This window comes from Cervus elaphus, chromosome 19, assembly GCF_910594005.1.
Source record: "Cervus elaphus chromosome 19, mCerEla1.1, whole genome shotgun sequence".
Classification (NCBI taxonomy): Eukaryota; Metazoa; Chordata; class Mammalia; order Artiodactyla; family Cervidae; genus Cervus; species Cervus elaphus.
Window position 1 is genome coordinate 82,509,253 of NC_057833.1, and position 71,036 is coordinate 82,580,288.

Below are 71,036 nucleotides of genomic sequence, written 5' to 3' on the forward strand. Positions count from 1 at the left end.
CAATTGTAAAAATACCTAACATGCCATCAGGGAATGGATCAGTGGGTTCAAGAGGTGCTAAGGCTTCTGACCTTCCATGGAAGCCAAGGGAAGGAGAATTCCAAAGAAAGTGCTCCAGGGTGTCAGGCGGTACGTGTGCTTGTGTGCATGTACTTGTGTAACAGAAGCTGACACCATGACCCTACTCCTAGAATCCAGCAGAGATCAGAAAAGCCACCCCTCTGTAACAGAGGGAGAATCACATCCAAGGCCTAAACCATCAGAGAAAGGATGTCAGGCAGAGCCCTGGAGGGAGCCAGCCCCGTCCCTGTTCTGGCACGGAGAGCAGAGGGGACAGCAGCATTCGCTCAGCCACATGGACACTTAACCTTCCTAGGGATGGGGTGGGGGCAGCAGGTCAGAGAAGTCTGAGTCTCTCAGGCCCCTATCTTCTGTCTACCCCCATCTCTGCAGGTGGCTTTTGGCATTTGCCTATTATGAGTGAAGCAAGTGCCCGGCATCCTGGTCAGGGTGCCAGTCCATGAGGGCCAGTCTTTGGTCTGGTTGATGTGCCCCTTTCCCAGAGAGGCAGAGACAGGCTCCAGGAAAGCTGGGATGAAGAGCGGGCTGGCCCATGGAGAGCACGCCTTCCTGTGCTCTCTGGAGCAGGGGCCGCCCCCAACCTCTTCTCCATGCCCAGATACCGTGGTGTCCCAGAGCTCTGGTGTGCCGTGCCCAGCTGCTCCAGTCATGTCTGACTCCTTGTGACCCCGTGGACTGTAGCCCACCAGGCTCCTCTGTCTGTGGGATTGTCCAGGCAAGAATACTGGAGTGGGTTGCCATGCCCTCCTCCAGGGGATCTTGCCAACCCAGGGATCAGACCCTCATCTCCTGCATTGCAGGTGGATTCTTTACCTGCTGAGCCACCAGGGAAACTTCCCCCATCCCCATGTCCATCTGAACAAAGAGCCCCCTTCCAGGCAGCAGGCATTTCCTGGGGTCCGAGCTGTCCTGGCCACCCTCTCTCCAGGCCACCTAGTACCCCTTGGCCCACTGCTCTCTAGGGCAGGAACCTTGGGAAAGCCAAGCACACAGTTCTCTGCCAGGGTGATGTGAGGCTGCCTCTGGCCCGTGGGGCCCTACGGAGACCAAGACACCAGGCCAGGGAGGCTGCAGGAGGCGGGGGTGGTCAGAGGCGACATGACTGGGTCACAGCTGAAATACTCCAGCAGGTGTGGGATGGGGGCCAAAGACAGTGACTGAGGTCACATGGTGGGGATGATGGGGGTGCAGATCCCAGGAGCCCATGGGAGGAAGAAAAGCTGGACATCCTTCTGCTGGGAACAATTCCAGGCCAGAATTGCGTGTGGATCCATCGAGTCATCCCTAGCTCAAGCCCCTTCTGTGATTCTGATACCCCTAGATCCAAGTCCAAGTCCCTCACGACAGCCTTCAAAACCCTAGCCCAGGCACCGCGCTCTCTCCTAGCCTCTCCCCCCGCTTCTCATCACCGCAGCTTCTTTCTTGGCACTTCCTCTCTTGTCACTCATCCTTCATCGTAAAGTGTCACCACTTCCCAGAAACCTTTCCCAAACATGCCAGTGTCCTTGGTGACCTGGAATGGCTCTCTCGTCTGGGCGTGTCCCTTCTCTAACCAGAGATAGGCAATGGGCACAGAGTGGAAGGCTGGGCCCAAGGAGCCCAGCTTTCCCATTCTCCTCTGCCCAAGTTCGTGTACCAAGTCTCTCAAACACAAGGACAGCACCAAAGTGAAAATGAGTGCAAACAAAGCATAAGGCAGGGAGACTTTCAGAGCCCAGTCCCTGACTGTACCGTCCAGACCAGCAGGCCCCAGGGTGGTCCCTTGGAGACAGCAGCTCTGGCAGGGACGAAAGAATTCCATGCCAAGTGCATTCCAGAATCTCTCCATGTCCTACATCCTTTATGCCCATTAGCACATTAAAGGCTCTGAAAAGTCCTGCAAGAAAGTGCCTGTTATTGTTATTGAAATCCATGCTTCACAAGTTGATGAGACCAGGGGCTCTGTTGTGTGCCTGTGGGACACAAAGTGTGAGGCCCATTAACATTGCCCAGGGTTCCTTCCACCACCTCCCTGATGCCACCACCTGACTTCAGGCAAGTTCCTTGGATGCTCTGAGCCTCAGATATTGATTAGCAGAATAAGTTCCTCATGTGGTCAGTGAGAGTGAGTACAGGTTTGGCTGGGAGTTCCAGGAGGACACATTGTGGGTTCCTGTGGGTCTAGTCTTGTTATGGTCTAGAGCTCACAGGGCAGAAGGAGGGGTGAGTGCTCTGGAGGGCATGGTCCTCAGGATTAGGCCCAGGAACCCCCTTCTGACCCACCCAGCGGCCGTCTGAACAAATAGCCCCCTTCTAGGCAGCCAGCATTTCCCTTTCTCCAGGCCATCTAGTACCCCTTGGCCCTCTGCTCTCTGGCCATGTAGAATGGCTGCTGGCCCCCCCATACACAGCTCTCCCCCTCACCCCAGCCACCCACCTTTTGCTCTCACACCCCTTCTGTTACTGACCAGTTCAACCTACAGGCCTCAGCTGAGCTATTTCTCCCGTGTGAGATTTTCCTGCTTCCCCCAGATCATGGGTCTCTGCCTTGGGTTCCTGTAGAATCTCTGCTTCCCCTTCACCAGCTTCATGAATGCTTTCTCCACCTGTTGTGAGTTTTTTTTTATCAGCTGCCTCCAGCCAGCTTGAACCCCTCTGAGGCAGGTCTGCCGCACCGTCCGTGGCCAGTACAACAATAGAGGAGGTGCCGAAATGTTGCTTGTACTGGTGAATCCCTCTCACCCGCTCTGGGCCTGTTCTGGTATCCTCCTCCTTCCTCCGGCAGGAGCTGGAGGCCAGGTCAGCCTTCTGCTGCTGAAAGTGATGATTCACCTGTCCCCGTGTCAGCAGCAGGTGGTGAGAACCCCCTCCCAGGAGCAGGGAGGAAGCACTGCAGACTATGGCTGGGCCCTGTCACGGGGAGCAAGGGACCACTTGGTGGGAGGTGCCGGTGCAGGGGGAAAGGGTGGGAATCCACCTCTGCCCTGAGCATCTCCTTGGTTTCTGCCAGCAGGGGCTGTGCAGAGAGGCGGTGGCTGAGATGGGGCCTGGGGGCCTGGGCATCCCTGGCAGATGATGGAGGAGGAAGCCCAGCCCAGACTGCCTGGCGCGCATGGGATCAGCAAGCCCCTGGAAGTTGGTGAGGAGTCAAGGCCCAGTCCTCCCCTCCTTAAGCCTGGGGTGGGAGGTGGGTGGCAAACTTGATGCGGGACAGGGCCCTGCGGCCTTCTAGTTATGCCAGAGCAGCCCAATGGGCAGTCAAGGCAGGAAGGCAGGGCAGGATGGGCAGGCATGCAGGTCAGGCCCAGTGCCTTGGGGAGTCAGTGAGCTGCTAAGAGGCTCCATTCTGGGTGAGGCCTGAGGGCCATGCTTCCTCCCGCGCCCAGGCATCCTGGGTCCATGTGGCCCTGGGTTTGATGGCCCCCACGGTCAGCGTCTAGCAGGGAATCTCCCATGGGTAACTTGCCCACTGGGGCCCCTGGCTGTCTTTCCCAGCACTCTGGTAGGTCACTGTTGGGAACTTAGGGACAGAGCTGCCAAAGAAATACCAGGGTGCCCAGCACTGTAGACCTTGAAGTAGGAATGGCGGGGCCGCAGAATGAGTCTCCAGCTCCTCCTAAAATGTAATCTGACCCTGCCATTCCCTGCCTTGCATCCTCCCCTGTGCCCTCTAGGCGGTCAGGGTGAAAGGCAACCCTTGCCTCCTGTGATGCAGTCTTGACACTCTGTCTAGCCTCACGTCCAGGGAAGAGCCCTCTTCCTAGGATCTGCTCTTCACACTGCTCACCTCTCACTTTTCTTCACCTGTGAGCCACTTCTGGGTCCCTCTGCCCTGCAGGCTGGGCGCGGACACTCAGCTCAGGCCTGTGTGTGCTGCACTTACTCTCCAGGACCCTGACCCTGATTCCCATCTGGTTCCTCCATGCAGCCCCACAGCTCCCACTGGCCGCCAGCTCAGGGCACCGCTGAGCGGGCCCACATGTCACACTCTTGACCAAAGTGCTAAGGATCCCCCAGGAGCTTCTCCGCAATACCTTCTCAGCCTGCAGGCAGCTGTGCTCATTCACCTGCCCTAGCAACTGGCTCTGCTTGGGCCAGGGGCCACCTGGCTCTACCAGGAGCCACTTACCCAACCTTCCTAAGTGTGGAATTCTCACTCCTGCTCCCGAGGGCTCTCCGAGCCTAGCTGTGGGTTCTTGCTCATGATAGCCAGGCAAGATCTGACATCTTTCACGTGGTTTACATTAGGGCGACTGAACAACAACAGGGGGCCTAGGTTGAAGAAGGGTGAAAAGTAGATCCTAGGAGGAGCGTTCTTCCTTGGACAGACAAAGTTAAACACAGCATCAGTGGGTGAATGAATAAATGAATGAGCCAAGAGCAACACACGTTCTTGAAGATGATGGTAAAACTTGCAAATCAACAGTTTTGCCCAGGGAGTGCTGGCTGGCTACATTGAGAAGCTGAGATGCAGAGAAGTCATCCTTGTGGAAACCTCTTCTCCACACTGGCTGCAGTCACTGTTCAGCTGGCTCACCACCACCTGGGACCCAGACACATACATCTCCTGCTCAGCCATCTAGGATGGTTCCAGGTCTGCCAGGCATGTTGCTCATGGCTTTCACTGAAATGAAGATGCAGGGTGTGTGTGCGTGTGTGTTCTGGTGCACATAAAAGTAGTTACATGTGCTTAGAAAATATAACAAAGTAAAAAGAAGAAAAGAAAAATTACCTGTAACTTTATCTTCCAGAGATGGCCACAATCAACCTTGGTTTGTAAATCCTTAGTCTCCTTGTTTATACACATTTTGACATACTACATGTGCTGCGTTGTGTCCTAGGTATTCCACTCAATAATACGCCATGGACTTTTTCTGTGTCAGTAACCACAAGTCTGTTTATTCAGCATGTTTTTATTGAATACCCCCTGCGTGTCAGACACATGCAACCGTGCAGTGACGAAAATGCCTATGTTCTCAGTCCCTGTCCTCGTGAAGTTTGCAGCCTAGCAGGGGACACAGGCCTAAAGAAAATAAATACATAAATACTTTTTTGATTTTCTATTTTGCGACCATTTTAGAATTACAGAAGACTTGCAAAATGAAGCAAAGTTCTCAAATATCCATCACCCAGCTCAGCTTCCCCTGACATTGACATTTCCCACAACTATTATTATAGTTTTGAAGACCAAGAAGTTAATATTGGTTCAGTACCTATGAAAAAGCACAGATACTACTTTGCCGACAAAGGTCTGTCTAGTAAAAGCTACGGTTTTTCCAGTAGTCACGTATGGATGTGAGAGTTGGACTATAAAGAAAGCTGAGCGCCGAAGAATTGATGCTTTTGAACTGTGGTGTTGGAGAAGATTCTTGAGAGTCCCTGGGACTGCAAGGAGACCCAACCAGTCAATCCAAAAGGAAATCAGTTCTAAATATTCATTGGAAGGACTGATGCTGAAGCTGAAGCTCCAATCCTTTGACCTCCTGATGCAAAGAACTGACTCATTTGAAAAGACCCTGATGCTGAGCAAGATTGAAGGCAGGAGAAGAAGGGGACGACAGAGGATGCGATGGTTGGATGGCATCACCGACTTATCGACATGAGTTTGAGCCACTGGGAGCTGGTGATGGACAGAGAAGCCTGGTGTGCTTCAGTCCACGGGATTGCAAAGAGTTGGACACGACTGAGCGACTGAACTGAACTGAACTGAACTATCTAGTACAGACTTTCTAATTCTGTTTTTTTTTTCCCTGTTCCAGGATCTACCCCAGTGTCTTATGTTATATTTAGTTGTCATTTTGCCTTAATCATCTCCAATCTGTGACAGTTTTTAGTCCTTCCTGATCTTGAGACTTTTTAAGACTGTGGGTTACTTTTTGAAGGTCTCTTAATTTGGATTTGTCTGATGCTTTCACATGATTAGATTGAATTTATGTGATCATAAAGGATGCCACAGGGATGGCATGTCCTTCTCTGTGCGTGGTATCAGGAGGTGCATGATCACAATGTCTTATTACTAAGGATGTCAATCTCTTTTTCACTTAAATACGTTAAAAATCTGCCAGGTTTCTCCACTCCAGTTTTGCTATTTCCCCTTTGTCATTCACAAAAAGTTGATTTTGGAAGAGATTTTGAAACTATGTTAAAAACATGTTTCTTCTTTTAACTTTTGCCCACTAAGGTTAATATCTAGGGGTGGATCTTGCCTATGGAGATCTGGTGTTCTAATAGTAGTTTTGTATTTCCTCATTCCTTCTATGTTTAGCAAGTAGAATTCTTCTGTAAGGGAGAGTTGTCGCAAATACTTCTTCTATGACAGCAGTGAAGAGTTTTACAAGGATGCAATGAGAATGGAAGAGAGTGACTTAACTTAGTCGGGGGTAGTCAGTGAAGTCTGCCCTGGGGAGGTGACATTTGAGAAATTCCTGCAGGATCAAAACAACTTACCAGGGCTCACGGGATGTTTTAGGCACAGGGAATAGCATGAACAAGCGATTTACTCCCAAAGCTGAAGGAGACTATATAAAATTGTGTGATTAACTTTGGCCAGATAGGAACCTTGGCCATCTGGAGGTGCTTCCTCAGTTGAGGGGAGCACTGCTCTTTACTCCAGCAAAGCCTTCCCAGGTGGAAATGAGGGCCTAGAATTGCCAGTATTTCTGGAGTTCAAGAGAAGCTAGACATCGGGACTTTTTTTTTTCCATAAAAATTTTCTTTTTAATGTTGGCAAATAATCCCATTCTCCTTAAAAGTCAAATGAAACCTGTGAGCTATCAGAGTTTTGGACTTTTTTATATAAGACTTTATTATTTTAGAGCAATGTTTGGCTCACAGCAATATTGAGGGGAAGGTACAGAGATGTCCCATATGCCCCCTGCCCCCACCCCCACACACAGCTTCCTCATTATCAATACCCTTCACCACAGTGGTATGTTTGTTTTATCTATTGAACCATACATTGATACATCATGATCACTCTAAGTCCCAAGTTTACATTAGGGTTCACTCTTGGTGTTTTACACTCCATGGGTTTTGACAAGCATAAGATAATCTGTATTCACCATGACAGCATCATACAGAGTAGTGTCATTGCCCTAAAAATCCTGTGTCCTGTCTCTTTACCCCTTCCCTCCCCCTCCCCTTCCAGCCCCAGCTATCAGTTTTTACCTGTACATGGCTGAATCATAATTTACTTATCGCTATACTATGGCTGGACCTTGAACTTATTTTCACTTTTTTATCGTTGACAACCTTGGCACCTTCTCTAGCTATCAAGGTTTGCTCTAAATAGTTACCTGTAGCCTCTTCATTACCAGACCCATGGCTTTCCTAGGCTTGTTCTCCTCCAACCCTCCATGCCTGAGACTTCTGTCCTACCTCTACTATACTTTCATTCAAGCCAGAGTTGACTGAGACCACCCTGGAGTTCACACCATTAGTAGAGTCTGTGAGGTGATCTGGGATGTTATTCCATAGAAGGTCCTTAGCTCCCATCTGGGTAGAGAGGCACTGCTGGTCCTGTCTTGGGGGCATTTCAGGCTGGAGCTCTGGCTTGGCTAATTATGCTGCTCTGCTTCCTGGAAGAGCAGGGCCCAAGGCCAGCTCTGCAAGTGTTCTGGTTGTTGAAAGGGCAGCAAATACATTCCTGATAGATTCACCGAATTGCTTTGATAAGACTGGTATGGGGGAGATAAGGAGTTTAGGCCTGATGCCAGAATCCAGAGAAGAATTCCCAACACACGAGAAGGAAGAACTTGGGGTCCACTCTTTGAGCTGGCAGGCAGGGCCCATTGCCCCAACTTTCTGGACATGCCCAGCTTTCTTCCAGGGGTGCCCTCCTGAGCCTTGGTGTTGTGACTGGGCTGTTCTTATGGTGTGTGTCAAAAGCCAGCCAATACATGGTGGGAGGAGGGGGCAAAAAGAAGGGCACCTTTCCTTTCCCCTAGAGCTCCTACTCAGTGAGATAGGAAAAAAACTTTCTTTCCTGCTTGTTTTGAAGAAGGCTTCATCTGTGTCCAGGTAAGAGGTTAGAGTGGAGCCCTGATGACAGCTCCTAGGTGGTGAGGTGGGGGATACATCATTTTCTTTGGTCTTAGATTGGTCCAGTGGCACCTACTGGAGGATTTTTGAAGTTATGAATAGAATAAAACTACAAGGTAGTCCGACTGTCAGTGGACTTCCTTCTAGAATAAATTTAAAAGTTTAAAAAATGACCATAGGAATAACAATGTCCCCATTAACCAAACGCCTATTCTATGCCAGAGCTAAGAGCTCTTCATGCATTATCTCATTTAACCCACATGCCAGCCCCGTGTTCAGGATGAGTTTAAAAACCTACTCAGAAGCTGTGTTAAAGCCAGATCTGTGAGTAGTGACAGGCTTGGCTGTCACAGCATCCAGAAATCCCCACCTGGACCACAGTGGATAAGACCCCACTGTCCACTGCACACCCATTCATCTGCCTTGTGTATGCTCTTAGGGGCCCCAGGACATATGCCACCACCCTGGGTCCTTGCCATGTTTCCCTTGCTTGAGAAGGGACTGCCCATGGAGGAAGGATTCTGGAATAAGTTTCCAGAAGCTTCTGCCCCCCCCCCCAAGTCTGGGCCCCCAGGTGAGGTACTCTTGACTGATGGACCAAGCTACCCAATGGGAAGGGCTTCATTCTAGGTTTTGATTTTTCATAGTCTCCACTGCCTCTGTAATTTGCAAGGATAATGCATATTCAGACATTTGTAATCATACAATGGTCACTATTTCTATCAAGAGCCTTCATGCTGTTGAGATCCTATGCTTTATAGGTTCATTTTTTTCATTCATCTCTTGGGACTCAGTAGGTACTCACTGCACCTGGCCCTGCTCGAGGGACTGGGAATACTGCAATGATATGACCCAAGCCTTCCTGGAAATATATTCCTGTGGGGAAAATCCTCAATGAAATACCAACAAAATGAATCCATATAAAAGATTGTATACTATGACCGAGTGGGATTTATCCCAGGAATGCAAGCTTAATTTAACATCCAGAAATCAATGGAGAAATCATTCTCCATATCAATAGATTTCATGACAAAAATTGTATGATCATTTCAATATTTGCAGAAAATGCATTTGATGAAATTTAACACTCTCTTGTGATAAAAACACACAACAAATCAGAAATAGAAAGGAACTTCCTGAACTTGATAAAGGAAAGGAAAGTGAAGTCGCTCAGTCATGTCCGACTCTTTGCGACCCCATGGACTGTAGCCCACCAGGCTCCTTCATCCATGGAATTTTCCAGGCAAGAGTACTGGAAAGGAAAAAGTAAAACTATCACTATTATAAATGATATAGTCTTGTGTGTAGACAGTTCTAAGGAATCCACTAAAAATACATAATAATAAATTACTGTATAAACAAGGATGCAAACCCCCTGACACACAATCTCCAGGGCTGCATAAACCTAACCAAAGGGTTGGAATAAAAGAAAACATCTACTTAACACCTTCTACCCCATGACAACTGGGTTTACCCTAGGTCTGTTCCAGTCGACCTTGAGTGCCAGCATGTAGGCTGGCACTTAACATCATGGTGACCTGCATGTTGGGAATGCATAAGCTGTCTGCTCCTGGCCTTGAGTGAGCTCCTGGGAGCTCTGACATACTCTTGCCCAAACCTGACCCCACCTTGGCCTTGTCCTCCCAAAGGCCTGGTGGTAAGGGGACAGGTTTGCTGTTTGCTCCTATGGAGCTGTGTTGGCAGGGCCACCCGAACACTTGGGTGAACTTTGTCCCATCTGTCTGTCTGCCACTCACTGCAGACATCAGGTGTTTGCTCCTAGTAGAAATTCTCTTGGAGAAGAGTGGGTCTGGGTTCAGGGAGCATGTGTGCATTTCTAGAAGTATGTCTGTGGTGTGCATGTTGGTATGGATGTGGGCCCACAACACTGTGTGTGTGTGTGTGTGTCTTTGAGTGTGTGTAAAAGTGTGCATACCCTCATTAGTGTACCTGAAGGTTTATGCAGGATGCTGGTGGGCAGAAGTGCATGTGGCCAAGTCTGTGAGTTTATTTCAAGTCTGGGTGTGTATTTGGTGTGGAAGTGTGTATAAAAGACTGGGTGTGCATTTATGGGTGTGAAAGTATGTTTAACAAGAGAACACATATCCACATGGCTCCACATGTCCACATGTCTCCACATGTCCACTGCCACATACCCTGGGCTCAGATGCAGAAACAAATCAGAAGAACCTTTCCTGCAGTCATGGCCCTGCACTTTTGTGGACACAGGAGTGGGGCTCAGATCACCTCCTAGGCTGGAAGCACCTCTTTTGTGCAAATCTGGAGGTGGATGCACTGATCATGGCCAAGAGAATGTCCTGTGGCAGGTGTGGAGAGCTGGCTCCTGGAGGAAGAAAGTCCTAAAGAGGGAGAGGAGACCACTTACAGGGAAACTGTGCTCCCATTAGGATCACAGTGGCTTCAGGGAGGCTCTTCCTGGGCTCCAGATGGATGCTGAGAGGGTGTGGATCACCCCAGGTCCACCTTAGGGGAGACACACCTCGTGGAGCTGTAGACCCTGTGAAGATTCAGGGTCATCTGTGGGGATCCCATTTTCCTCCCTTATAATGCCCCCTCACTTCCTGCTCTCCACCCCTTGCCGCTCAAGAAGGCTTCAACCAAAGTCCAGACTTCAGACACATGTGTAGCTCTCCCCTTCACCTCCTTCAAATCTTTGCTCAGATATTAGCTTCTCAATAACCACCCCTTTGGGGCTTCCCTTGCGGCTCAGCTGATAAGGAATTCGCCTGCAATACAGGAGACCTGGGTTAGATCCCAGGGTTGGGAAGATCCCCTGGAGAAGGAAAAGGCTACCCACTCCAGTATTCTGGCCTGGAGAATTCCATGGACTGTACAGTCCATGGGATCACAAAGACTCAGACACGACTCACTCAGCGATTTTCACTCACTCACTCAACCACGCTACTTTCAGCTCCTCATCTCTCTTGCCCTCTTGTTTTTCCCAAAGCTTTGTCAGCTTCTCATACAGTGTGACCAGCAGCAGGTGCAGATGTGAGTGCAGACATGGAAAGTAAACATCTAGAAACTTCTATAGATACTTCAGAATCTTTAGCAATTTGACATTGTCTAGAAATCAAAATGCAGATTGGAAAAAAAATAAACTGGCTTTTTGCCACAGAGGATTTAAGACTCATTGTTCTAACACACTCCATAAAATGTATTCAGTTTTCTGTTTGTCTTCCACTCAGCCCATCGCTGCTTCCACACGAGCTCCACGGGGCAGATGCTTTGTCTGCTTTCTTCCCCACATTCTCCCAGGACCTAGAATAGTGTCTGGCACATAGTGGAGGCTTAATGGATATGTGTTGAATAAGTGAATGTGGCAGAGGTGAAATGAGCGGGTGAAGCATCATCAGCTGGACATGGGCGGAAGGGCAGCAAATGCTCCTTGAGCCCCATCCCTGCCTGCTGGGCTTGAGCACAGGGCTATGGTCTGATCTCTTGTGAGTTTTCTTGGGACTTAAGTATCACAGAGCATGGCTGGGAGCTGCCATCCTGATCAGAAGATTTCCACCCTGTCCTTACCCAGAAGAAGCCTGGGGCTGGCAGGGCCAGGCAGGAGCAGTTCTCTTGGAGGTGGGCGAGGTTTGATTCTACCAGATGTTCCCACGGCTGGGCTCATGGCCTGCAGTGCCTGGGCCTGCCTCATGGGCCAGCCATCCTGCAGGGCTGGTTCTGGGCTCACACACCCAGAGCTGCCTGCCTAGCCACTCCCCACCACCTTGGCCCGAGCCCTCAGGTTCAACCTCTCCTTCTCTGACCCTGAGACTCCACCCACAGATTCTTTTTCGTTCTCCTCTAGCTCCAGAATGGTGGTGGTGGGGGTGGGGGGTGACTGTCTACAGGCATACCTCCCCGAACGCACCCAATCTCATCAGAATGGTGGCAGGTCTGGCCTAGGAAGAGGAGGCGTGGGCCCTCTGGCCAAAACATCCTAGGGATGTCCAGGCAGTGTTCAGGGGCACTTGTGACCACAGCATGGGAACAGGAGGAATCTCTGTGTAGTTAAAAACATCAGTTAAACCTTCTTACCTGCTCCCTCTTGACCAGCAGAGCCACAGACTACTGTTTGCTAACAAGGGTCCCACAGTCTGCAGGTTTCACCTCTCTTCCCTCTCCTTGTCCTGGGAAACACACAGGATGCTGTGGAGGGGGAGGCTAGAGGAGTAAGTGATGCTCAAGCTTGGTTTTGATGGATGACTTTTGAGCTAAACAGTCCAAGAGAAGAGAAAGAAAATGAGAAAGGCATTCCAGAGAAAATGAACAGGGTGGGCAAAGGCCCGTTGGTGAGAGAGATCACAGGGCCCTCAGAACCACAGATCCCCTGTTTGTGTGGCTGGGTGTGCACAGGAAAGTGGTGGAATCCAGAGCCAGGAAGGTGGACTGGGGCCAGTTCTCATTTAGTCAACATCTTTGACCACCCCTGTGCTCAGCTCAGGATGGGACATAATGATAGAAGAGGTGCTGGGAACATAAGGATGTTTGGACACGCAGTTTGCCTTATTCATCCCTGGATCCTCAGTGACCACCCCAGTGCTGGGAGCATGGCAGGCACTCCGTAAACATCTGTCACATGAATGAATGAATGAATGAAGGGATGGCCAAGTCACTTAAAGAGAAATAGGTTAAAGAAAAGTTAGTTTTGCTGAGGCAGAGAACCCAAGCCTTAGAAAAGATTCTCTGGGAAGGAGGACTATTTTTATTTTAGAGAAGGTTGCTGTAGTTTTCACAGTGAACCTCAACTGTGGCTTGTGAGGTTAAGTCACTCCATGGTTGCAATGTTGGTCTTTTTGCCACTGATGCAACAAGCTGTGAGGATTTCCACAGAACCAGAGCCTGCAGAGCAGGGATGGGGCAGGGCCTCCTGGAGCTAGAAAAGAAGCCACATTGAGGCAGGGAGCTGTCCACTGTTGCCCAACCACACCTGGAATGTGGCCCCAGGTAGGAGCCTTTGGACTCACAAGAGACAATTATCTGAGGACAGCTCGTGACTTTTGGCCAGCTCAGAATCGAAAGCAGATAGTCAGGCCCTGCACCATCAAGTCTCATGGCTCTCCAGCCGACTGTCAGATGTCCGTGTGTCCACCCCCACCCCATAGCCACACCAACTCTGGCAGGAGGAGGCTGGAGCTCTGCTTGGTGGGTGAGAGCAGCAGGTGGACAGGGGCCAGCCATGGGTCTGGTCTTCTGCACGCTGGTCAGCCCTATTGTACAGGCGCTGTGGTGACATCTCCCCACCAGACTCTAGGGCCCTTGGTTGTGGGCACCTTTGCCCCAGCGGGAGGGATGGAGCAAGAGAGGGGACCCAGAAGCAGCCATTCCTTGTGTCCTGGGTTGGAATAACTGCAGCTTCATTGATCCCCAGCTCCAAGCTTCATCAGGGAGAACAAGGATGAGCCCAGATTGAATCATGGCACCTCCCAGAGCACTGTTTCTTTGAGGTGATGATGCTCAGATGCAGACTGATTGGGAAGTTAATAAAACCTATGCCTTGAGATGCTCACTTGAACAAGCCCCTTCCAAGACTCTAGACCTCTCTTTGTCTTTGCCGTTTTTCATTCTTCTTCCTAAAAAGCATCTCCCCAAATTACATAAACTTCAGGTCCCACAAAATTGGACCCACCCCTGCCAGTGCCCCTTGGCTCTGGAAAACTTTGAGCAGACAGTGGGTGCCTGTGGACTCGGGCTCATGGGTCTTCTGCCCGAATCTCAGGCCAGGAAGTCTGTCCCGCAGCCTGGGTGTCAGATGGTGGAGGGCTCCAGTTCAGAGCAAGCAGTGTTCTCTTTGTAGCCCAGGGCGGGTGTGTTGGAATCACCAGGCCAGCCCAGTGGAAGGAGACTGTCAGCTATAGAAAGATCAAAGTGTCATCTTGTAAGAAGAAGGAACCGACAAGTGTGAATGCACCAGATCAAATAGCACTTCTCTTTTGCATCCATATGGTCCACCGGTGGGGCATTTGGTGTTGACCCATGGCTGATTGCTGGTTTAAAACAGATGCTGTGATATAAAACACCCTGAACTGTATGCTTTGAAAGGGTGGATTTTATGGCATGTGAATGATATCTTCATATTAATAATAACAAAGGATACTAGAGCTCAGTGGCTGTGGAGCTTTCCTGCTGGCTTGGCCCTAGAGGGCACAGCTTGGTGCTGGGGCTTCTGGGCTGCTTTCTGAGGCATCGCACACAAACACAAGCATTCAGGGACTGTCCGGGTCCTCACTGAGCTGGGGGACAAGATGCTGGTACCGCAATTAAGGCTTGGGTCCTTGGGGCTGGTGGAGGGGCTTTAGCTACTTCTGGGCCCCTGGGTCCCCTTTTGCTGTCCCCATCTTGGCATATTTACCAAGGCCTCTGAGCCTGCTGCCGACAGTTCTGGGGACGGGGAAGAGTTAACCATTAACTCGGAGGTGAGAGAAAGGAGAGGCTTGGGACAGTGCCCATAGGCAGCTTTCCGGCCCTCTGGGGCGGTGGGGGCCCCTCCTGAGCTGCACTCCCAGTGCTGGGTGGGGGCAGGGTGGGCAGAGCAGAGCTGTCCCTCAGAGAGGAGCTGGGCCTCCAAGGGCCCAGCAGAGATACCAGTGGTACTCAGGGACTGGCCTCATCATGGCCCAGGCCCGCTTGTCACCGGTGCCCAGGCACGTGGGCAGATACTCCCCTCCCCAGGGCCAGCCCCACTCCCCCACACCCACACCAGCCTGTGGCTCACCTGCTCCACAGCTTTGCCAGGCTGCATTTCTTTCTATCTTTCTTTCCTCTTTTTTTTTTTTAAACTTTATTTGGCTGCTCTGGGTCTTAGTTGCAGCACGTGGGATCTTCGATCTTTGTTGAAGCAGGTGGGATCTAGTTCCCTGACCAGGGATCGAACCCAGGTCCCCTGTATTGGGAGCTTAGAGCCCTAGTGACTGGACCATCAGGGAAATCCCTAGGCTGTATTTTAAATGGCAGTGAGAAGCTGACCCAACCCCTTGCTTGAGAAGACATGGCTCTTCACACCCCCTGGTGACCCTGTCACTGGACACTGTGGTGACCCAGGAAGGACAGCAGCCAGAAATAGATGTCCTTCCTGTCTTTCTCTGTGGGACAGACTCAGGCACTTACATGTACAGATGCATACACGCACACATGTATGTACGTCAGGTACACTGGTTTCTTCGACCGCCTGGTCTATGCAAAGGAAAAACCAAAGTGACTCTTGATGGACTGAATTCTTGCAAAGGGCCCTAAAGATGCTTCACAAGCCCCTGACCAAGGTGCTGGGGATGGGATGGTGCCCTCATCAGGCCTTATTGCACTGGGTCTGAGCTGCCCTCCAGGGCTCTTTTGGGGGCAGGAACCTCGTTGCCAGGCTGTTCTTTGGAACACCCTGCAGGTGCTGCTGTTTTGTCTGAATACACCTTAGCAAGTGTTTCTGTGGGCTGGTGTGGCCAGGAGAAGCAGATGGGAGCAGCGGCTCCACTCTTCAGGCCACCTCCAAGGACCAGGCCTGCAACTGAGGAGGGCAACCTACTCACACTCCACACAGCAAATCCTAATCTAGGGAGAGATGGGCATCGGTGCTGCCTGCCTGGTGGGAGGTGGCCTGCGGGGGCTGGGGTGGAAGCGTGGACTTGGGGTGCCTTGTGTTGGGCCACGCTATCAGCAAAGTTGCTAAAAAGTCCTTGGATGTTCCCAATTCCTCTGTTTGGTTCCATCTCTTTTTGGCAGGTAAGGCCGACTCAGGAGGTCAGTCTCTAGGATCCTGCCTCAGATACTCATCAACATGAATGCTGAGGGCAAGAGGAGAGATGCAGACGTAAAGAACAGACATGGACACAGCGGCGGAAGGAGAGGGTGGGATGAATTGAGAGAGTAGGGTTGACATATACCTACTATGTGCATGCTCAGTCTCTCAGTCATGTCCAACTTTCCCCATGGACCATGGCCTGCCAGTTTCCTCTGGCCATGGAATTTTCCAGGCAAAAATATTGGAGTGGGTTGCCATGCCCTTTTCCAGGGGATCTTCCCAACCCAGGGATTGAACCTGTATCTCTTGTGTCTCCTGCATTGGCAGGGGGACTTTTTTTTACCACTGTGCCATCCGGGAGGCCCCCATATATACATTACCATGTGTAAGACAGATAGCTAGTGGGAAACTGCTCTATAGCACAGGGAGCCCAGCTTGGTGTTCTGGGATGACATAGAGGGATGGGGTGAGGGGGCTGGGAGAAGAGGTATGTATATATATAGCTGATTCATGCCTGTGTGCAGAGTATATCATGCGAAATGCCAGGCTGGATGAAGCACAAGCTGGAATCAAGATTGCCAAGAGAAATATTAAAAACCTCAGATATGCAGATGACACCACCCTTATGGTAGAAAGCGAAGAGGAACTGAAGAGCCTCTTGATGAAAGTGAAAGAGGAGAGTGAAAAAGCTGGCTTAAAACTCAACATTCAGAAAACTAAGATCATGGCATCTGGTCCCATCACTTCATGGGAAATAGATGGGAAACAATGGAAACAGTGAGAGACTTTAATTTCCTTGGGCTCCAAAATCACTGCAGATGGTCACTGCAGCCATGAAATTAAAAGACGCTTGCTCCTTGGAAGAAAAGCTATGACAAACCTAGACAGCATATTAAAAAGCAGAGACATTACTTTGTCAACAAAGGTCTATCTAGTCAAAACTTTTTCCAATAGTCATGTACGGATGTGAGAGTTGGACGATAAAGAAAACCGAGCACCTAAAAATTGATGCTTTTTGAACTGTATTGCAGAAGATTCTTGAGAGTCCCTTGGACAGCAAGAAGATCAAACCAGTTGATCCTAAAGGAAATCAGTCCTAAATATTCATTGGAAGGACTGATGCTGAAGTTGAAGCTCCAATACTTTGGTCACCTGATACGAGGAATTGAGTCATTGTAAAAGATCCTATGCTGGGAGAGATTGAAGACAGAAGGGGATGACAGAGGATGAGATGGTTGGATGGCATCATCACCCAGTTGAGACATGAGTGTGAACAAGCTCCGGGAGTTAGTGATGGACAGGTAAGCCTGGAGTGCTGCAGTCCATGGGGTCGCAAAGAGTTGGACACAACTGAGCGACCGAACTGAACTAAACTGAACTGATAGCTGATTCATGTTGTATGGCAGAAACTAGCACAACATCGTAAAGGAATTATCCTCCAATTAAAAAAAAAAAACCAACCCAAAACCAAAAACAACATGGCTAAAAAAACAAAAACAAACAAACAAAAAACAACAACATGTGTGCTGAGTCCCTACACCTACCCTGAAAATACTTCACTCATGGCCATGGGGGTGACTGTTCCCATCGCTGGCCTCTCTGGCTGCCCACTGCCTGCCAGCCCATGTCCTGGTAGGGAACCTTAGTGTGCCAACTGGCCCACAGAGGCAGGGGCTTTGTTTCTGACACGAGGATGGTTTTCTTTTGTGGATTGGAGTGGTATGCTTTTCTGGGCCTGGGACAGGAGTGGTGATGCCACAGCTTGGGAAGGAAGCAGTGCCCAAAACTATGTCATGCACATGAAGACCCTCTGCCAGTGTACACACAGCAAAGAATCCTGTCTGTCCAACGGTCCCAGACAAGGACTCTGTGCTGGGTGGGGGGAGGGAAGGATAAAGCCACCTTCAGACACCTTGGCCTCCTGTGGAGTAACCACAGCATGTGGCCAAACAGAGCTCTTTAGGACAAAGCTACCTGAGGAGGCTGCCCCTCTGCCTGACCCTCCCAGATTGACAGAAATGTTCTCTGGAAAGTGGAACGCCAACCACATCCTCATTCCAACCCTCCTCTTCATGCAGCCTCACCAAATTCACAGGAATTTTGGATCCTCGAAGAGATTACACTGTGTATACTCCAAGCTTTGCAATTAAGGAGGGACCTGCCTTGCCCCGAGGTTTCCCACTATCAGAAAATGGAAACCAGCACCCTTCACCCCTCTCCTATGAGAGACAGCAGTTACTGAGCTGGCGGTTTATGGACACACTCTGGTGTTTAAGAACCAAGGCGCCCAGGAGCACAGGGTGGACGAGTTGGGGTGTAGCTCGGTGTTGAGAGTGGTCGGGGACCGACATGGGAGGCCCCCTCCCGAAGTCCCTTCCCTCTCTCCTTTACCCCTCAGTCCAGTACCTCACTTGTACAAACACACTGCTTCTAATTAAAAAAAAAATTTTTTTTTTTATTAAAATACTGTTATACCCAGTGGAATGCAGCAGCAATCCTGGTACAGGGTAGCATAACAAAACAGCCATGTTTACATTTTAAATATTCACGATAACTTAAACATACAGACACACATCATGGTCTTTGGCAGAAAATGTTCACAGCACAAAAAAATACTTTAAAAAGAAATACCAAATATTAATCCAAAATATATTAAGTTGTTTTTTTTTTTCTTTCACAATATTTTTTTGCCTTTTTCTCTCTTTTTTTCTTTTTGTTTTGTAAACAATGCACATGAACCAAATGCATTTTTCAGTTTTACAGAGGGGTAGGGGGATTTAAAAAAATATGCAATTGTCCAGCAAATGCGAATGTTTAAAAAGGAAACTTGAGGAACCATAGGAATAAAATAACACATACAAAAACCTAAAAACAGTAAAAGAAAAACAAAACAAAAACAAAGACTCAAGGAGAACTAAAAACAGTCGAGACAAACCACTAAAACCCACCAGTCACTCATGGGGCTGAGTTGGGAGACTCTTTAAGACCAGAAGTAAAAGTCACTGCCACTGGCAGGCTGCCATCGGACACTTCACTCCAGTTCCCAAGCGCTGGCCCTGTTTCAGGGTGCTGCTCGCTGGCGGCTTGAGGAGCCAGCCTCAGGGCGCCATGCTGTGACGGGGCTCCATTCAGAGGACCATCTGAGTCCTGTCTTACAGCTCATGGACTAGTTCTCACCAGCATAGTTCCCTCTCCCAGTGCCTCCAGGGGGAACAAAGACTCTGATGAGAACAAGGCCATCTCTCCAGTTTCCTTTCAGAGAACTGGTGCTGGGAAGGAAGCCCACCATGGCAGACTGGCATGGTGGCGGACTTCATCTAGCTCAGGGTTCATAACCAAACTGATAAGATGTCCCAGGGACAGGAGCTGTGGAGCCATTTCAAGAGGCTGGTGGTGGTGAGGTCCCTTGGGCATTTCAAACAGGGCTCAAGATGGGGAAAAAGCAGCCAACATCCCGTGGATCAAGCAGTAACAAAATCCATGGACCAGGGACTTGAGGAGATAATTGGGAGGAACCGAGGCAGCAGGGCTGGGAGCATGGAATGAGGGGGCGAATCTGAAGCAGCCCACTTCAATCTTCTGTTTCACAAGAAAGGGAATTATGTACAAACTGCACGGCACATCCCAGTCCTCTCCACAGTGCGGGAGATGCTGTGGCCTCTGCAGGACTAACACGCTCAACAGGCCGCCAAGATTCAAGTCCGGGTGATCCCCATGAGGCAGTGAGGAGCTGAGGAGCAGATGGAGGTGGAGGGACCACACTGAGCCAGGCCACCTGGAGTCCATGGGCAGCCATCCTTGGAAATCAGCCCCCAAATCAATATATCCCCTCCCTCCCTGCCCGAGTGCCCAGTGTGGGTGCACTACTCCCTTCTGAGCTTTCAACTGCTACCCTGGCAGCAAGCCAGGTAAAGGTCCGGTCCTCAGGCTGCATGGGCCCAGGAGGAGCACGGGGCTAAGGAACAGGGTCTTCTCGGGGGACGGGTGCTCACAGCTCCCCTCTCCCATGCAGCATCCTGCTGGAATGGCCGTGTGGCAGAGGGCAGCAGGAAATGGTTCAGAGTCCCCAAGGCGCCACCTCCTTCAGATCAGTATCTCCACCATGTCGGAAAAGTCCTGGACTCTGGATGTAGCAACAGAGTCTGGAGAGATAAGAGCACAGGCACATGCCAACGAGGGTTACTAGAATAGGCTTTTAAATCCAATAACATTTTAAAGATAGGCTCTATCTTCACCAGCTTTTCCCACCTCAGCTGCCCAGGTCCTCATAACTTGGCCAACCAATCACAGAGCTCTGTTCCCTCCCAGCTCTCCATCCAGACCACCAGCCTCCAGAGTGGAAGATGCAAATGTTTATAACTAGGAACCGGTTGGAGGGCTTGGAGGGAGGGTGGAGAGCACTGAGGGAGGGAGGCTACCACATTCTTTTCATGCCTGTGGTTTCCTGAGCTGGTGAGGCAAAGGCAACTATGCAAAGGCTAATGTGAAAGAGAGCAAACACATTCAATGGCATCTTCTCAAATTTCTCCTTCCGGGACTCTTTTAAAACAAAGTCTTCTAACTTGGGAGTGCCAAACTCCATGATCTTAGATGTTAGATTGGTCATTAAAGTTGTAAGGAAGACTTCTGAAGAGGAGATAAAGGGCCTCCCAGGTAGATCTGTTTGTAATTAGGGTTTCCAGTTCCCCTATTCCTATATCCAACCAGCTCTCTCCCCTGTACTGAGGTGGGTCCCACATCCTGCTCACCCTCCCTATGCAGGGCTCCCTGTGGAGTGTGGGCAATGAGTGGGGGCGGGACTCACACCCCAGGGTGCCCTCAGCCACCCACAAAAGTTGGGGGAGACTTACCCAGTGAGGCTGTTCTCTGGCCACTGCTGCACCCCAAAAGGCTGTCAGGCTCCAGGCTGTCTGGGGGGCCATCAGTCTGGGTGCTTCCATCCCTGCTCCCATGTTTGGCATGGGCAGCGAGGGGAGCCACAGTCACAGGCTCCTCCAGCGGGGCCCTGTCTGCTAGGAAGGCAGGAGTTTCAGTTACTGCCCTGTCCACAATATGTAGCCCCCATGAAGAAGACCCTAACTTAATGACACCTCCTAGGGATGCTAGTTGCTCATGATTTGCAAGAACTTGGATTACACGCCTGTTTCCAAACAGGATTGGGTTCCAAAAGCTTGGAGTGGAAGAAGCCTTCTTAAAAGGTTGTAGATTAAATCTTAAAACAGTAAGAATTCCTGGATTTCGTGGCATCTGCTTAGGAGGAGAAGTGGAAGTGCTGGCCCAGAAGATAGCTCTGCAGGTAAAGTTTATTTTTACTTTGATGGTGAGTGGCTGGGGCCAGGGTGGTGGAATTTCCAGAGATGGGGGCTACAGCCTGCCTTGTCACACCAGGGGACAGCTGCAGGCTGCAAGGTCACTGGAGCCAGAGTGTAAGCCGGCTTCCCTGGGTGAGGAGTTGGGACGCCTAGCTACTCCGAGCTTCAGTTCTGGAAGGAAAGGCCTGAGAACAACCTAGCCTCTGCCGCCCACCCACCTCCTCTCACCTGCAGCCAGTTGGGCAGAGGCATCCACCTGCCGCTCGCTGGAGGAGTGTCCTTGCCAGCCCTGGGTCCCCGCTGCTTCAGCCACGAAGATAGATGGCACCGACTTGGCAGGCCTCAGGGAGCCTGGGGTGACCTTGCCAGGGTCTTTCCTGGAGCGCTGCTGAAGGACCTTGATCACTGCATCCTTCTCCAGGATCTGAGCGTGGAGCACCTTTAACCTGAGGGGTGAGAGGCCGTGTTTACATCTTCAGACCCACAGATCCTATGGCCTCCGCCCTCCCCGCCTTATGGAAGTTGGAGGGTAAGCCTTCCTTAAAGCCAGGCTGGGGCCTTCAGAAGTGCCATCAGAGCTCTGCAATGGGATGCTCTGAAAACTACCAGTGCATGAGAGGCTGGGCCATTTCCACACTGGCAAACCCAGGTGTAGGTTCTGGGTTTGTCTGATGACAGTAGTAGGGCTGTTGATCAAAGGAGCTAAGTTGATTGCTTGTTTTTTTGAGCCAGGAAGAGGTCAAATGGAAATCTTGTGGGGCCTCTAAGTTGTCTCCAGAGTGAAATTCCAGCTCCCCACAGGCCAGGGGCCTAGGCCACATTCGTTCTGGGGTGGTACCTAGCATGTAGGGTGAGTGAAGTGAAGCCGCTCAGTCGTGTCTGACTCTTTGCGACCCCATAGACTGTAGGCCACCAGGCTCCTCCATCCATGGAATTTTCCAGGCAAAAGTACTGGAGTGGGTTGCCATTTCCCTCTCCAGGGGATCTTCCCGGCCCAGGGATTGAACCCAGGTCTCCCGCATTGTGGGCAGATGCTTTACTGTCTGAGCCACCAGGGAATTCTAATTCTCTGATTTACATGGTGCGAGGTGGGGGAGCAGGTGGAGGCCTGGAGCCTTGGGTGTCATCCAAGAGTGGAGTCTCCTGGGCAGACCAACGACTCGGTTGGCACCTCTGAGAGAGAATAGCCTGTAATGCCGGCTGTGCCGAAAAGCAGGGGGTCAGCTCAGAAGTAGGAGGGATTGTTAGGCTGGGCAGAGTGAGGGGTATTTAACATGGATTATCAAGGACCAGGCAAAGAAAAGAAATAAAGTCGCTCAGTCAAGTCCGACTCTGCGACCCCATGGACTGTAGTCCGCCAGGCTCCTCCGTCCATGGAATTCTCCAAGCAAGAATATTGGAGTGGGTTGCCATTCCTTCTCCAGGGCATCTTCCCAACCCAGGGATTGAACCCCAGTCTCCTGCACTGCAGGCAGACTCTTAACCGCCTGAGCCACCAGGGAAGACCTAAGGACCAGGGAAGGGCTGGACAAATCCCACCCTACCCCCAACCCCCTGCCGCAGGTACCCGGCCTGCGGTGTCCAACCTGCTTTCCATCTCCTGATGCCTGTGGCCGCCGGTGAGCAGGCCCTCATTGAAGCTGCTGCTGGGTGACGGCTGGGGCGAGTGCCGGATGAGAGTGGTGTCGCGCTGGGCGGCGGCCGTGGCGGCCGCATCCATGGCGAACTGCCTCATGGCACGTTCCTCCAAGTACTTCTGTTCCCACTTGGTCATGTCAGCTTCCAGCGCCAGCACCTGCTCCTCCTTCTCCCGCAACTGCTCCGAGAGCCGCAGCGCACTGAGCTCCGGGGTCCCAGCACTGCCACCGCCACCTCCGGGGCTGCCTGCCTGTCTCTGCAGAGAGAGGGGTACCGTGGTCAGGGGTGGAGGGTGGGGTGTGTTGGCCGCAGGTTCTCACCGCCACGTGAGGAATCTCACTGAAGCCAGTGCTTGGTCAGCTGGCGCCACGCACTCTGCACAGCCTGCTTCCAGCAGGAGACAAAGGGGAGCCAGAGGTCCCCACACCCTTGCCCCAAATACTGTGGCCAAGGGTGCAGAGGAGATTGGGTTTGCTTTTGCTTAGAGACCATATACATTGTCCTCCGAACTGGGGAAGGGGTGACTTAACGAAATGGGACAACTGGTGTAAACTACGACAGACCCCAGCAATCCAGGAGCTCTGGTCACCCTGCCTCTGTGGGAAGGGTGCGGTTAGGGGTGGAGACAGAACTCTTATCTGGTCTGTAAACACGAGAGCTATTTACACAGACCAAAGTGAGGATAAAGGCCCAGGATCTGGGCAACTATCTTCCCCACCCCTGATCTCAGGGAGAAACATAAGAGTTGGCTAGTCCCCTCCATCACAGCTCCTGAGAGACTTTCTCCAGGGACCAAGGTTGCCAATCCTGGCTGCTGCTGAGGATAGAGGCCCAAGGCTTGAGCCCCTGAGGTCGGCATACGGCCAAGGGGCAAGGCCTCTGCTGAGACTGATGGGCCGGGAAGGGCCTTCGGCAAGGCTAGCCCAGGTGGTCCCAACTTTCCAAAAGGGCTCGGCCTGGATCTCAGTAGGGGCTCTGGGGCCTTCCCAGCTCACCTGCTGTGCACGAAGGGCCTTGAGTTCCTGCTCCAGGCGCGTCCGCAGACGTAGCTCCAGCTGCTCTCGCTTCTCGCAGGCAGCCTGCAGCTGCCCCAGGGCCTGTTGTAGCCGTTCCACCTTCTCCACGTAGGCCTGCTTCTTCCGCAGCTCCTCCTCAGCTCTTGCCGCACGGCCCTGTGCATTGCTCAGGGCCTGCTCCAGCAGCTCGGCCCGCCGCCGCTGGTCCTCGATGGCTCCGCGCAGCAGCGCCATCTCCCGCTCTAGCTTCTCCTGCTCCTGCTGCTGCTCGTAGCCTGCAGCGAGAGAGGGAGGGGCCCGGTCAGGGACGGCAGCTCCCTCGCTGCCCCCCAGAACACCCACCACGTGCCACGCTCTGTGCTGACCGCTGCTCAAGCTTGACTGCATCTTCTCAGTAACACAGGAGTTAGGTACCCTTATTAACCCCATTGTAGGGCCAGGAAACTGAAGTTCAGGTTAAGGCCTGAGCGAATGTCAATGTCAGACCAGGGCCCTTGCAGTGATGACTGGGCCACACTGCTCCTCTGCTGGGACATGGCCCTGCCAGGAGAGAGCCCGAGACACTGTCCACCTGCGCTGGGTGTCACCATCTCCAAAACACATTCACAACTTCCCTCCAGCCTCAATGATGATACTAGAGACTGGGCAGGCAGGAACCGCGATGCCCATTTCCAGATGAGAAAACAGAGGCTCCGATGGACTGTCACGTGGTCATCTGCACGGTGGAAGAACCACCGTGTGCTGCCCCAGGAGTCAGGCATTTGCACATCTTATTTCCCTGAAGCCTCCAGTGACAGTCCGGGGATCTGTGATCCCCACCTTAAAGAGGAGGAAACATAGGAGGTGAATGGTCCTACCAGGCAGGGATCAAAGTTCGCCTGCCTCTGAAGAACCAGGCACCCCCCACCCCCACTGTGCAGGCTGCCTGCCTTGCTGGAAGGCAGAGGGGGACCAGTCAAGGGGCCTGCCTGATGGACTCAAAGGCACCATCTCTCGAGCAGCACTGTCACAGCACAGCGGAATTTTCTGCTGTAATGGACTTGCTCTACACTGTGCCAAGCAGGGCAGCAGCCACTAGGCACATGTGGCCAGTGAGCACTTGCAATGTGGCCAGTGTCAGAGAGGAGTCAAATTTTTCATTTTATTTCATTTTAATTAATTTTAACCTTTGGGCCACGTGTGGCTAAATACCTATCAGATAGGACAGTATAGACTCTGGAACAGAAGAGCGAAGGCCTGAGATCCAGCAGGCAGAAAGGAGGTTTCAATTATACAGAGCCCAGGAGGACACAGGCCACTCAGGTTGGCTTTGGTTCACTCTCAATTTTTGAAGGCTGGGCCCAGGCCCACCTCATTCTTTGGGGCGAAGGGAAAAGTTGGTGAGACTCAGTAACACTGGGCCTTTCGTCCTGAGCTGGCCTGACACCTGAATGGGGTGGAGGGGCAGGCAGGAGTGCTGACTGGGACTTTGGACCCAGAGACAACGGCCCTGTCCTGGAAGGCTTCACAGCGATGGACAGCTTATAGAGTTAGCCGGAGGCTGGCAGCTCATCCCAGTCTTAGATGGTCCCATCTTACAGCCTCAGAGTCTAGGGTTCAGGTGAGAAGAAACTGCCCAAGGGGGACTCGGCCGGGAGAACCAGGCCTCAGGACTCACGGCCAGATGCCCAGGGTGGGCAGGGCCTGACCAGAGCTGGGAGTCTCTACTGCTTGCCTAGTAGGAAAGCAGATGCACTGGTGATAGGGGCCACACTCTCCTACTAGGCACTGACTCTGGAGAAAAGGTGAGATCAACCACAGACATTTTCCCTGAGGATTCTGGTTTCCTAAGGATTTTTGCTCCTGGATGTCAGGAGCAAGGAAGGGTAGTTTGGCTTTCCTCAGCCCTTGGGGAGGGTACCAAGGACCCAGCCTTTGGCTTCCAGAAGGTTCCTGCTGCCTTGCACACCTCAAACACCCTGGCGGTTTCCCTGGTGGTTCAGACAGTAAACAATCAGCCTAAAATGCAGGAGACTCAGGTTGGATCCCTGGGTCAGGAAGGTCCCCTGGAGAAGGGAATGGCAACCCACTTCATTATTCTTGCCTGGGAAATCCCATGGACAGAGGAGCCTAGCCGGCTACAGTCTATGGGATTGCAAATAGTCCTAAGCGATTGAGCAGCTAACACTTTAACTTTGAAGGCCCTGGTAGAGCTCGGCTTGAGACCTTGGCCATCCCCAGCCACCAGGATAAAAACTGCGGCCGCCTCCAGGCTGCGGTGGGAGCAGATTCGGGAGACACAGAGGGGGGCCATGGGCTGCGGCTCAGCGGGGGAGCAGGAGGCCTTCCCCGGGGGAAGCGAGGTGCCACCAGGAAAGCAAGTCCCAGTCCCTTTGTCCCACTGTCCGTCCCCCGCAGCGTGGCGGGCGGGGCGCAGGCAGGAGTGTGGGGGGAGGGGGAGGCGCGCGCAGCGGAACAGCCCGGGCTCAGGAATGCCCGGCATCCAGGTCACCCGCCGCTTGGAGATTAATGGCTCCAGCCAGGAGCCAAGAACAGCCTCGCTCCCCAGGGAGCGGAAACGCCTCCAGGCTGGCCAGTCCCGGGCCCCTCCCCTGCCTGCTCCCAGGAACCAGCCTGTGACTTCCTTTCTTTGGCAAAGCCTGGCCCCATTCTGCCCCTTTCCAGCAACTCGTCCTCGCTGGACTCGCAATGATGAGACCCCCCAGGGCTATCCCCACTCCCCAGCCCTGACCACCATCCTCTCCCTCCCAGAGACCTTCAGTCACCTCCTCCTACCTCCTGCCCACCCTCAACCCTCAGCCCTTCAGTGTTGCACTCCCCCATTCCCTTTGGGGGCCACCCTGTCCAGGCCTGAGCTCTGCTTGAGGAGGTAGGTGCTGCTAGCCAGAGCTCAGTCTTCAAGCTGCCTCTCTGCTTCCAGACACCCCCAACCATCTAGCTTAAGCTCAGTAAGCTTTTGCTGGGGTTCCTCCTACCTCCAAGGCAGCCTTGCCAGCTGCCCCAGTGCACTCCTTTGCAAACACTCAAACAGCACTATCGCAGCACGGGAGGAGCTTATCAATAACTGCCTCTCTGTCTCTTCTGAAGGCTATGGGCTTCTTCCTACTATTGAGTTGGTGGCTTCCTTTGTCCCCCCTTCCTTCAAACTGCTTCCACCTCCACTGGAGCTATCCTGCTGCTGCTTCACCTGCCACCCCACAATACCCCTCTTTCAGGGTGCTGGGGACCACCCCCCATCACTGGCCTCTGGGGCCAGACCATCCTTGTTCCCTGGAATCCATGGTAGGAAGATCCTGCTCCTTCCTCAAGCTCCCCACCTCTCTTGACCTTGTTTTGGCACCTTCCTGACCCGTTCCCACTCTGCTGCATTCCTGCCAGGGGCTCAGCACAGCTGTGCTAGAGAACAAATGAGTGACTACATGGGCCAGTCAACAGTGAACGCATCTGTTCTTCAAGAAGCCTTTGACTATCCTTTTTAGGGGAGCCTCCTGACCTCCTTCTTTAGGGTGCCCTGTTCATGAAGCTCTAGTTTTGGCTGGTGCCAACACTTGTTATGGCCAAGCCTCACCATGCTCCCCAGCTTTCCACATGTCCACCCCCTGGGAGACTCAGACTGTTCCTTCTCTCTCATCCCACCTGTTTCCAGAGTGCTCGGCTCTCCTCAACTGCTTCTAAAGGACACTGAACTGACGGTCAGCACACCTCCCCAGCTGTCCCTCGACCCACTGATCTCCCCAGTACACAGGGAACCAGATCCTGCTCCCCTTGGGAAGCCGCCCCTCCCCTGAGTCCAGTCCAGTGATGGGTGCATAGTGGGCATTCGGTAAAGCCACACTCCAAGCCCTGCTTTGGCAGAGGAGGCCAACCCTCGCTCAAGAGGAGCTCTCCTGGTCCCACCAGCCACACCTCTGCTTGGACTCCTGAGTGGGCCCCCTACTTACTCTGAGCCAGCAGCTTGGCCACCATGTCTTGGCTGCCTGCCTGGGCCTCCTGCGTCTTGCTTGCCAGGCGGCGGTTTGCAGATTCTAATCTTTCTGTTTCAAATGAAGAAAAGACGTTTTAAGGAGAAAGCTTTGAGTACAGGGGAAGCTGCCTGCTGGGGTGACCCCCGCCCCCCACAACAGGGAACTATCTGTCAGGCTGCATTCTCCAAGCTGGGGGTGGGCTCATAGGGAAGCCCCAGGTCACCCTGGGCCACATGGGTGAGAGCTCCAGGAGGGCCCCAAGGTCTAGAACACAGAGACAAGCATCTCTCTATCAAGGTGGCCCCCAAAGAGTCTCGGCCTAGTCCCCTTTGAGTTGATTTATACTATTTTTGCAGAGGACAGAGATTCTGAATGATGTCCTAGAACAGTGGACTCAAGCTGTCCATAGGTGCTCTCTGCCTCTCCACCTGTGTGAGCGGTCCTCACCTCTAAGATCCCGGTTGAAGTCCTGCAGCCTCCTCATCTCACTGTCCATCTTGTTCCGCATGGTCTTCTCCAGGGCCTCTCGCTTGGAAGAGGCCCTCGTCAGGCTCTCGTGGGCCTCGGAGAGCCGCTGGATTTCGCTCTCCAGCTGCAAGAGGCAGAGAGCAGAGCTGAAGGAAGGGGAAATCTCCCTGGGTGGCAGTGGCATCAAGGTCCCCTCCTTAGGCCAGGGATGATCGCTGACTCTCCATCACAAAGGGTGAGAGGAGATACAAAGCCACAGCAGAAAACCCACCTAGCCCGAGTGGGACAGGCTGCAGCCTGTAGCCTCCAGAGAGGGACCAGGCTGCTGGAACAGGCAAGCCAGGGTCCCCTCAACTGTTCAAAGTCCTGAGTGAACACAAGGCCACGTTCCCTGGAAGGGGCTGCCTCCAGGGTGACCGAGGGCAGCTTCCTGGTGCCTAGTGTCCAGAAAGAAGCATTTTCCTTTTGTTTGGCTTCTAGTGAGAAATTTGAGCACAATGGACCAGGATCAGGCACTGAGGCTCCAACCGTGGTCTGGGGGGGTGGACCTATTTTGGAGATCACAGGATGGTCACAGAAAGCCTAAGGCTACCTGCTCAGGCTGAGTGTACAGCAGGTGACCCTTCACTAAGAAGGGAGCACCAGATCCAGCCTGAGCTGCCTGGAGTATGTGCCTCTCCAGCCCTCACCCCACAGGGCCAGCCTGGCCCCGGATGCCCCACCCACTTGGCAGCTGGCAGGTTCCGCACGTGCTCCTAGCTGGCCCGTGATTCCAATAAGTCGCTCGTTTTTTGCCAAGAGGAGGGGCTTTCCCTGTGACCAGGGCTGGCCTGGAACAGACTTGCTGTTGTGTGGGGGATACAAAGGGCTCTCTGTGGGAGGTGTCCACGGAGGGGGCGTGTGCAGGGGAAGGGTGCGACCATGAGGGAGTCGGTGAATGGGCTCTTTCTAACCACCACTGGGCAGCAACTGCTCGTGCTCTGGGCCTGCTCTGCCGGCTGCTCCCCAGCTGTCTGGAGTCAGCCAGGGAGGGGTGCATGAGGGATGGGGGTGGGGGGCCCGAGGGGCAGCTGAGAAGCCCAGCCAGACCAGCTTTCAGACTCCTCTGCCTCCCTTCTGACAGCCCCCTCCCTAGTGGGCCCTGCTGGGGTTCCCTTCCTCCCCCCTGCTTCTCTGAGGCCTCAGCAGGGCCTACCTTCTCGATGCGGCCAGCCTTCTCCGCTGTGCTCTCCCGCTCCCTCTGCAATCTCTCATTGTCCCTCTGCAGCCTGGCGTTCTCCCTCAGCAGGGTCTCCATCTGGGCCAGGTGGGTGCTGCCCGAGGTGGCCAAAGAGGCCTGGGTGCTTGCCGGGCCCTCCACCCCAGGAGGGCTGAGGGCGGCCAGGTGCGGGGGTGGGTGGCGCTCCTGAGGCTGCTGCAAGTATTGGTACCGCTGCTGCTGCTGCGGGAGGAACACAGGGGGCACCTGGGCCTGCAGGATCCTGGGGGACAGGAGAGACGGTCCTCAGAGACCGCGGAGCCACACAGAATTGCCCCAGCCCTCCCGGGCAGACAGCTTTCCTGCAGCGTTAGGCAGTAACCTCTGGGGAAGGCCTTTCCATGTGGTGTCCCCAAGACCCTCAAGGGCCAGGGAAGCAGGGCTGCAGGGCATTACCTGCACGCCAGATGCAGGGCACGCTTATTTCATGCCCAGCCTCCTGTGGTCCAGGCCTTGGGGATCAGCCTCAACAGTCCCAGCCATAGGCAGCTCTTTTTGCGTCTGGAGGTCACACTCATCACGACTGAAACTCACCACCTTCCAGGCCCCTGGGCCCCAGCAGCTAGCCTGTCTGTTCCCACTGCTGGTGTCAGGCCCTCCACGCACACCTGCCCACGCAGCACACTCGCTTCTTCTCCCTCCTATTTTGAGTCCCGTCATCCCTTGAAGAAACATGTTTAGAAGACTGTGGCTAAGGTTAGAGTGGTGAGACAGATGTCAGGCTGAGTCTGGGCTCCAGAGTCTGACAGGATCAGGCATTCAAATCCTGGCTCCACGGTTTGAGTCCATGGTGCATGGGACCATGCTCAATCAGGAGGGTGAGGGTCTCTAGCCGCAGGCAGGTTGTCAGGGCCACATCTGCCTGGCAGAGTGCTGGGCCTGCAGCGGGCATCTCCACAGTGACAGCCCACCCTCTGTCTCTTCCAGTGGAGACCACAGCCTACTCTCTGCTCAAAGAGTAAATGTGACCCAAACAGCGGATTATCCAGGGTGAAGGGGCCACCTGTGAACTATTACAATAGCCTGAGGTTAGGGACAGTGTTCTCCTGGCCTCTGGTACTGGGGTCCCATGTCAAGGGAAGGAGCATGTGGGGTCACACAGCTTTTCTGGGGCCCTGTGGCTCCAGATGTAAGAGAATTAGACGGCCTCAGTTTCACCAGGAGCTTTCCCAAGTCCCAGAAGCCCCAGACGAATCCATCGCCTCAGAACCCATGCCTGCCCTTCCCCTCATCTCTCCCCTTCATCCTTCCCCCTCTAGACTCCAGCTCCCCTGCTCTTCTTAGACCCAAGGCTAAGTCCTGCCGCCAGTTCCCAGCAAACAATCTTCACCAGATTAGCTGAAGGAGAGGCTGGCAGATGTATTTCTTTTCCTGCCCAAGGTAGAGCTTCCAGTGAGAGCTGAGAGGGTACCCCACTGGAATGTGCAAACTCTCCCTGTGTTGCTAAATGTGGCACCTTGGGTCGGCTCCCTCCAACTCGCTCCCCTGCTCCAGGCCAGGCAGACACAAATGGCATTCTTTGGGGATGACTGGGCTCTCAGAAAGAATAGAGCCTCCTTTCCTTCACACTTGCTCCCCCCACCCCCACTTTTTTTGTTCTCCTGCAAACAGCCTACTTCCTTTCCACGACATTATCTTTTCCTGACAGGGCTCAATAAGCATGGTCCAAAGAAGAAACCACGACTCAGCTTCTGAAACTCTTCCAGGATCAAGCCCTGAGAAGGGAGATAAGGCAGGGGGGCCTTGAGGCTGGCAAAACCCCACAGGCTCAGTCCTCTGGTGCCTCCATTCCAGAGCCATCACATCACTCATTTCTAGAGAGCGGAGAAAGGCATCTTTCCCGGGAAAGGCTGCACAGTGGGAAAGCAGGTGACTAAATGAGGACTCAGCAGGCACAAAGAAAACCAGACTTGAACCTTGGGGCATCAGAGGAAGGGGGTCTGCAAGCCTTCAGGCCCCCCTACTGGGGTTTCCTGGACCCCTGTGTGTGGGGTGGGGGGTGGGGGCGGAATTAAGGGCGTGTGAAAAGGGCGCGTGCCAGCTTCTCAGGAGAAGGTCCTGGGCCAAATGAAAGCCTCATTTCTAGGAACCTTATTTCTGAAAACTCTCTGGGCTTCCTGCCCCTCCTGGGCATCCCTGCTTCCATTCATGCCCCTCGAATCCATTCTCTACAAGCAACAGAGGAACCTTTTTGAAAAGGGACACCAAATCACATCCGCTAAAGGCTTCCCTTCACTCTCAGAATTAAAAGCTGAGTTTCCCGCCGGCAGCTGCTCTGGAGCCTCCACATAAAGGGGCTCACCTGGAACAAGAACCTTCTCCCAGGTTCCTGCCCCATGTACCTCACAGAAGAACACGAATGGAAATGAATGGCAGTACCAGGGCAGCTCCTGCCCCTGTGTAGGAGAGGAGAGATCTGTCCGGAGGCCATCTGGTCCTTTCTTCCTTGCCTCCACTTAGGAATGCCTCCCCAAAATCACAGACAGCAAAGAAGAAAAGACTTCTGTTTTTAGAAGCCTCCAGAGGAGGTCCCACCTTCTTCCCACTTAACTTGGGAAAGATTCCCAACTCTAGTCCTTGCAAGTTCTTTCTGAAATCTAACCTTTAGCCCCCTGCTCTAATTGACAGCCTCTGAGAACCCTAGTTACTTGACAGCTACAGCCAATTAGGCAACGGTGTCTGTCTCCAAATTAAAGCAAGGGATGCTGCTAAGTACTCATGTGACCCTGGCTAAATCCCTCTTTCCTTCCAGCATTAGCTCCCATCTTGGGAGGGAGAGGGTATCATCGGCCTTCCTCTGGAGCCCACCAGCCTCCTGGAGGCTCTTCACCCGGGGGAAACTGCACTGGAAGGAAGCCAAGAGCCTGAAGACCAAGGTGGGCAGTTACCTGACTTCCGCGTGCTGGAAGTGTGGACTGCCACGGGCACGGTACCGCGGGTCAGTGACGGCAGAGGTGGTCTCGTGAGCTAGCATGACGTGTGGGTACTGAGGTGGAGGTCCTCGCGGCTCCGGGCCCTCGGCAGTGGGGGCGCCCCTGGCTGGGGGGCCCTGCTGGTTGCGGGCCAGCTGGGGGAAGCTGTGAGAGGCGCTCATGTGGCTGGGGGTGCGGGCCCCGTTCCTCTCCAGGGACAGCTGCATGAGCCGCTCACTCAGGGAGCGCACGTGGCCGTGCCTCAGCTCGCGCAGGGCCTCGTCCTGCCTCCGGCTGCCTCCCGGGGGCCCACGGGGCTCCCGGTCCCCCACGTGTGGCCAGGGCCCCGCCTGCTGGGAGGCATAGTACTGCGAGTGGGCTTTGGCCTCCTCATAGGTGGGCAGCTCCTCGCCCTTGCCAGGCTGTGGGCACAGGCGGTAGAGGCCGTTCTCTGCCAGGTGGGTCTCGGTGCCCTGGTGCTCCTGGCCCTGGGGTTCCTGCCTCGTGGCCTGCTGCAGCACCTGACTGTCCTCTGGTGCCATGATCTCCAGGGGGGCCTGGGGGCTTCCTGTGCCCCCAGCCCCGGCCCCACCGCGCAGGGCCTGTTGCTGGATGGCCAGCAGTGTGCGGGTCTCAGTCAGGTTGCCATAGCGCAGTTGTTCCTGGATGAGGCGGTGCAGGACCGTACCTGAGGAGTCTTCCAGCGTCCTCATGCTCCCAGGGCTTGCGCACACCCACCTGGACAAAGGCCAGTGGCACCTGGCCCCAGAGCACCTGAGGAGGAGAAAAAGAAGAGCCCTCAGTGGGAGCACCCGGGAAAGGCGGGGACTTTCCATCACTGTCTGGTTAAGGGCAAGGCGATGGAGGGGCACACATGCCTGTCAGACTGCCAATGCTGCCACCTACTGATTAAGGCCAGTCACCTAACTTCTGAGCCTCAGTTTCTCCATCGGAAATATGGAAATAATGCTAGCTTCATGGAGTTGAGAATTAAGAGGCAATGGCTATTGAGGTCCCAGAGCGCTGTAAATCCCTGGCAAAGGACTGCCATTATAATCATATTCATGGAGATTTACTGTGTCTAGAGAAAGATACCAGGAAACCTCAGGCTCCTGTAGTTAGCTTCCCATTAGAGAGCCTGATGAGAAAGTCCAGGGCAGGCCTAGTTCAGCTTTAAATACTAAGCTCTTGTGTCTCCTGCATTAGCAGGCAGATTCTTTACCACTGCGCTGCCTCTACTTTATCACAGGTGATAAAGCATGAGTCCTGCCCGGTAGAGGTGGTAAAGAATCTGCCTGCTAATGCAGGAGACACAAGAGACGCGGGATGGATCCCTGAGTTAGGAAGATTCCCTGGAGTAGGAAATGGCAACCCACCCCAGTATTCTTGCCTGGAAAATCCCAGAGACAGAGGAGTCTGGTGGGCTACAATCCACAGTGTTGCAAAGAATTGGACACAACTGAGCATGCATGCATGCACCCGCCTGGTAGAAGCCCTAGGCAAACAGCCCCCACAGCATGAAGCATGCCTGAGCCCTGGCCTTGGCACAGCTAATTCACCACCCTTTACCCTGCTGAGCCCTCTCTGTCATGGGATGACCTTGGCAGTCACTCTGCACGGTGAGCGGGAAGAGAAAATGCATCTGGATTGGTGAATAAGGGATGAAAGATGAGAGAGACTACACTAAGAGTGGTTTTGCAAAAGGAGGCAAAAAGGTGCCACCCATTAAGGTTTGTGGGCCAGTCACAGAGTCTGCGCCCTGACAGTAAGTGCACACGTGCTCCAGGAAAAAGAAGGGATGGCCCGATGTCTCTGATTTTATGATTACCACCCCAGCCACACACACGCTTGCTCCTTCAAGGGGGTGGGCACTCAGCATCTTGATGGTCAAGACTGCTTGAGTTGACTGAAGGGGTGCGGGAGCAAGCGGGAGGCTCTTGGCTGCAGGCACCCAGGGCTGGTGACTCTGCACTTAAACTGCAGGGAGATTGTCTCCTGAGGAAGGTGTTCCCTTTGAGCCTGTGCTCCCAGTGGCTCATGGCCTGGAAGGCTGTCCGCCTCACCTGGCTTCCTTTCCACAGCCTTCTCCAACACAAACCTCCAAGCTGGGATTCAGAGAAGACCAAGCATAACCCACACCTCCACAGGTCCTGTGTATATAGGAGGACAGTGGAAGGAGTGTGGCCCTCCTCTGCCACAGAGCTAGCCCCAGTTAGGGCTTGGCTGGCCGCTAGAGCAGCCATTCCCAACCCACTCCCTCCTCCCAGCTGCCCAGAACTGGGGAGAGGGAGGTGGGTCTGGAGGACATCTCGGTGTTCACACTTCCCGGGACCTCATCATCCCCTCCCCAGCCCCCCCCCCCAACACACAGGGGGTACACACATACACAGGGGCACACACATACATACGTGCGTACACACACACACTCACGCGCGCACACACACACACACACACAGAAGATGCAAGACTCTAGAGTTACCCGAGGCAAAACAAACAGGAATCAGTTCGCCCTAGCGTTTCATCCACGGGGCATTTCCTAAATTAAACACTGTCTGGGCTGACTCCAGCCGAGAAGAAACGGGGAATGCAGTTTTCCGGACAGATTCCAGCCCTTCTCCTCCCCCAACAGTGTGCCTGGGAGCAGGGAACACTTCCCGCGCCTTACATCCCTCGTTTGTCTCAGTCAAATCTCTCAGATGCACACAGCTAAGCTGTTACTAAAATCCGCGCCCGCGACCCGGATCGTGCACCCATGCTGCGCTAGCGCGCGGGGCTCTCTGAAACACCCGCTTCTAAGCAACCACACAACTCCGGCCTTTACCTTGGCTCACTCTGGCCCAAGGAACCAAAGCGAGGGTCTCTAAGTCAGATCGCACCCCAGCCAGGGATCCCGCCCTACCCGGACTCCTGGCTGACCACGAGCAACCTGCGGCCGCCGCAGCTCCTGGAGCGGGTGGACGACGGTAGCCGCGGTCCGGAGAGGTCTTTAAGCGTCGTGGACCCGCCTCCCCCCTCCCTCCCGAGCCCTCTTTGTTTTCCAAATGCCCAAGCGCTGACGTCACCGGGCTGGACGGCAGGCTGCATTCTTTCTAAGTGAGAGCCAGACCGTGGCTCCGGAGAGGATTTTCCAAGGAAGACAAAGAGGAATTCTTGGGCTAGTTAGGGAGGAAAGACACCTGTAAGCCCCCCCACCGAACCAAATTAGCCCCCGGGCCCTGCAACTTGAGCTCCAAGCGGCGCCTCCTTCCCAGATCCGCGCTCCCAGACACCCACTCCTATCTGCCCACCGGCTGTCCCCTCCTTCAGCCCCAGCGGACCCGCGCCGCCTGCGAGAGCTCCCAGGGGACCTGCAAGGCGCCCCCGGACGGAGCTGCCCTCGCCCCGCCGGCTGCGGGCAAAGGCGCACCGCTCCTGGAGGACTCAGGGTCCGCTCGGCTTCTGCTCCCTCTCCCGGAAAAGGCCGTGCTGGAGCGCGTCTCTGCTGCCCCGCTCGCTCCCCGCAGCGCCAAGAGGCCTTTCTTACCGCTGCGGCCCGCGGGTGCTCCGAGCGGTCAAATCCGACGGCCCGGCCCGGCCCGGCTCAGCTCAGCTCGGCGACGGAGGTGTGCTCTCGGCTGAGGCGCCGACGCTCTGGCGGCTCAGCCCCAGCGCGCAGCCCCAGGGTCGGCCCGCGCCGGAGGCGGCTGCTATGCCAGGAATGTGAGAGTTTCAGGTTCCCCCTCGGGATCAAAGCGAACCACAAATAACCTCGTAGCGCGCCGCCCTCCTCTGCTCTCCGCCTCCTCCAGCTCCCTCCTCCCCGCCTCCGCCTTCCTCCGGGAAGGCGGCGCTGTGGACCCGGCCGCCCCGACCTCCTGGACTCTCTGCGCCCCTCCCCGGCCAGCGACCCCCGCTCTCCTTGGGAGCTGCTGGAATCCATCTAGGCCCCTTACCGCCCTCAGCCCCGTACCCGGCCTTCCTCTAACTCCTCCAGCTCCATCGGCTGGACGATACCGAGAATGTACATGGCATGCCCTCGAGAGAGACCCTGGGTGTTGCTGCTGGACGTGGTTGGGGGTGAGAGGGGCTTGGGGTGTGTGTGTTGTACAGGGAGGGAAGACTGGAAAGATGTCCGTATCTGCCCGATTCAGACCGTGCCCAAAGCGAAGAGACGACTCTTGCTTTCAGCCGGGAGCCTCGCGGGTTGTCGCCGGCGGCAACCTTTGAATTGCACTTTTATTGTTTACAAACACCTTCGCCAGCCCTTTTCGGATCTGTCTCCACAGGAAGTGTGAATCTGGCATGAGAAATCTTCCGGCTAATTTGACCCACTCTACCAGCTGAATCACCCGCCGCCAGGCGATCTGTCCAGCTCTTCCCAAAGAAGGTAGTAAGGGGCACCCCTTTACGGAGAGCCCAGGGTGTGCCAGCACCCGCTTACCGCCTGGTCATCCCGCCAACCCTCCCAGTCATCCTCCCAGGGATTTTTTTTTTTTTTTGGATCATCCCTGTCTTATAAATAAGGAAACCAAGGCTCAGAGACATTAATTAGCTTGCCAAGGGTCACACAGAGAGTAAGTGATGAAGCCAGGTAACCAGTGGGCTGCTTGGGTTCTCATTCCCAAAACTTTTCCGTGGCCACCAGAATCCAGGTTACTTCGGTGGACAGGGCAGAGTCTAGGAGCTCTCCTCTCTCCATCTGCTCTTTCTCTTTTTTGATTTCTTCATTTCCCTCCACACCCCTGTCAGCCAGGGGCCCTCCCTTAGGCCCGCTGTCCTTGCTGTTGCTCTTCCTCCTCTGGATGGAGTTCTGTCCTCTGACCCTTCCTGCCCAGCCTTTGGCACTAGGCTGGTTCATCTGCACTGGTGGAAACCCCTTCTTCAGAAAGCCTGCTCTGCCAGACCCTCCCCACCTGCAGGCACTTCCCCAACTCTGTGCCATTCCTGGGCCCTGACCACACTCGATCTCTCAACATCTCTATCCCCTGTCCACCCTGAGAATCAGGGCTGCCTTTCACCCCAGCCAGGTCCTCTTTACCTCCCCTCACTGTGGAGTTTGCAACTGCCAGATCCGCTGGAGGGGATTGGGACAAGAAAACTTGATAAGTTCAAAGAGCTATTTACTAGCCAGGGACATTGTTAATTTTTAATAAAACTCTCCCCCCAAAATGTGTGTATGTGTGTGTGATTTACTTGGAAGCTGAATATTGTATCAAACACAAGAGTACCTTGTTTTAGTGTGCTATGCTTTATTGTACTTCACAGATTCTGCATTTTTCACAAATTGAAGGTTTGTGGTAACCTTTCATTGTACCATTTTTTCCAGCAGCATTTGTTCACATTGTGTGTCTGTGGGTAATTCCAGCAATAGTTCAACTTTTATTATGTTTGTTATGGTAATGTGTGATTTTTGGTATTGCTATCGCAAAAAAATTATGACTTGCTGAAGGCTCAGATGATGAGCCATAGAGTATTCTTTAATTAAGATTTGTACATTGTTCAGTCCAGTTCGGTTCAATTGCTCAGTCATGTCCGACTCTTTGCGACCTCATGGACTGCAGTACGCCTGTCTTCCCTGTCTATCACCAACTCCTGGAGCTTGCTCAAACTCATGTCCACCGAGTTGGTGATGCCATCCAACTATCTTTTCCTTTGTCATCCCCTTCTCCTCCTACCTTCACAATCTTTCCCAGCATCAAGGTCTTTTCCAAAGACTCAGTTCTTCGCATCAGGTGGCCAAAGTATTGGAGTTTCAGCTTCAACATCAGTCCTTCCAATGAATATTTAGGACTGATTCCATTAGGATGGACTGGTTGGATCTCCTTGCTGTCCAAGGGACTCTCAAGAGTCTTCTCCAATACCACATCAAAAGCATCAGTTCTTTGGTGCTCAGCTTTCTTTATAGTCCAACTCTCACATCCATACATGACTACTGGAAAAACTATAGCTTTGACTAGACGGACCTTTGTTGGCAAAGTAATGTCTCTGCTTTTTAATATGCTGTCTAGGTTTGTCATAACTTTTCTTCCAAGGAGCAAGCGTCTTTTAATTCATGGCTGCAGTCATCATCTGCAGTGATTTTGGAGCCCAGGAAAATAAAGTCTCTCACTGTTTCCATTGTTTCCTCATCAATTTGCCATGAAGTGATGGTACTGGATGCCATGATCTTAATTTTTTGAATGTTGAATTTTAAGCCAGCTTTTTCATTGTTAATTTAGACAATGCTATTGCAACGCAACAGAGAGCAGTATAGTGGAAACATAACTTTTACATGCTCTGGGAAACCAAAGAATTTGTTTTATTGCAGTATTCACTTTATTGTGGTGGTCTAGAATGGAAATTGCAGTATTTTCAAGGTATTCCTGAAGTGACTGGCTGAGAAAAATGAAAGAATATGTTATTTATACCGAGTTAGGAGATATTTGACCATCCAAGGACCACCTCACCAAGAGGAACTGTGGCCAACAAGCTGTTGTCCCAAATGGATACACTAAGTATGAATTTTAGAAATGAAAAGAAAGAAAAAAGAGGTCCTCAGGTGGCCTTTTACCCTGTGGACAGCATTCTTCTTGGGAACAGTTGGTGGAGGTGTGAGAGTGGGTATGGGCATGTGCACTCTGGTTACAAAATCAGGGAAAAGGTTGCATAGGTTGGTTCTGTGTTTCAGGAGCATTTGGGCTAACTGGACAAAAAGCTTTGCAAACGTTCTTGAAATGGTTGCAGAAAGGGTCTGCTCAAGGTGCCTGGAGTTGGGAGGTACATCTTGGATTGTGCAAGCCCGCAGTAGCCCTAAAAGGGACCCCTTGACTGCTTACCTCTGTGTTCCTGAGACAGAATGGGGAGAGGGCTCCCAAAACCTGGATGGGGAATTTACACACATTTTTCTTCTTCTTTTGGCCTCCTCTTTGCATGGGAAGGATGGAGGGTAGGGCCTCCCAGGAAGGGCAGGGCAAAGAGCAGGAGCCTCAGTGGAGCCTGCCTGAGCCGGCAGCCACATCTGGCTCTGCAGGGTGGTTGGGTAAGAGGGTCATCACAGCTTAGAAATGACAGAGGCAGGTGTGTACAAATGGGTACTGGGCTGCTGGCTGGCTAACACACACATACACAAGGAAAGAGAGGGTCGCCTAGGAAGTCAGTGCTTTCTAAGCCCCAGCTTTGTCCCTCTCTGTCCATGCTGACCCCTCTCCCTGCAGGCAATGATTCTCCCCAGGTGACAGTGTGGATGGCTGGGCCCGGAATCCTGCAAAGAAAAGATGCAGAGGTGACCCAGTTCTCAGAGTGAGCCAGGCTTGATGCCTTTGCTCTGGGAGAGTGCGGCTCCCAGAGGTGTGGCTGGCTCATAGGCGTGTACATAGCTTAGGTGAACACACCCTCATCCTTACATAGCCTGGGCCTGGGCTCAGGCCTGAGTCTGTGCCTGTGATATGGACTCAGTCTGGCCCTGCAGCTGTGCCGCACTGCACCCCACAGAAAAAATAAAGACAAGTTCTGAGTTAGACTCTAGCAGCCTGGGTCCCCCACTGAGCTGAGAAGGGAATGGTCCCCTTACTTCCCAAATGGTTGTTTGGTGGAGGAGGGGCTCCAACATCAAAGCAAGACCTCTAGTTGTGAAATCCTCTCTTCTGGACACTTCCTTTGACAGGTTATGGGGTGTAAGATGCCCACCAGAATCTGGAGCAGGGAACAAATTCCCAGGAAGAGCATGGACACTGTGATGGAAGTTCCCATTTCTACTTCTAAGAGTTAACCTGGGGGCCTTCTCTTTGTCCTTTTGCAAGTTGCCGTGGTCTACTTTCTGATTCATTCTCCACCCTCCCCTACCCCAGGTTTCCCTCCAACTCTCTCCTTCCCCCACCACGCCTCCTTCTACTCCAGGCATCAGGCCCAAATCTCCATCAGGCACCAGTTGCTTCACTTGGTCCGTGTCTTTGCTGTTGTTGTTTTTTAATTCAATCTGAGCCATGTGTGGCATGCAGGATCTTAGTCTCTGACCAGGGATCAAACCCACGCCCCTTGCAATGGAAGCATGGAGTCTTAACCGTTGGGCTGCTGGGGGAGTGCTGGGACATTTTTGAAATTAGACCCCACAATGATTGAGGTAACAGGGTGTAGTCCTAAAAATTGAAGAAGCCCTGACTTTCCAAATTACACACACCTTTGAGCCCCTGACCTCACTCTGTGTCCCTTGGCTTCTGATGCTCCTGCAGGCCCAGGGCTGAGATGACTCCTGTGGGCAGTGAAGGCCCACTGAGGAGGGAGCTCTGAACCCCGCCCCCATATACTCCCCCTGCTCTGGGTCTAAAACTGCCCAGAACCTCCACCGGCCCCACCCCACAAAGAGGTGGATATTGTGAATAAACAGTAAACTGCAGGAGTCCAATCCTCAGTGTATTCTTATCTGGGCAGCCCTTAGGCTGAGGGAGGTGATGGGATGGAGGTCTCAGAACTGGTGTATTTGAAGCAGTAAAGGAGGGAAGATCATTTTGAAATGTCAGCTTCACCCCAGACACTTGCCTTTTCTGCAAAGCTACCTAGTTCTGAGTAGGTAGAGATTTGGTAGATGCTCGCTGCTGGTTGGAAAGACCCTCTTGGTCAGAGGCCAGAGGGAATGGGAGGAGGCCCCAGGATTTGCAAGGTTCCTTGTAGAAAAGAGCCTGGGCAGGTTTCTGTGTCTGCTGGGGCAGGGCGAGTGTGATGGAAGGGTGCCCCCTACTGAGCCTCATCCCTGGCTGCTGGGAACAGCTCCGCCCAGGGCTGCCAAGGTGGACCTGGGGTCCCAGAGGGTCAGGGGGGATGTTGGGGACAAGGTTTTATCCCAGGGACATGTACCTCCCAGGCCCCTCTAAGAAAGAATTAATGGCTCCAGTTGTGCTTCTGAGTTTTCCTTCCATTTCAGCCTTTCCTGTGCTTTTCCATATCTTTAGTACAATCATATCATTGACATTGGGAAAATACCTTTCGTTTACTCACCCATGCACTCTTCCATTTATCTCTTTTGTCTTATATTTCATGCATTCACTCAACAAATATTTTCTGAGCATCTGCTCTAAGCCAGGCCCTCTGAATCGAAGGGTCTCCAGCCTTGCAGAGCTCATGGGTCACTGGATGCAGGGGAGAAAGAAGGCAGTACATTGCAGAGAAGAGAGTTCTGGAGGAGAGGACCTAGGCACCAGGAGGAAGTCAGGCAGCCTTCCACAGGGAGGTGCTTTTCAAACTGAATGCTGAAGGCCAGGAAGGCCTGCGAGGTCTTGCCCAGCCTGGCATCTGTAGAACCTTCACTAGAAGCAAAGACTCTCTGGTTCACCAAAACAAGCAGGAGGTGTTAAGCCCTTTATGGGTGGTTTCTGACCCCCAGCCACCCATAGGTCCCTGTCCAGGAGTGATCCTGGTGGGGGTAGGGACTACAAAGGGACATGAGAAAACTTTGGGGGGGTGGCTACATATATTCACTATCTTGATTATGGTGTGTATGCCTACATTTATCAGAGTATGTCCTTTTATTTCAGTTCGGTTCAGTCACTCAGTTGTGTCCAACTCTTTGTGACCCCATGAACCGCAGCACTCCAGGCCTCCCTGTCCATCACCAACTCCCAGAGTCAACCCAAACCCATGTCCATTGAGTTGGTGGTGCCATCCAACCATCTTTTCCGCTGTCGTCCCCTTCTCCTCCTGCCCTCAATCTTTCCCAGCATCAGGGTCTTTTCCAATGAATCAGCTCTTTGCATCAGGTGGCCAAAGTATTGGAGTTTCAGCTTCAACATCAGTCCTTCCAAAGAACACCCAGGACTGATCTCCCATAGGATGGACTGGTTGGATCTCCTTGCAGTCCAAGGGACTCTCAAGAGTCTTCTCCAACACCACAGTCCAAAAGCATCAATTCTTCGGTGCTCAGCTTTCTTTATAGTCCAACTCCCACATCCATACATGACTACTGGAAAAACCATAGCCTTGACTACACGGGCCTTTGTTGACAAAGTAATGTCTCTGCTTTTTAATATGCTGTCTAGGTTTGTCATAACTTTCCTTCCAGGGAGTAAGTGTCTTTTAATTTCGTGGCTGCAGTCACATCTGCAGTGATTTTGGAGCCCAGAAAAATAAAGTCAGCCACTGTTTCCACTGTCTCCCCATCAATTTGCCATGAAGTGATGGGACCGGATGCCATGATCTTAGTTTTCTGAATGTTGAGCTTTAAGCCAACTTTTTCACTCTCCTCTTTCACTTTGTTATTTTATTATTTTTGGTTGTGCTGAGTCTTTGTTGCTGCACGTGGGCTTCCTCTAGTTGTGGAAAGCAGGGGCTTCTCTTGTTGCAGAACACAGGCTCTAGATGTACAGGCTTCAGCAGCTGCAGCACATGAGCCTGGTAGTTGTGGCTCCCAGGCTCTGGAGCGCAGGCTCAGTAGTTATGGCACTCGGGCTTCGTTCCTCCACTGTATGTGGAATCTTCCTGGACCAGTAAATGAGCCCTGGTCCCCTGCATTGGCAGGTGGATTATTATCCCCTGGACCACCAGGCAAGTCAAGTATACCTTCATAAAAAAGAAAAAAATGCAAGAAGTCAAATAGTAGTACTATGTAAGAAGCAGTGCCCTCTTGTAGTTTTTCCCACCAAATTTCAGTCCCAAGAGACAACCACTTTCAAGTCTTTTAGATGTTCTGAATTTACACCTAAATTTCTAAAAAAATCTTTTTTAGTTCATGGTATTTCTGTTTTAAGTGCTTCTTATCTACTTTCTACTACTTCTTTCTCACCACACACACACATGCAGACACGCTTCTCTCTTTCATCCTCCGCATGGTGACATGACGTTTTGGTCAAATTACTATCCAGTGTTTATGTTATTGTGGCTAAGTAAATATTGTTAATAGCTGAATCATCTACTGTTCCATGATTACAGTTTCTTGCTTATACAACTCTTGTTTTTCTTGGAGTTAAATACTGGCTTATTTTTTTCATTTTCTTGGCATACTAAATATTTGTGCCCAAATGGATAAACAAAACCCTACTCAAGTGACGGTAGACCCATTGGTGTTCTGTCAGGTCCATTTGGCCTTGGTGACATCCCTCCTGGGGAGCTGGGATGGGCTGCTCTCTAGTCCCACCAAACAGCTCTCATCCTGAGATCCCCTTTCATCTTCACTGTGGGCCCTCTACTCACTTTTCATTTGTTTGGTTCCTTGTTTTCTGGATTTCTTGTCTTCATCTTCTGGTAGCTTCCTAAGAATGGGACTGTTGGGAGGCAAATTTTTTTAAAGCATTTTCTATCTCAAAGGGTCTCTGTTTTACCCTCATATGTTACTGATGGTTGGTTGGGTATAAATTCTAGGTTAGAAAAGCTTTTTCCTGTGATTTTTGACAGTGTTGCTTCATTTCCCCCTTGCTCCCAGTGTTGTTATTGAGCAAAATGATGTGATTCTGAGTAATGATCTCTGGATAGAAACTTTTTTCTCTCTGGAAGCCTCTAGCATTTTCTCGGCATGCCTGGTGTCCTGAAATTTTGCAAGGATGTTTTTCTTCTTTGTTGTTGCCCTTAATGGGCCCATCACTCTGGCACCTCAGGTCACTAAGCACTGGGAAATTTTCTCATATGATTTTGTTGTTACTTTCCTCCAGTTTCCTCTTTTTTCAGAACTCCAGTTATTTAAATGTTAGAACTCCCAAAACGCTTCTCTAATATTTAAATTCTTTTTTCCTATTGCCTTCATTTTTCTGGGAAATTTCCACCCCTTTATATTTCAATCCTTCAATATTTTTGCTGTCATTTCTAATTTTCAAGAGCTGTTCCTTATCCAGTATTCTCTTTCATAACATCATCCTTCTGTTACAAGAATTAACCATCTTCTCTTCTCCCTCTGGAAGTGGTGATTATAATTAAAATTGCTTTTCTTTTTCCCATCTCCACATTATCTCTGTTTCTTTGGAGTTCTTCTTCTTCTTCTTTTTTTTTTTTTCTGTTTGTTTGTTTTGGTCTCTTTTTTTGTAGTTAATGCTTCCCTCAAATGACTTTGAATCTTGGCTGTCCAGTCCTATTTAAGAGGGACGCGTTTAACAGCTGAAGGAGACCCCGTGTGGATGCAGAGCTGGTTTCTTGGCAGGTCTCACAGATCAAGAATGGGATATGGTTCTGGCCCTGATGTGGGGGCCCTCAAAGTATCAGAATATGTAGGTCAGTTCCTTTGAACCAGTCAGTTTCCTAGAGAAGGATCCTTTGAATTTCCTGCCTGGAGGCTGGCTGCCTGGCTGCCTGTGTTTTGAGAGCAGAACAAAGGCAGAGGGGCTGGGGAGTTGGGGTAGCCAGACTCCTGGGCTACGGAAGCCTTCAGTGTCTCCATCTGGTGCCAAGGATGGGGCAGGGAAGAGGTACTGAGGAAGGTGCAGATGTCTTCTCCTGGTATAGCAGGGAGCCCCTTTCACAAGACCTTCAGCCCATCTGCCAGGTTTCTGCCTCCCCTGGCCCCTGTCTTGGAGATGCTGGAAGCTCCATTTGCTAAGATTGAGTCTCCGCTGAGCTTGCTTCTTTCCCCTCCATGAACACTCAGCAGTGGGGAGAAAGCTAAAATCTCATCTATCTGCTTTCCATTCCAGAATTTTGTTGACATCATTCTCTTGCTCTCTGCTCCAGCCTCCTTTCGCTGAGAGCTTAGACTTTTCCCTTTCAGGTCTTTCCTGTCCAGGAGGTAGGGCCTGGGGTAGAGAGCCAGGGTGAAGGTGCTGGTCTCTCCTTCTTCTCAGCTTGGCTGGACTGGGTCTCTTCTTGTTTTTTTTCCTAGAGATGTTCATTGCAGGCCATGTTGGGACTGGTGTGTACACTTGGGGCAGGAAGCTAGCAAGCTCAGGGTTGTTGAGCTGGTTCTACAACTTCAAGTGTTGCTTTCCCTGCTGTGGGCTGTACATCCCGTACATCCGTCCAGGATAAGCTGGGGTGGGGGTGCCTCTGTGAGGTGAGTTCTCGCCTTGATACATGGGGCTCTGCTACTCAGGCCCTGTAGGTCTACAGCCAAGACCTTGGACTGGAAGACTCAAGGCTTGGGATTTCAGAGTTGCAGTTCTGGGAGATGGATGATCCTCCTTCAGACACCACTTCTTCCCAAACCTAGGTCTCTGAGCGAAGGCTGGCCTGGAGCTGTCCTTGCTTTCAGCCTGGCCCCTCTCCCCTTGGTGCAGTCACTGGGGAGGGTGGAGAACACTGCCACTCCCAGGCCCATCTTCACTGCCTCCGGAGGGCAAAGTCTCTGCTCTTTCACCCTGTTGGAAAGGTTCTATTGTTTCACTGGGTAGGGGATGGAGAGTAACTTGGGAAACACTGCAATATCTGGCTTATTTCATGCGAGAAGCTCTCGGGGTGTGCTGTGTGGGTGCTGATCCTTGGGGTGCTCCACGAGCTGTCAAATATCCTAGAAAGACTCCATAAACATCGTTCCTTCATAGAGATCCACAGTGGCATCACCCTGTGTGGATTCTGAGAAACCTCTGCAGGAAAGAAACCATATATCTTTGTTTAAAGCACCCACATGGGTGAGGACAGGCTGAAAGAAATTAGACTGGCCTGAAAAGGTATCATGCCGTGGAGAACTGGAACATCCAGTCTATCATCCTGGTGGGTTGGACACAGTGAAGAAGGTAGCCCATATTGAGGTTAGTTCTTGGCTACACTCTGCTGGAAGCCTGGTGGGTCTTGGCTTTCTGGCTTTTTCAGACCCTTTTGGAAGACCCCTCCACAAAGCAGCCAGATCCAAATGGCTGGTGCTGGAAAAGACAGGAAATCTGGCCCCAGGACAAAGAGGTGGGGCCTCATCTTTACTCATCTTGGAGAGGTGCACGGAGAGTGTTTTCTCTGAGGGCAACAGAGACAGAAGGACATCAGCTGTGGGGAGGAGATGGCAGGAAGATGGAGAGGCAGGGCCCTGGGTCAGGCAGATCAGTTATCATTGTTTCTGGAGAAAATCATACCAGAATTTTCAGTAAGATGTAATATAAAGTATAGAAGAACATGTATAACATATAGCAAAATCAAACCATTTTGATGTATATCTTGTCATGTGCTCGTGGCTCAGTTGTGTCTAGTTCTTTGCTACTTTTTGGACTGTAGCCCACCAGGCTCCTCTGTCCATAGGATTTTTCAGGCAAGAATGTGAAGTGGGTTGCCATTGCAACCCACTAAGGCATCTTTCTGCCCCAGGGATGGAAGCCATGTCTTCTGTGTCTCCTGCATTGGCAGGTAGATTCTTTACCACTGTTCTACCTGGGAAGCCTAGTTTCCAGTTTGGGGTTACTATAAATAAAGCTGCTATGCATACTCAGATACAAGTCTTTTCTGGACACACACTTTTATTTCCCTTGGGTGAGTAGCTAGGAATGAAATAGCTGGGTATGTGGAAAGCATGTGTTTAACTTGATAAGATACCACCATAGTCTTCCAAAGTGCTAAACCATTTTACATTCCCACTACAAATGTATGAGACGTCCAGTTATGCCACATCTGTCTGCAGTTGATACTATCAACCTTTAAAATTTTACTAATTCTAGTGGGTTCATAATGGTGTCTCATCATAATTTTAGTTTGCAACACTCTGATGAACAGTTATGTTGAACATCTTTTCATATGCTTATTTGCCATCATACATCTTTTATGAAGTGTCTGTTCAAATGTTTTGCTTGATTAAAAATTGCTTTTCTTTTTATTGAATTTTAAGAGTTCTTTATTCTGCATACAATTTTTTTAAATGAAAGATATATTTTGCTAATATTTTCTCTCTATCTGCGCTTGCCTTTCCTTTTGAGTTGGAGATGGACCACAAACTCTCTGGGTGACCTTGGACAAGTGACTTAACTTCTCTAAGCCTCGGTTTCCTCATGTGTTAAATAAGAATAAAAATGGTATTTAACCATAGATTTGTTATGAGAATTCATTCATTATAAGATAAGAAGTGCCTGGCACTACCTGGGACATAGTGGGATATTGCTTCCAGGGGACATTCACTCTTCCAAGCATGACGATGAGGCAAGAATCACCATCTAGATATCCACGGACACCACTGATAAACTTGACAGGAGCCAGGTTACATGACTATGGGCCTAGGAGAGGCTGGGTGGGCTCCATCTGATATGTGGAGGAATACTCTAGGCCAGTGGTCTTGAAATATTTTCTCACATATACCCAACGATTTTCAACATTTTTTATGTCTAGCAGGTTTTTAAGTTAACATTTAAGTTTGTATCAGTTTAGATAGTTCCAACTGATGTGATTTTCAGTACAAATGATATTTAAAAACAAGGCTGCTCAAAAAAAAAAGACTGCTCAATTTCTTTTTTACATATATCATATGGGATCTAAATATTATCACAGTTTGATACACAGAAATATGCATTAGGAAAAAAAACTACATGATAGGTCCTTTTTTAAAAAATCAGAAATTCTAGTTAGTTCTTTTCTTCCTGAAATTGTATTTCTATTCTCTTTTCCACAGAAAATTTTCTCTTCTAATGTATTTTTATGCTAGAAAACCTTTTAATGATCCCTCATTGTATCTCTTTTCAATAAAAATATAAAAAGTTTTTTAATTTATAGATTAAAAATAATGTAATTCATTGATTTATTGATTTCTGGCTATGCTGGCTTTTCTCTAGTTGAGGTAAGTGGGGGCTACTCCCTAGCTGGGGCACACAGGCTTGTCATTTTGGGGGCTTCTCTTGTTGCAGAGCACAGGCTCTAGGGCACACGAGCTTCAGTAGTTGTGGCTCCTGGGCTCCAGAGCACAGGTTCAGTAGTTGTGGCTCACAGGCTTAGCTGCTCTGCGGCTTGTGGGATCTTCCAGAACCAGAGATTGAACCCATGTCTGGGAAACCCTTTTATTTATGTTTTTATTGAAGGGATAAATGAGGAATTTGGCATTAACAGATACACTCTACCATATATAAAATAAACAACAAGGACCTACAGTATACCAGAGGGAACTATATTCAATATCTTGTAAGAATCTATAATGAAAAAGAATATGTATATGTATAACTGAATCACTTTGCTGGTACATATGAAACATTGTAAACCAACTATATGCCAACTAAAAATTTTTTTCCCAAAAATTTGAAACATTTAAAAATTATCTGTGATTATGAGGTTCTAGGAATTAAGCTTTTCTATTCTGAATTGTTATTATTAAGATTATTATTAGTATATGATTGATCAAAACAAAATGTTACGTATTTTGACAAATAATTATTACACAAAATAGCATTTTATTGGAAATCTACTTCTCAATGATACAAATCTATTTCTCAATACAAATATTTATTACACAAAGTAACATTTTATTGGAGATCTACTTCTCAATGATACAACTTAAGTGTTCTCTTATTTGGAGTTCTGACCCTGGAGGGATATAATGTATTTGAGTGAGCCTGCTTTGCCCAGTGGAGAGGGTGAGAGTGAGGAGGGAGGAAGGGAAGGAGTCCAGCAGCGCATCTCTATCACAGGAGTCACAGAAAGACCAGTTTTAAGAGGTTGTACAGGTAAGCCGAAGATCAGGAAATTGGTTCTGTCAAAATGCTGGTGCCCTCATAGTTCTTGGCAAGTCCATAGACACCCTGGGAATGTGTGTAGGTTTGCAGCAGGCCAATGCAGATTACACAGAGGCCTGTTTGGCCTGCGTCCCATGCCTTCTGATGCAGACCTCTGATGCATAGGGTGAGTGTGTGTCTGGAGGTGAGTAGGGCGTGAGTGTGGGATATGAGGTGTCTGTTAAGGATGCAATAGTGCAGTAACACACAGGTAGAATGAAGAAATGATACATAATAAAATGCTTGGCATCTTATATCAATGTTGCCTCCTCAGCAAATCGAATAGCAACAAATTTTTCCCCCAGAGATGTTTTTTTAAATGCATAGAAAAATAATCCATGTGGGTTCTTCATTTATACAAAAGACAACAATCTAACTAGCTTTTTCTAAGAGAAAGGTAGCTGTGGAGGTTAACTTTATGCGTTTGCTTACTTAGGCTATAGCACCCAGTTATCTCACCAGACAACAATCCAGATGCTGCTGTGAGGGTATTCTGAAGTGATTAACATTTAAATCAGTAGACTTAAAGTAAGGCAGATTGGGCTTCTCTGGTGTCTCAGATGGTAAGCAATCTGCCTGTAGTGCAGGAGACCTGGGTTCGATCCCTGGGTTGGGAAGAGCCCCTGGAGAAGGGAATGACCACCCACTCCAGTATTCTTGCCTGGAGAATCCCCGTGGACAGGGGAACCTGGTGGGCTACAGTCCATGGAGTCACAAAGAGTCGGACCCAGCTGAGCAACACACACAACATTTTCAAAGCAGATTACTTTCCATTATGTAAGGAGGTCTCATTAAATTAGTTGAAGACCTTAAGATAAAAGATGGAGAACCCCAGAAAAGAAAGGAATTTTGCTTCCAGACTGCCTTCAAAGGACAACATCAAATCTTACTGGAATTTCCAACCTGCCAGCCTAATCTACAGATTTTGGACTTGTCAGCCCCCAGAATTGTGTTAGTCAATTCCTTAAAATAAATCAATTTCTCTCTTTCTCTCTCCACACACACATCTTATTGGTTCTGTTACTTTGGAGAACCCTGACTAATACAGTAACCAATTCATTGGATTTTCACGATAGGAACATTGCCCTCCCCGCAGGGAGACTTTGTGAGAAAAGAATAAACTTCTTGTTTTTGTAACTTGGGGTTTGTTTATTATTGCTGCCTGTGAAGTGAAAGTGAAAGTCCAACACTTTGCGACTCCATGGACTATACAGGCTTGTACTATATAAGACTTGTGCTCAGTCGTGTCCAACTCTTTGGGGCCCCATGGACTGTAGCCCATCAGGCTCCTCTGTCCATTGAATTTTCCAGGCAAGAATACTGGAGCTACTCCAGAGGATCTTCTCGACCCAAGGATTGAACCTGCGTCTCTCACGTCTCCTGCATTGGCAGGAGGATTCCTTTACAAATAGCGCCACCTGGGAAGCATACACTAATACACAAATCTATTATTTGCTGGACACCAGGGATAATATTCACCTCAAAGGTTTTTATGTTATAGTTTAATGAAATCTACATGAGAGGGTGGTTTGGCTGCACAGAGTCTCTCATGAGGTTGCAGTCAAGATGTCGGGGTTGCAATCTTTGGAGGTATTGACCAGGGCTGGAGGATACTCCCCCAAGGTGGTTCACTTGTGTGGGTAATAAGTCAGTGATACAGGTCCTCAGACCTTCTCCTGTTGGTCTCTCTCTCCTTTGAACATGCATCTCCTGGGGCCACCCTGAGTGTCTCCTATCTCAGGCAGGGACATGGGTCTTTGCCTGGGAGACCCAATGTGTCCTTAAGGACTCAGCTTGGTGATGACTGGGAGGAAGCCTACTGACCTCTTGAAAAAGCCAACTGCCTACTGGGAGGGATCCCATTCTCTAAGTTGCTAAATATGAACAGCTTTACTGCCAGCTTCTATTCTATTTAAAGATATTTATTTATTTGGCAGTGCTGGGTCTTAGTTGGGCTTGTGGGATCTTCAACTGTGGCATGAAAACTCTTAGCTATGACATGTGGGATTTAGTTCCCTGACCAGGGATTTGAACCTGGGCCCCTTGCCTTAAGAGCAGGAAGTCTTAGCCACTGGGCCAGTAGGGAAGTCCCTGACGCCAGCTTTTAAGTTGACATGTGTGAACCCTTTGCTCATGCTATTTATTGCTTTCCTTCTATGCTGCTGCTGCTGCTAAGTCGCTTCAGTCACATCCGACTCTGTGCGACCCCACAGACGGCAGCCCATCAGGCTCCTCCGTCCCTGGGATTCTCCAGGCAAGAATACTGGAGTGGGTTGTCACTTCCTTCTCCAATGTATGCATGCATGCTAAGTCGCTTCAGTCGTGTCTGACTCTGTGCGACCCTATGGACAGCAGCCCACCAGGCTCCTCTGTCCACAGGATTGTCTAGGCAAGAATACTAGAGTGGGTTGCCATTTCCTTCTCCATTTCCTTCTGTAGCCACCATTGGTGTCACGGTGTGGTTCACTGGCAGGGCCCTGGGCCCAGCTGCAGGCACGTAGGTGCAGGTTTAGAAGAGGCCCTTATGCTCTCCACAGCCTCCGTCTCCCCTGAGGTGGGGCTGGACCCTCCCACCTGGTCCCCTGTGCCTGGAGAGACCCCTCTCCTCACACCCTAAACAGCACTCCAATGAACTTGGATGTCCAATGTCCATCCTCTCACTGGACACCTTGCAAAAGCAGGGACGTGGGTCTTACTCATGTCTTGGCACCTGGCACTTAGGAGATGCCTGGTAAACACCCACTTTTCTCCAGCTCTATGCTTTCATCCTGGTCCACACCACCGCCTTCTCCCTCTTGGCTCTGCGATCACGTCCCCACTCACGTCCTTGCTTCCACTCCTGTCCCCTTCAACCGAGTCTCCCCGCTGCAGTTGGAGTGCCCTTCCAGAGACACGACTTAGATCACAGTAGCTCCTCTCCTGAAAACCTTACCTAGGGGCTGTCTTTTCTGCATGCCCCTCCCACCCCCCCAGCTCTCTTGTCCCCTCTCTCTGGAGCTCATGGTTCTCCAGATATACTCCTTCCATCCCTCACTCTGGGGTCTTTGCACCTGCAGCCCCCCCCCACCTGGAACACTCTGGCTCCACCTCTGCCCATGGCTGGTGCCTTCTCTTCCTTCATGTCTGATCTCAAACGTCACCTCCTCAGACAGGCCATTCCTGACCACCCGGCTGAAAACATGCCCCTCTCCCATACATCCCACTGCTTGATCCCTTCACAGCAAGCAGTGGTTTCATTACCACCTCATGCTTTGTGTGTTAGATGGTTTCCTTATTGTCACTCTTCCCCCAGTAAAATGTAAACTTGATGGGGAAGGACTGTTTCCCTTCACTGCTTTATTCTTGATGCCTAGCACAGTGCCCAGTACAAAAGAGCTGACTTATAAATATTTGTTGGATCAATGCACAGAAAGAAGAAGGGGCAAGAGGAAAAGAAGAAAGGAAGAAGACACAGGGAGGGCTAACAGATCAGGTAGGGGAAAATGGGGTGGAGGCGGGGGGGGCAAGACCACATCATAGTGGTTATGAGCCAGGGCTTTTGCATCAGTACCATCTTGAGCCTGTGACGACCTCACTTCTGTCTCAACCCCTTGTCTATGAAGAGGAGTTACCCTCACGGGGCTGTAGTGATAAATTGGAGGGGGAGAAGAGAGAGAACTTTGGGTCTCCTCTCCTGTGCAGTGACTTGAGAACCCCCTCTCTCCCTCCATTCAGGGGAGTGGAGCACCGAGGAGCATCCTGCTGATCAGACGTCTTCACGGCCTGGCACATGCTGTGGTCCAGCTCCCGGAGGCTGACATGGCCTGTTTACAATGAGCAGATTAGAGTGGCTGAGCAGGGTCCAGCTGGGGTTCCCTAGGATAGTCCTCTGCACATTCCAGACCCCTTCCTTCGAGTCGGAGTTTATAAAGGTGCTACCAAGAAAGTGTTTGCTCCACAGCCTCGTTACCATGAGGAGAAAGGGCCTTGGGAGGGAGGTCCAGGGGAGCAGTTGAAGAGGGGAGTGGGGTGCAGGGTGGGATGGGGCCGAGGTGAGGGCTGAGGCTCTAGTCTCTGCAGCTGCAAAGCCCTGAGTGCTGAGGCCTGGCCCACTGTTCCCTACACCTGTGCTGCCACTGGGCCCTGGGACCCACAGAACCCTTCTCATTGCTGCCATCAGAGGAGGAGGGAGATGCTTAGCTCAGGGAGCCATGACTTCCTAGGGCTATTTTTCTTTACTTTTCCCTCACTTGCTTTAACCCCTGCTCTTTCTGGGATGTCAGCCTGATGGGCAGGCCCTGGAGATTGGGTGGGTGAGTTTGTGATGTGCTGGGAACATCAACTCAGGGAACCTCCTCTCTATTTACTGGCTTTGCCATCTTTTCCAAAAGACAAGCCTCCTTCTCATCTTGTGTAAAAAAAGCATCACAATAGAGCCCATCTCATACATAGGGTTGTTCTGAGCATTAAATGGAACCATCTTTCTAACGGCCGCCAGAATGTGTGTAACAATTACTCTCAGCACAGAGTAGTTCTGTAAATTCTCACCTTCCCCCACTCTGCAGGGGGACCACCCATATGCCCAATTGCCCCTCCCCACTCCAGTATTCTTGCCTAGAGAATTCCATGGATAGTGGAGTCTGGCGGGCTACAGTCCATGGGGTTGCAAAGAGTCGCACACGCGTGAGCAATTAACACTTTCAATTTTTTCCCTTTTCAAGACTTAGGGGCAGGTCTGAAGCAAGCAACACCCTCAGCTAAAGTCATCCACTAGGACAAGTTGTATTTTCCAGAATATTTCCCCTTGCTTTGCCATGAGTGGGTTGAAAGATTTTGCCCACGTCATTTGTCTCCTTCCTTCTCCGTGCTGATCTTTTATCAAGCATCCCCTCTCAGTATGATCTTCTCTAATTATACTGAATAATCGTTATATAAACTGCAACCTACCCCATTCCCTGTTCTCTATCCTCCATTTTCCCCCCTCCATCAACTTATTACCATTCTACATGCAACTGATCTAACTTATGTATTTGCTTATTTCTTTCCCCCACTAGAATGTGAACTGAAAGAAGCCAGGGAGCTTTGTCTGTTTTGCTCATTGCTGCAACACTGCTGGCTAAACAGTGTTTGGCATGTAGAATAAGTTCTATAAAATATTTGGTGAATGGATGCAATGAATTCATGGACATTTGTTTTTGCCATGGGAAGATCTCTGTTTTTTTTTTTTTTGTTTTTTTTAAATGATTGTTAGCAACTTACAAGAAATCGCTCCCCCACTCCCAATTCATTTAAGTTGTTTATAAAGTACCATGGGATTTCCTGGTAGCCCAGCTTGTAAAGAATCCACCCGTAATGCAGGAGATCCCAGTTCGATTCCTGGGTCTGGAAGATCCTCTGGAGAAGGGATAGGCTACCCAATCCAGTATTCATTGGCTTCCCTGGTGGCTCAGACGGTAAAGAAACCACCTGCAATGTGGGAGACCTGGGTTTGATCCCTGAGTTGGGAAGACCCCCTGGAGGAGGACATGGCAACCCACTCCAGTATTCTTGCCTGGAGAATCCTCATGGACAGAGGAGCCTGGTGGGCCACAGTCCATGGGGTCACAAAGAGTTGGACATGACTGAACCACTAAGCGCATCATAAAGCACCATAGCAACATCCCTCTGGGTAGGAGAGACAGGCACAGAGCGACAGGAATTCGTGTGGCTGGTCCCAATCCATTAAGCTCCCTTGCAGGCTGATTGGTCAGGTGGCCTCCTCCTGCAGTGAAGCAACACTGTGCTCATTAGAGGTTTTACATGGCACACAACCCAGTGATTTTAATTGGTTTAAGGTTAGTATCTGACATCCGGTGGGTTTTGCAGACTTAAGGTCCTCCACCTTACATATCAGGAATTGTGCTTAGTCAGGAGCATCGGACACCACACACAAAGGGACTGCAACTTAAATTAGGGATTTTTCTTTCACAAAGCATGATGTTGGAGGTGTGTTGTCTAGGGCTGGTATGGTAGCTCCACAGCATCTTTAGTGTCCCAGGTTCCTTTTATCTTTCTGCTCCTCCATCCTTTGCCCACAGCTTCTAGACTCAGCGTCGTGGTTGTGACATGACCACTGAGGCTCCAGTTATCAAGTCAGCCTCCCAATAATTAAGAGGGTTAAGGCTAAGGGGAGTGAGGCAAAGGGGTGCATGCCTCCTGAGTCAGCCTTCCTTTAAAAATATCCAGTTTAATAAACTTTCATCTTAACTGGAACATTTAGCTCAGTTATATTTAATAAAATTACTAATATCTTTGAGTTTAAATCCATCATTTCATTATCAGTGTTTTATTTGTTTCATTTGTTTTTGTTCTTTTTTCCTCCTTTCTTACTTTCTGAACACTTTTTATTATTCCATCCCATTTAACTTATTAATTATGTATTCTTTTATTGTTTTTTAGTGATCAGCTTAGAGATTACCATATGTACACTTAACTTATTAAAGTTTGATACAAATTAATACTTTTACCATTTCCAGGACAATGAAAAGATTTTAGTGTACTTTGGTGGTTTAGTCGCTAAGTTGTGTCCAACTCTTGCGACCCCATGGGCTGCAACCCCATGGCCGCCAAGCTCCTCTGTCCATGGGGATTCTCCAGGCAAGAATATTGGAGTGGGTTGCCATTTCCTTCTCCAGGGGATCTTCCCGACCCAGGGATTGAACCCAGGTCTCCTGCATTGCAGGCAGATTTAGTACACTTTTGTTAATTTTAATTACTCCCCTCCCATCTTTTGTGCTCTAATTGTCATGTATTTTAATTCCATGTATACTTTAGTAACATGGCATTGTTATTATTTTCTTACATATTTTCAATATTTATTTAGTTTTACCCTTTTCATTGCTCTCTATTCCTTCCTTCATCGCTATGCTTCCACCTGGAGTCATTTTTCTTTTGCTCTCTAAATGTTGCTTGATGACAAAATCTCCCTGTTTCAATTGATTGGGAATGTCTTTATTTTGTCCTTCTTCCCTCTCTGGAGAAGCAGAGCACTTTTGGCTGCCAAGGTAAGACGCGTAGAGCCAGGCTGTCCTGGATAGCATGGGCAGGATAGAAAGTTCACCCCTTCTTTCTTGGGTGGGACAGGCATCAAGCAAAGCCAGTGTTGGACAGAAGTCAGAGGCAGGCATTCGATTCTGACTAAGGCCGAGGGTCAGGTTTCACCCTGGTCAGATTTGCACAGGAGAGATGCACTTGGCACCCTCACTCACAGGTCAGCATTCCCACTGGACAGCTCTGGGGTCCAACCTCACTCCAGGCAGGTGGGTGGGAAGGAGAACCACTGAGTACACCCAAACATCCACTTTCACACACCATGGAATAACTTTATCAGGCTTACTTTCTTCCCAGAGCAACTCAAAATCATTTTGTGAGCTGCTCTCCCCTTGGATTCCTCAGATAAACCTAAGGGCTGCATGGATAGAAGTGAAGGGTCATCATGTCCTTGTCTCCAGCCAGCTCTCAGTCACTAGCATGGCTCTGGATGGATGTCTTAGACCCTCAGGGAAGTCTGGTCAAATGTGAATTGGTAGCTGGCCCCGGGGATCCCAAAGTGGATGGGGCAGTTTTCAGGTCTTCTCCAGATGTATCCCTCTGGCCCAGGGTCCCAGCCACCCAATCTCTACATCCCATATTCTGTGTCAAGTCGGAAAGTCATTCCAGGGTGGAGTAGAGGGTGGGATGGAGAGACATTAGACAGTCCTTTCCTCCCCTTCCTCCCCCAGGGCTTTTCTGGTGGCTCAGTGGTAAAGAATCTGCCTGCAGTGAAGACCAGCATTTGATCCCTGGGTCAGAAAGATCCCCTGGAGACGGGAAAGGCAATCCACTCCAGTATTCTTGCTTGGGAAATCCCATGGACAGAGGAGCCTGGCCTCCATGGGGTTGCAAAGAGTCAGACACGACTGAGTGGCTAACAGTTGCACTTCACTTTCATTTTTCCTCTCCTCAAAATCACAGAAGCCCCACCTGCCAAGGTGACTAACTGCCTATATTGAGGTCTTAGGAAACAAACAAAACAAAAACACAGCTTAGCTCTGTCTGGGCCTGGAGCTCTCTCTGGGGCAGGAGGAGAGTTGCAGTGCATTTCTGGTGGGATGCTTGTGTTCAGTTATTTTTCTACAGGCTACAAAGAGAAGCTTAAACCCTTTCCTTCTCTGTTATTTTGCTGAGCAAAACAAGAATGTATCCTAGACTGTTCCCTCTGAAAGGAACACTTTTCCCTGAGGTAGCCTGGGGCTAAAGCTTTCACTGATGGTCTCTGCTCAAATGCCACCTTCTCAGGAAGATCTTTCCAAATACCCCACAACTGCTGTCACCCCCACCCACCACCTACCCGAAGCCCTGGCAATTTCCCATTCCCCTTCACTGCTTTGCTTTTCCCCGTAACTAGGCCTTGTTTATCATCTGCCTCCCCTCTCCAGGCTGTTAGTTACATGAGTGCAGAGTTTTATGTATGTTTTGTGCTCTGCTATGTCCCAGGACCAAGAATGATGTTGACACATCATTGGTGTATGAATAATGTGTTGCTTCATAACGAATTACCCCCAAAGATAGTGACTTCAAACAATAACATTTACCATCTTGCAGCTACTATGGTCAGGACTCTGGAGGCAACTTGGCTGGATCCTCTGGCTCAGCATCTCTCAGTAGGTTGCCATCAATGTGTTGGCCAGAATCTGCCCTCATAGGATACCTCAAAGTGGGGCAGCTGACCTCATTAGAGTGAATGAACAAGGAGAACCACAGAGAGTGTGAGCAAGGTGGAAGCTACCACCTTTTGTAAACTCATGTTGGATGTAATGTCCCATCACTTTTTGCTGCATTTTACTCATTAGAAGCAAGTCTCTGGGCTTCCCTGGTGGCTCAGTGGTAAAGAATCTGCCTGCCAATGCAGGAGATGTGAGTTTAATCCCTGCTCCGGGAAGATCCTCTGGAGAAGGAAATGGCAACCCACTCCAGTATTCTTGCCTGGAAAAACCCCACGGACAGAGGAGCCTGGCAAGCTACAGTCCACAGGGTTGCAGTAAGTCAGACCCAACTTAGAGACCAAACAAGAACAACAACAAATTGCTAGGTCCAGTGTACACTCCAGGGGAAGGGATTACACAAGAATATAACTGCCAGGAAGTGGGATCATTGGGAGCCATTTTAGAAACTGCCAACCACATCTGACTTTCAATTAGTGCTTGTTGATTTGTTTTCTTTTTTTGGCCAAATCAAATGGCTTTTGGGATCTTAGTTCCCCAACCAGGGATTGAACCTGCACCTTTGTCAGTGAAAGAGCGGAGTCCTAACCACTGGACCACCAGGGAATCCCTGTGTTTGGATGAATGAATGAATTTGGATAAATGCAGAAGGAGCAAAGAGACAGGCAGGGGCACCCTGGTGTTAAGAACTTGTGTTGGAACCTGGACATCAGAGGAGTCGTCCGTCTTCACTTGCCACTTGCTTCATTTGCAAGATGGGTTACTTCTACTCTGATTCCATCCTCCTCATTCACTCAAAACTGCTTGTGTGCCTATGACATACAAACAGTAGGGCAATTCATTCTGTAGAGAGATGGAGAAACTGGACAGCTTACACATAAGACTCAGAGGTTTGTGAATTGCTTTCAGAGGAAAGGCTGGGGGAATTTGTTAATTTTGGGAAAAGCACATTTTTTCCCACTTGCACAACTCAAATAAGTCTGAACACTCCCAAGCTGGAATTTTCCAAACCATTTTCACTTCTCAGGCTAGAGAGGGGGGAATTTGGAGAAAGCAAAGCCTTATTTTTAAGGGAGAAATGAGCTAGATTTGTGGCATATCTTTTGGGTGCTCAGCACGAGCTTGCATCTCAGGGAGGAACACTCAAGATGGTTAGAGGGACCAGGCTAACTGTAGGGGGATAACCGTGAATCGCAGAGACCATGTTGCCTCAACTGAGGCTCAGATGCTGCATGCTGCTGGAAATCAAGAAGAGCATCTTCATAGAGCTGCCATGGGCAGGGAAGGGTTCTGGAAACAGGTGGGTTACAGCTTTAACTTTGTGTATGAAAAAAAAATTTTTTTTCTTTTAGTTTTCTTTTTGTTTTTTTAATTGGAGGGTAGTTGCTTTACAACGTTGTGGTTGTCTCTGCTGTACGCCCAACACGAATCAGTCATAATTATATATATATTTCCTCCCACTGGAGCCTCCCTCCTCCAGCCTCTGAAAAATGTTTGAATGGGAGGAGGGCATTTGAGGCGAGGAGTGGCATGGATGAAAGGGCAAGGAAATGGAAACCTGTGTGTCATGATCATGGGCAGAGAAGCGGGCCTGAATAACTGGAAGGTATGTGGTAACAACTGAGGACATAATGAGACTGTGGGCCATGACGTCTCTGAATTTAGGAAGTAGGGTTAGCAGGATGAGTCTTGGCAGAGAGGTGAGGACCGTACTCAGTTCTAGGGGTAACTAGTTCATCACTGGGCTCAGGGATGGGCAGCCCCAGGGATATCCTGTGATGGGGCAGTTGGGGGAAGGGGGCTGCCATGATGCCCTCCTCCTGTCCAGGAAAAGCAGCTGAGAATATGAGCGGGCCTTGGGTACAGCTGCTGGGGGAACATCAAAGTTTACCCTGATTCTTCGTTGTCTGCTCTAAGATCAGGGAGAAAAATCATCACAGGAGAGAAGAAGGCTCGTGGCACCAGAGCTTCTGTGTAACTCCACCCCTTCCGCTCCTAGCTCCACCCACAACCCCTTCCCCTCTCCTTGTCTCCTCTCCTGTCTCTGCTTTATTTTTCTCCCCGGCACTTACAGCCACGTGACACTTGTATGTTTATTATTTGTCTTGTATATGGTCTGTTTTCCCAACTGGACTGGAAGCTCCATGAAGACGAGGATTCCCAGAGACAAGAGCACTTGGCAAGTGGTAATACTCAATACATGTTGAATGGAAAACAGCTTATTACAAAGTGGAAGCTCAGCTGATAGATCGATTTTCTCAGAAGGACAGGCTGCTGGATCTGCTTCTTGCCCACAGCCAGGGCAGCTGCTCAGGCATGTATGGGTGTCAAGACCTGAAAAGAAGAGTTTGCCCTTGTAGGGAAAAGCCCCACCTTTGTCTATGTGCCAGGGAAGGTGCAGGTGACACGGCTTCCTCCAAGGTCACACTGGTGTCCCCTGCTTCGACTGCCCCTAACGACTTAACTTCCCCTGCCTCCAAGGTTGGGGCATCTACCAGATTGGAGCCCGGCACCAGCCTGCACCACCTCCCCAGATGCCTGCAGGAGTTCCTTCTCCTGGGTCTCCTCCTGACAGCCTCCAGGGTGCCAGGACTGTCTTTGTGTGAAACCCTGGCTGGAAGGGGCAGAACTGGGGTTTTCTCTTCCCCACATCCATCCATCCCGAGTCCCAGTAAGCATCAAGAAAAATGACTGTTGGTGGTGTTTCAGAGGCTCCATGACCCTGTAAAATATGCTTCATTTTTCTCAGAAAATGAGCCATTTTTTTTTTCTCTTATGTTTTCATATGGTGCCCAGAAGTCCCTGGATTTCCTGGAATTTATATGAAGAATTCCAGCTATTCCAGCCATCATTTTCACACACATAGCTCCTGCCAACAGACTTTGGCCATCTGGGGGCTGCGGCGGGGCTGGGGTGAGCTTGGCGCTCCAGCCTAGAAATCTGGCGAGGGCCTCTCTGCTGACTCTGTGCGTGCTCTTGAGTGTCTAAAAAAGAGAGATTTGTTGAGGCCTCGTTGGCATACGATAAACTACACTGAACAATGTGTTAAATGTTGACTTAATATACGCACCACGAAATCGTCTACTGCCGTCAAGGGAATAAATATGTCTATCACCACTGAAGTTTCCTTGTGCGTTTTACAGCCCCGCCCTCCTCCCCAGCAACCACTGATCTGAGACCCTTCCTCGTCTGGTTTCTTTCACTCACCATAATTCTCTTGAGATTCATCCAGCTGTTGTGTGTCTTAACAGTTCATCTTCTTTCATTCTAGGTCATATTCCATTGTATGGGATGTACCAAGACTTGTTTATTGATTTATCTTTCAATCGACTTTTGTTTCCCACCACCCCCAGCTCTTGGTATTATAAATAAGGCTGCTATGAACATTTGTATACAAACGTTTCTATGTATATATATTCCCTTTTCTCCTGGGTAGTCACCTCGGAGAGGAGTGGCTGGTTAATCTGGCTGGTTAATATGTTTAATTTTTAAAGAAACTGCCATACTGTTTTCCAAAGTGGTTGTACTATTTAACTTTCTTACCCACAGTGTATGAGAGTATCAGTTCCTCGACACCGTCACCAACATGGGTGTGGCAGGCCTTTCTAACTGTAGCTATTTAAAGAGGCATGTAGTAAGTATCTCACTATAGTTTTCCTTTAAATTTCCTTCATGGCTACTGCAGTTGAACATCTTTTCATGTGTTTCTTTGCCAACTGTTTCTTCTTGTGAAATGTCTGTTTAAACATACTGCCTCTTTTCATTAAAAAAATTAAAAAAAAATTAAAAAAAAATTTTTTTATTGTTGAGTTTGAGGATTCTTAGGGCTTTCCTGGTGGTAAAAGAATTTGCCTGCAATGCAGGAGACCTGGTTCAATCTCTGGGTCTGGAAGATCCCATGGAAAAGGGACTGGCAACCCACTTCAGTATTTTTGCCTGCAGAATTCCATGGACAGAGGAGGCTTGTGGGCTACAGTTTGTGGGGTTGCAAAGAGTTGGACACAACTAAGTGACTAATGCTTTGAGGATTCCTTATATACTCTGTTTTTGTTTTTACTGATTTATTTAGCCATGCGGCTTGTGGGATTTTGCACTCAACAGTGAAAGCAGAGTCCTAACCACTGGACCACCAAAAAATTCTCTATTCTGGATACAAGTGCTTTATCAGATGTAAGTTTGGCCAGTGTTTTTTGTATGTGGCTTGTCTTCTCCTTCTCTTAACAGTGTCTTTTGAAGAATAGAAGTTTTTATTTTTGTTAAAATCCAATTTATCCAGTTATTTAGTTTTGGATTGTGCTTTTGGTTTTATAGTTAAGAAACTGACAAACATTCGTGAAGATTTACTCCTTTATTTACTCTTAGCTTTCTTCTAAGAGTTGTATGCTTTTAGCTCTTACATTAAGGTAAATGGTCCATTTTGAGTTAATTTTTGTTAATAGGGGTGCAGGAAGTGCTCCAATTACTTTCCTTTTTTAGTTCTCCCTTCTTCTCCATCTTCATAGTCTTCCTTTTGCATATACAAATCCAGTTATTCCAACACTATTGAAAAGGCTGTCCTTTCTCCACTGCATTACATTTGTCCTTTGTCAAAAATCAGTTGTTCATATATGAATAGATTTATTTCTGAATTCTGGATTCTCTATTCTGTTTAATTGATTTATTTATTTTTGCACCAATACTATGTTGTTTCTATATCCTACAGTTTTATAACAATTTCTGAAATCAGGTGTTAGTCCTCCAGCTTTTAACCTCTTCTTTGGGGTTGCTTTGGGTCTTCTAAGTTGTTTGTTAGCACAGAGAGATAAGAAAGACTTCCTCGATGATCAATGCAAAGAGATAGAGGAAAACAACAGACTGGGAAAGACTAGAGATCTCTTCAAGAAAATTAGAGATACCAAGGGAGAATTTCATGCAAAGATGGGCACAATAAAGGACAGAAATGGTATGGATGTAACATAAGCAGAAGATATTAAGAAGAGGTGGCAAAAATACACAGAAGAGCTATACAAAAAAGATCTTCATGATCCAGATAACCATGATGGTGTGATCACTCACCTAGAGCCAGATATTTTGGAATGCCAAGTCAAGTGGGCCTTAGGAAACATCACTACGAACAAAGCTGGTGGAGGTGATGGAACTCCAGTTGAACTATTTCAAATCCTAATAGATGATGCTGTGAAAGTGCTTCACTCAAAATGCAAGCAAATTTGGAAAACTCAGCAGTGGACACATGACTGGAAAAGGTCAGTTTTCATGCCAATCCTGAAGAAAGGCAATGCAAAAGAATGTTCAAACTACTGCACAATTGCACTCATCTTACGCACTAGCAAAGTAATGCTCAAAATTTTCCAAGCTAGTCTTCATCAGTACATGAACCGTGAAATTTGAGATTTTCAAGCTGCATTTAGAAAAGGCAGAGGAACCAGAGATCAAATTGCTAACATCTGTTGGATCATCAAAAAAGCAAGAGAGTTTCAGAAAAACATCTACTTCTGCTTTATTGACTACACCAAAGCCTTGGACTGTGTGGATCACAAGAAACTGGAAAATTCTTCAAGAGATGGGAATACCAGACCACCTGACCTGTTTCCTGAGAAATATGTACACAGTTCAAGAAGCAACAGTTAGAACTGGACATGGAACAACAGACTGGTTCCAAATTGGGAAAAGAGTACGTCAAGGCTGTATATTGTCATCCTGCTTATTTAACTTATATGTAGAGTGCTGCTGCTGCTAAGTCACTTCAGTCTTGTCTGACTCTGTGCGACCCCATCCCTGGGATTCTCCAGGCAAGGACACTGGAGTGGGTTGCCATTTCCTTCTCCAATGCATAAAAGTGAAAAGTGAAAGTGAAGTCGCTCAGTCATGTCTGACTCTTCGCGACCCCATGGACTGCAGCCTACCAGGCTCCTCCGTCCATGGGATTTTCCAGGCAAGAGTACTGGAGTGGGGTGCCATTGCCTTCTCCCTTATATGTAGAGTACATCATATGAAATGCCAGGCTGGATGAAGCACAAGCTGGAATCAAGATTGCCGGGAGAAATATCAATAACCTCAGATATGCAGATGACACCACCCTTATGGCAGAAAGCGAAGAACTAAAGAGCCTCTTGATGAAAGTGAACGAGGAGAGTGAAAAAGTTGGCTTAAAACCCAACATTCAGAAAACTAAGATCATGAGATCCGGTCCCATCACTTCATGGCAAATAGATGGGAAACATTGGAAACAGTGGCTGACTTTATTTTTGGGGGCTCCAAAATCACTGCAGATGGTGACTACAGCCATGAAATTAAAAGATGCTTGCTCCTTGGAAGAAAAGCTATGACAAACCTAGACAGCATATTAAAAAGCAGAGACATTAATTTGTCAACAAAGGTCCATCTAGTCAAAGCTATGGTTTTTCCAGTAGTCATGCATGTGAGAGTTGGATTGTAAAGAAAGCTGAGCACCAAAGAGTTGATGCTTTTGAACTGTGGTTTGGAGAAGATGGACTTTTGATCTCCTTGATCAAACCAGTCAATCATAAAGGAAATCATTCCTGAATATTCTTTGGAAGGACTGATGCTGAAGCTGAAGTTCCAGTATTTGGCCACCTGATGTGAAGAACTGTCTCATTTGAAAATACCCTGATGCTGGGAAAGATTGAAGGTGGGAGGAGAAGGGGACAACAGAGGATGAGATGGTTGGATGGCATCACCGACTTGAAGGACATAAGTATGAGTAAGCTCTGGGAGTTGGTGATGGACAGGGAAGCCTGGTGTGCTGCAGTCCATGGGGTCACAAAGAGTTGGACATGACTGAGTGACTGAGCTGAACTGAGGTTGTTTGTACTTCCATTGGGTTTTAGGTGCAGTTTGTCAATTTACATATTTTTTTAAATGCCTTTCAAACTTCTGATTGCGATTGTCTGAATCTATAGCTCTTAGATATTTTATGTTACTTTTTCCCTGAGCTTCAACTTCCTCTTCTGTCGTGTCAAGATGGTAATTCCTGCATGGCAAGGAAATTGGGAGTTCCATATGGGCTAATACCATACAACTTCTGACACAGTGCCTGGAGCAAAGTAAAACTACAAGATGTCAGTTCTTTTAAACCTTGTCATATGACAAAACGTTTCATCTTTTACTCCAAACCTTCCCTGTGAATTTCTGTCATTTTTGGAAATTTCGTCATCACATCCTGCAGTGAATATTACTTTTTTCTTTGCCTTCTCTCTTTTAAGTGGCTTCAAAAACAATGTATTAGGGTTCAGTTTAGTTTTAATCACCATTACTCTGCTGGAGTTCCACAGTCAACCTGACTGAATTCTTCCTCTCGGGTTTGATTCTCTCCAAAGTTACCTGAGCTCCAGTCTATTAGTTAAGGATGTGTTCAGCTACAAGTAACAGTGAATTTGATTAATTATGGCTTAAACAAATAGGGGTTTATTTCACTCGTGACAAAAAGACTGGAGATAGGGGGTTCCTTGTTTTGGTTCAGATGGTTACCAATGTGACCAGAATCCCAAAGGGTTTCCTTCTTTCTGATCTGCCATGCTTAACCTGATGACTTTCACCCTTGGGCTTGTTTTCTCATGGTCACAATATGACTGCCAGGTGTGCGGATAGCATATCACTTTAGGGCAGGAAGAAGGATTTGGGAGAAGTAGAAAGTTTCTCAGAATACTTCCCTCTGATTTCCGCTTGCTTGCTTGGGCCAGCTCTCCCTGAAGGTTCCATGCTCCAAGGCAGGACTGAGAACTGGACACTTGGTCCATGGACTTGTGGTCACACTGTGAGGTGGAACTGTTTATCCTGGCATCCTGTTTGGAAGGATTCAGAGGTCAAATGCTCTTCAGATACGCTGTGATGCAGGATTACAAGGCTATGTGATTTTGAAGAAAGAAGCTTACAGAAATCAAGCCCTGAGCCTTTGGAGTGGGAGAGCTGACTCCAAGACCCTAGACTACCAGAGAACTAACCCCAGGGAGTATCAAATAGTGAGAACTCACACAAAGGAACCCACTTGAATACAAGACCCACCATCACCTAACCACCAGTGACACAGGACGCCTCATCTAAAGAACAAACAAAACAAAAATACAAACCCAATCATCAGCAGACAGAATTACCACGTCACTCAGCCTTGCCCATCAGAGGAAAAACAAGCAAACAAAAACTCAGCACAAATCTCACCCTATATGTAGCTTACACAAACCACTGGACAAACCTTAAGAGGGCAGAAACCAAAAGGAAGAAAGAATTCAACCTTGAAGGCTGGGAAAAGGAGACCTCAAACACAATAATTAAAAAAAAAAATAAAGAAAAGGCAGAGAAATACTACAAAACGAACGAACAAACTAGAAACACAGAAGTCCAAATAAATGAAGAGGACATAGGCAAACTACCTGAAAAAAAATTCATAATAATGATGGAGAAGATGATCAAAAACCTTGAAAACAAAATGAGAAAATGCTAGAATCAATGAACAAAGACCTAGAAGAATTAAAGAATAAACATACAGAGACAACACAATTACTGAAATTAAAAATACTCTAGAAGGAATTAATAGCAGAATATCTGAAGCAGAAGAATGAATCAGTGAGCTGTAAGATAAAATGGTGGAAATAACTTCTGAAGAGCAGAATAAAGTAAAAAGAATGAAAAGAATTGAGGATAGTCTCAGAGACCTCTGGGAGAATATCAAACATACCAACATTCAAATTATAGGGTTCCCAAAAGAGGAAGAGAAAAAGAAAGGGTATGAGAAAATTTTTGAAGAGATTATAGTTGAAAATTCCCCCAGCATGGAAAAGGAAATAGTCGATCAAGACCAAGAGGCATAAAGAGTTCCATACATGGTAAACCCAAGGAGAAACATACCAGAAACATGCCAACACACATACTAATCAAACTAACAAAGACTAAAACAAAGAAAGAATAGTAAAAGCAGCAAGGGAGAAATAACAAGTAACATACAAGGGAAACCCCTTAACACCTGATCTTTCAGCAGAAACTCTGCAGGCTAGAAGGGAATGGCAGGATATATTTAAAGTATTGAAAGGAAAAATCTACAACCAAGATTACTGTACCCAGCAAGGATCTCATTCAAAACTAATGGAGAAATAAAAAGTTTTTCAGACAAGCAAAAGTTAAGAGAATTCAGTACCACCAAACCAGCTTTACAACGAATGTTAAAGGGGCTTATATAGTCAAGAAATACAAGAGAAGAAAAAAGGTCTACAAAATCAACCACAAACAATTAAGAAAATGGCAATAGAAACATAAATATCAGTAATTACTTTAAATGTAAATGGATTAAATGCTCCAGCCAAAAGACACAGACTGGCTGAATGGATAAAAAAACAAGACCCATATATATGCTGTCTACAAGAAATCCACTTCAGACCTAAAGACACATATAGACTGAAACTGAGAGGATGGAAAAATATATTCCAAGCAAATGGGAAGCAAAAGAAAGCTGGAGTAACACCCTCATATCAGACAAAATAGACATTAAAATAAAGAAGATTACAAGAGATCAGAAAGGACACTATGTAATGATCAAGGGGTCAATCCAGGAAGAAGACATAACAATTGTAAATATCTATTCACCCAACATAGGAGCACCTCAATATATAAGACAAACACTAATAGACATAAAAGGAGAAATGGACAGTATCACAATAATAGTTGGAGACTTTAACTCTCACACCAATGGAGAGATCATCAAAACAGAAAATTAATAAGGAAACACAAGTATTAAATGATACATTAGATGAGATGGATCTCATTGATATCTTCAGGACATTCCATCCAAATGCAGAAGAATACACCTTCTTCTCAAGTGCACATAGAACATTATTCAGGATAGAGCACATCTTAGGTCACAAATCAAACCTCAGTAAATTTAAGAAAATTGAAATTCTGTCAAGCATCTTCTCCAACCACAATGCTATGAGACTAGATACCAATTACAAGAAAAAAACTGTAAGAAACACAGACACATGGAGATTAAACAACACGTTTCTAAATAACCAACAGGTTACTGAAAATCAAAAGGGAAATAAAACAATTTCTGGAAACAAATGACAGTGAAAACATGACAAGTCAAAACCTATGGGATGCATTAAAAGCAGTCCTAAGAGGGAAGCTTATAGCAATACAATCCTCCCTCAAGAAACAAGAAAAACACTGAGTAGACAATCTAACTTAAACCTAAAACAACTGGAAAAAGAAGAACAAAAGACTCCCAAAATTAGTAGAAGGAAAGAAATCATAAAGATCCAAGCAGAAATAAGTGAAAAAGAAATGAAAGGAACAATAGTAAAGATTAATAAAACTAAAAGCTGGTTCTTTGAAAAGATAAACAAAATTGACAAGCCTTTAGCTGGACTCATCAAGAAAAAAAGAGAGAAGAATCAAACCAACAAAATTAGAAATGAAAAAGGAGAGGTTACAAGGGACAATGCAGAAATACAAAGGATTATGAGAGACTATTATGAACAACTATATGGTAATAAAATGGATAACCTGGAAGAAATGGATAGATTCTTAGAAAAGTTCAATCTTCCAAGACTGAACCAGGGAGATTTAGAACTTATGAACAACCCAATTACAAGCATTGAAATTGAAGGTGTGATCAAAAATCTCCCCCAAAACAAAAGCCCAGGACTAGATGGCTTCACAGGAGAACTCCATCAAACATTTAGAGAAGAGCTAATACTTACTCTTCTAAAATGCTTTCAAAAAACTGCAGAGGAAGGAACACTTCCAAACTCATTCTACGAGGCCACCATTACCATGATACCAAAACCAAAGACAACACAAAAAAGAAAACTACAGGCCAATATCACTGATGAACACAGATGCAAAAATCCTCAACAAAATTTTAGCAAACAGAATTTAGCAACACATCAAAAAGCTCATACACCATGATCAAGTTGGGTTTATTCCAGGAATGCAAGGATTCTTTAATAAATGCAGATCAATCAATGTGATACACCATATTAACAAATTGAAAGATAAAAACCATATGATCATCTCAATAGATGCAGAAAAAGCCTTTGACAAAATTCAGCACCCATTTATAATTAAAACTCTTCAAAAAATGGGCTTATAAGGAACCTACCTCAACATAGTAAAGGCCATATATGATAAGCCTACAACCAACAGTATTCTCAATGGTGAAAAACTGAAGGCATTCCTGCTAAGATCAGAAACAAAACAAGTGTGCCCACTTTTTACCACTGTTATTCAACATAGTTCTGGAAGTCCTAGCTACAGCAATCAGAGAAGAAAAAGAAATAAAAGGAATCCAGATCGGAAAAGAGGAAGTAAAGCTCTCACTGTTTGCAGATGACATGATACTGTACATAGAAACCCCTAAAGATAGTATCAGAAAATTACTTGAGCTAATCAGTGAATTTAGCAAAGTTGTAGGATACAGAATCAATACACAGAAATCACTTGCATTTCTGTATACTAACAATGCAAAATCAGAAAGAGAAATTAAGGAATCAATCCCATTCACCATTGCAACAAAAGGATTTAAATATCTAGCAATAAACTTACCTAAGGAGACAAAAGAACTGTACACAGAAAATTATAAGATACTAATGAAAGAAATCAAAGATGATAGAAACAGATGGAAAGACATTCCATGTTCCTGGGTAGGAAGAATCAATATTGTGAAAATGATTATACTATCAAAAGCAATTTGGTAGTATTCAATACAGATTCAATGCAATCCCTATCAAATTACCAATGGCATTTTTCACAGAACTACAACAAAAACTTTCACAGTTCATATAGAAACACAAAAGACCCCAAATAGCCAAATCAGTCTTGAGAAAGAAGAATGAAGCTGAAGGAATCAATCTTTCTGACTTCAGATTATACTACAAAGCTACAATCATCAAGACAGTATCGTACTGGCACAAAAACAGGAATATAGGCCAATGGAACAAGATAGAAAGCCCAGAATAAACCCATGCATGTATGGGTACCTTATTTTTGACAAAGGAGGCAAGAATATACAATGGGGCAAAGACAGCCTCTTCAATAAATGGTGCTGGGAAAACTGGACAGCCACATGTAAAAGAATGAAATTAGAACACTTCCTAACACCATACACAAAGATAAACTCAAAATGGATTAAAGACCTAAATGTAAAACAAGAAACTATAAAACTCTTAGAGGAAAACATAGCCACTACACTCGATGACATAAATCAAAGCAAGATCCTCTGTGACCCACATCTTAGGATAACGGAAATAAAAACAAAGGTAAACAAGTGGGACCTGATTAAACTTAAAAGCTTTTGCACAGCAAAGGAAACTATAAGCAAGGTGAAAAGACAACCCTCAGAATGGGAGAAAATAATAGCAAATGAAACAACTGACAAAGGATTAATTTCCAAAATACACAAGCAGCTCATACAATTCAAAGCTAGAAAAACAAACAACCCATACATACAATTCAAAGCTAGAAAAACAAACAACCCAATCAAAAAGTGGGAAAAAGACCTAAACAGACATTTCTCCAAAGAAGACATACAGATGGCTAACAAACACATGAAAAAATGCTCAACATCGCTCATTATTAGAGAAATGCAAATCAAAACTACACTGAGATATCACCTCACACTGGTCAGAATGGCCATCATCAAAGTCTACAAACAATAAATGCTGGAGAGGGTGTGGAGAAAAGGGAATGCTCTTGCACTGTTGGTGGGAATGTAAATTGATACAGCCACTATGGAAGATGGTATGGAGATTCCTTAAAAAACTAGGAATAAAACCACCATATGACCCAGAAATCTTACTCCTACGCATAAGCCCTAAGGAAACCAAAATTGAAAAAGACGCATGTATCCCATTATTCATTGCAGCACTATTTATAATAGCTAGAACATGAAAACAACCTAGATGTTCATTGACAGATGAATGGATAAAGAAGTTGTGGTACATATACACAATGGAATACTGTGTATTCCATAAAAAGCAACACATTTGAGTCAGTTCTGATGAGGTGGATGAAACTAGAACCTATTACACAGAGTGAAGTGAGTCAGAATGAGAAAGATAAATATGGTATTCTAACACATACACACGGAATCTAGAAAAATGGTACTGAAGAATTTATTTACAGGACAGCAATGGAGAAACAGTCATAGAGAATAGACTTATGGACATGGGGAGAGGGGAGGAGACAGTGAGATGTATGGAAAGAGTAACATGGAAACTTACATTACCATGTGTAAAACAGATAGCCAACGGGAATTTGCTGTATGGCTCAGGAAACTCACACAGGGGCTCTGTATCACCCTAGAGGGGTGGGATGGGGAGGGAGATGGGAGGGAGGTTCAAAAGGGAGGGGATGTAT

The 71,036-nt window shown here is 48.9% G+C and overlaps 1 protein-coding gene across 3 annotated transcripts; it reads right to left on the reverse strand.

Annotated features, from left to right (window-relative positions):
- Positions 1-18,281: 18,281 nt before the first annotated feature.
- On the reverse strand, positions 18,282-36,156 carry AMOTL2 (angiomotin like 2). 3 transcript variants are annotated; one of them, XM_043874494.1, is made up of 10 exons: positions 35,940-36,156; positions 32,393-33,190; positions 29,442-29,727; positions 28,226-28,370; positions 27,755-27,847; positions 23,793-24,088; positions 22,746-23,053; positions 21,388-21,605; positions 20,698-20,859; positions 18,282-19,989 (listed from the first exon to the last, which is right to left on the reverse strand). In XM_043874494.1, exons 2-10 carry the CDS (start codon positions 33,127-33,129, stop codon positions 19,931-19,933), a joined length of 2,304 nt encoding a protein of 767 aa, XP_043730429.1. In that variant the 5' UTR covers positions 33,130-33,190; positions 35,940-36,156; the 3' UTR covers positions 18,282-19,930. The 3 variants fall into 3 exon arrangements, with proteins under 3 accessions (XP_043730429.1, XP_043730431.1, XP_043730430.1); XM_043874496.1 differs by having other exon boundaries at positions 20,698-20,856; positions 35,940-36,155; XM_043874495.1 differs by lacking the exon at positions 35,940-36,156 and adding an exon at positions 35,238-35,390.
- Between the last annotated feature and the right edge of the window lie 34,880 nt (positions 36,157-71,036).

What these genes read in the sequence shown, in the direction of transcription:
- AMOTL2 (XM_043874494.1), bottom strand. Translation starts at nt 33,129, where the DNA reads ATGAGGACGCTGGAAGACTCCTCAGGTACGGTCCTGCACCGCCTCATC. An exon ending in TTCCAGCACGCGGAAGTCAG is followed by an intron (nt 29,728 to 32,392) that starts GTAACTGCCCAC and finishes CCTGTCCCCCAG; the next exon opens with GATCCTGCAGGCCCAGGTGC. An exon ending in CCAGAGAACAGCCTCACTGG is followed by an intron (nt 19,990 to 20,697) that starts GTAAGTCTCCCC and finishes TTATCTCTCCAG; the next exon opens with ACTCTGTTGCTACATCCAGA.